Below are 60,948 nucleotides of genomic sequence, written 5' to 3' on the forward strand. Positions count from 1 at the left end.
CAATTTCCACCACTTATTCAACAATAAATCACCATTTTCCAGCTAAGTACCCCTAATTGTCGACACTCTCCTGATATCAACGTCAATCAATCATTTCAGTTCCTAGTATTTATTCCTATACACCCTAATCTGGTCCAAAACATTCGCCCGATACTAACCTGTCTGTACCTAAGTATAAATAAACTGTTCGGCATACTTCGTTGAACACGTTAATCTTTCCTATATCACCGCATCAATCATCGTTTCAGCCGTGCTAAATGGCTGTCGTGAGCATAAAGGCGCTTTCACTAAAGTTAACCTTTACAGTACTGGACTTTGAACCCAAGTAAAAGCCTGACTTGCGAAAATAATCACTCTCATCATTATCGTACAGTAACCTTATTAACTTTCAGCTGTACGTTGTGTTGTTGTTAACAAAGATGATACTAGAGTTTGTGAATAAAAGAGATTAGGAGACAAAAGTATGAGCCTTAATGGTAAGTTCTTGCCAGGTCACAAACTTAGTAATAAAATTATGCCAGTTATATAACAGGTACTTATTTTATGCCTGGAGTCATTAACGTCCTAGAACTTATAAATTTAATCAAGTTTCATTACATACATTAAACTTTTGTTAACAAGCAGCCTATTCTGCCTAATTTAAACAATACTTGTTTCCATTCACACTTATCTGAAGAAAAATGGATATTTAGCAAATCGTTATTTGCTAAATCCAGTCCCGCTTTCACGTCCGCAATGTTCACGCTGTGGACACTTTCATGCAAACGCGGATCTCAGTGTGTGCAAGATGCAGGACGTAGCGGGTGGCAAATGAATGGACAATGTGTCCGAATGTGTCAGAACACCTGGATCTGTGCTTCATGTAGTTCTATTGCATGGTGTTGTAAGGAACAGGCTGGCGAAAACTTCTAGTAATTTGAAACTTGCTAGTTATGAGAATCGAACCCCAAAAAGTGCCTTTCCATTTATATTATTTAATCGAATACTTTACGCACAACACAAACACTGACTATGCTATTAGCAGTTTTTGTGTTGGGCGTAAAGTATTCTATTTTCAGCGAAAAAGTTTCATAGTTTGAACTATGGTTTGAACTCATCATCGTTTTGTTCCGACCAGTTCTTTACAAATTACAAAGAAATGAATATTAGCCTGGGTTGCACCATCTTAAATTAACTTTAACAAACGTCAAAAATCTGCCCATACAAACAAATTGGTGCAACACAGCCTTAGTGTAGTTTCATGATGATGTTATAAAGTTTCATTTTAATAGAAAAATACTTCATTCGTAACTCTTGTTAAAGAGCCAGGGACGCACACTTTGCGTTACCATAGCTCAGAAGTTAATTTCTCGCCCTGTTTTGCCAGCCTCTGCCAACATCTGCCAGCGTCGCGTGCACGCATGAACGCGGCCTTAGCCGTATCAGCTGCTGGCCGATTCAATAAAGCGTGTCCGATGTCCGTGTATCTGAACTTCCCTTTAGGTACGGGAAATAAATAGATCCGTAATAAGGGAAGCCAGGGCTAATGGGTCGACGCCCTTGCCTCATTGTGTTTGGATAAAAAAGTACAAGTTCTTCTAATACCTAGTTCCCAAAGCGTAACATACAATCTTGATAGTCTGAATTTGATATTTCTTGACCTTGGTATCATGCACCATAATAATAACTAATAAATTAAAAGTTAAAAAAATAACAGATAGAGGTACACAAAAATCATAAGATCTATTTTTTGGAACCCTAATCCGCTTATTTAATTTTACTTATTACTTTTGCATGAAAATTTATTTTAAGGCTGAGTTGCACCACCTAACTTTAACGGTAACTATGACGATAACCGGTGCTTTTTGTATGTAGTTTGACAGATTTTTAACGTTTGTCAAAGTTAAAGTAAGATGGTGCAACCCAGCCTTAGTGTCCAAGATATTTTGCTGAGGCTATTTAGAGCTCCTTCAAACCTTGTTCCTCAGTAGGAAGCAATCATCAACAGATGCTTACATAAACTGTTACGATTACCACTGTTATAATTTGGTTTCATGAATGGATAAACACGATTACTATTCCGTTATTTTTATTCTCGTTAACTATGGGAAAGATCAGGCAAGTAAGATATTTAAAACAAATCAAGATAAAAGGGTCAACTTTAAGTCACGTGACGATATTATTTATAGAAATCATGTATTTATAACTAAGACAATATTGTATCAGTCATTTCGTGGGCAGTGAACCTTACAGGAGGAAGTTAACTGGGCCCTTGCCGTCATCTATCAAGGACGAAGAGAATTGGACATGCTGCTCTGTGCCAATGACCGAGGATCAATCGGGCAGTACTGTGCCATACCTTTTTATGCCTTCTGTCAGAATATTAAAACTCTGGAAGAAACAAATGTAAAGGTTGTAGGTATAGGGACACTACACATCAAACAGAGAACGGGCAGCAGCGCTCTCTGAAAAACATCAATCTTTTAAACTGCGATCTCCAACCCGCCTGCCAAGCGTGGGGATTATGGCAATACCCTCCACTATAGTGAAGGAGGCTCATAGTCCAGCAGTGGACTGTAAAGGGCTGTTGATGAAGTTGATGAAGGTATAGGTATTATCGACAAAGTCGATGTATGATCACTTTAAAAATGTTTCCTTTGCACGAAATGACTATACTCAGACCCGTCCACAATTTCGTCTTATGTTAAGTCTATTATTTAAAAATACATACAGATGACATATTTTATGGTGGAGGTTGAGTCTAGTCGCTGTGAAGAAATAAAAGCCTTAAGATGGTCATGCGTCAACTTTGTTGATAGTATGTACCAGCACCTTTACTTTACTTTTACTTGTAGAAGTTAGATAAATACAAAGAATTTGGGAGGTACATAATCCAAACATTAGGTAGCCTACCGACTTATAAAAGGTTAATTTAGCAAGTACTTACTTACTCGTAGATTCTAGGAGTACCTTATCCTATCTAAAAGAGAATCTATCCTAATTACCAGGGTTCGTTGGCTCATAATTGTGATGGATTTGACTTATCACGTACCTACTGCGTGAGGCTAATATTATTATGAACCTACGAGTACTAACACAATAGGTAACTAGTAAACAATAGGCACTTGCAACTTTCGGTTAGTAGCGAACAAACTACTAAAGCTAAGTTGCACCATCTTACTTTAGCTTTGACAAACGTCAAAAATTGTCAAACTCCATACAAAAAACACCGGTTGTCGTTAAAGTTACGGTCAAAGTTAGCTGGTGCAACTCAGCTTAAGTATAATATTATTATCGACAATGTAAGTACGTCAACCACCATGATTAGCATTTGATGGGATAGTGAGTCTAGACTACCTAATATGAATTATTGTAATTACCTAAGTACTGTGTGCCTGTCCACGGGTGTTCTTAACTCTCCCTCCCTATTTATTTGTCTGTTTGTTAGTTGCTTGCTACACCAAAACGTCTACAGTTGTTTCGAAGCAGTTAAAATTAATTTTCATTGCATTATTCTTGACCCGTATGTACTGAAAATGTCATCACCTTTAGGGGGGAATGATCTCTATAACTACGAAAAAGACAACTTTCATTGAAATTTTAATTGGCTCTACAGGCTAATTTCCAAGTTAAACGACAGTAATAAAATACCTAAATTAAAGTATTAAGTGTTTAATTGCTTGCAACAGATGCATTTAATGTTAAAGGGATATGCTCAACTGTGGTAAAGTTCGGAAATCTCTTAGGAAAACGTTTATCGTACGTATCGTTTAGTCGTTTGATTCGAAGTCCCAAACGAATGTCAACAACCGATGATACCGGTAAAGCTATTAACGGTTTACAATCTAACTTTTCCCATCAACATCGATACGGCGTGGTTGTTTCGGACCTCTTTATTACTCCAGTTCCAGCTTAGTTAAAGTTTATCTTTACTATACAATGATCGTCTTCGGTCATTTGCGATACAATTTTTGTTATTTTCTTAAAATGTTAAGACTTACCTGTGGTGTTATAAACTTATGCACTTACATCATATTTCCTTTATTTAGGAAGAAAATCTTCATTGAAAATCACGAAACGTTTCACACTATTATTGTTCGCGGCACATACTATTAGTTAAATATAACCCACCTCCCACCGCTTATAATTCTGTCCCGCATTATCCAGCATTCAATTAACCTGTTGGCTTTAATGTCATCGACCTTACAGGCTCCTTTAGCCCTTTCCTAACCCATGGAAAACATTTTGATTTAATTAAGACAATCATCATTCAATTGAGTGTTTAATTAAAGTCCATTTTAGGTATAAGTTCGGGGCATTTTTTCCTGTTGCAGGCTCATGATTAAGAACATATTATTATTACGTTAGATTTTTCTCTTAACGCGACTTGAACTGGAAAATTCTGGTATTCTGCCCCTCGTCAAATTCAAATTCTATGATCATATTATTATAGCCATAGGCGTCACGAGCCCCTAATAGACTGTCGTAGTAGAAACTAATATTATCATGTAAATCATTACCTAACGCAAATAACTATTCTGAATATTCAACCGCATATGAAATTCAAATACATACGTCACCATGAATGGGTACAACTAATGTCATATCAAACGACGCCCTTCCAAATCAATTGTTTTCGGTCAGGTAGAAACCACAACTGAAACCGTCAAAACAAAGCATCGGGGGGTGACAAACGTCTAATTACTGTTAGTTACGTGAGCCACTTGGTAATACAGTGATTTATTTTAGTTGCAGCCCCAACAGCCGGGCGTGACGCCCCCCTGTGCCTAAACAATCTGACGGGCTCACACACAGCCGCCGGCTATTTGCGGCCTCTGCGGCCGGACTTCGTCAGGAACTCAAAGCCGATTACTTCAAGACAATACACGCCGCAGGCTTTATTACACAGTCTAGATTATGTTATGCGGTTTACGTAAATTAAACTCGAGTGGGCGTTTGATAGCATAGCATTGTTAGTACTTGCGGATAGCAAACATTTCATTTTTCTTTTCAGATTTCATATTCTCTGGCTCGTGAAGTAGGTTTAATTCGTCATTTATGAGATCTTATTGCAACTTAACAAAATTAATAAATTTTTAGATGTGTCACAATATAGGGATATTTTCGTTGAACTTATCCAAGTTAATTACCATTGTTTTTCTTTGTTCTTAGCGCGTTTACTAAACAGCGTAATTTTCATTCTGATAGCTTTGAGTTCGTCTTATACCTGAAATCTCATTAAAAAACACATTTTAAAACTCTACCGTAAACAAGCATGTTACGAAATTACGGTATCATGTCTGTCTATGAGACCCGACGTATTAATGGAATCCATCATTTATCGAAGCACTTTGCGTGTCTATTTTTATCACTCGCATTGGCATTTGTAGTTATTTTTAAGCATTTTTAACCCAGGCTATTTTATCTTCCATTTAGGAAACAAATAAAAATGTTAGCAATACATCATACAAAGTTTTTTATCAATAGAAACTGCGATAGGTATAATTTAAAATATATTTCATTTAATGTGACTGTTCAAAAATTATAATGAAGCTATCTAAGTAATACTTATTTTCACTACATAATGTTGACATCACTCTACATTCGTGCCTTTAGGCTCAAAAAAGTAGCATTGATTGTACATACTGCCGTTTTTTCCAGTGAAATAAGGAGCATAGTTGTAGATTAAATAACTGTTTTCTTCTTCTTCGTTCTTGAAAGAGTGGATGCTCTTCCTGCATTCTTCTACGAAGAAGTCCATGAAATATCTGTTCACTTTTATTGCGTTGATTGAATGGGGGTACTTGCGGGACTTTTTCCATTCAAACGAAGCCTTCTCTGGATGAAACTGCACTCCGTAGAAAGGATATCTGTAAACAGAGTAGTGTTTTATTTTATTTTATTTTTTTGCTATTTTTCTACAGCTACTTAAATCTTTGCTTGTTGATCCCATCATTATCATAAAGTTATTTCTTTCTCTTTCTGTCTTTCCTGTCTTTCATAAACTTGCAAGTTACTGGCTTACCTAGCGTAACTATAGATAGGTATAGACGCTTCAAATGATTAACAAGGACAGGTAGTCAACTAAATGTATTCACCGCGGTCTTCAAGTCTAATTGCATTCGATAAAGGTATTGACCGGTATTGAATCCTTACATATTTTGTATGGTAAATGGAATCTAATTTCACTAGTTCGCGAACTCTATCTACAGACAGTTTATTGATTTCAGAGCTACTGAAAATGAAAACTTACGCGGTTTTCAGGAATAGAATAAAGTGTTTTTAAGAAATTATACCTTTGAATTGCTGTATAAGGGTAAGGGTATCAACTACCCAGCTCGGAGCATAAAATTATTGAAAAGTTATTAGGTACTCGTACCTTTTGTGCTCTATGCTTGAAATATACCGCAGCTGGTTTTCGTCTTCAGAGTACGAAGTCACTCTCCAGTCCACACTCAAATTGTGCCTTTCCATATTCTGTTAAATAAAAATTAATAATATGTATAAATTATAAGCCTGCATCAGTATAATTAAGACACAATAAATTTTCAGTATCTCAGATCCGTATCACGAAAGGAGGCTTCAATTTGAATTGAGCTTCAAACTTGGTTTGTATTACCGGAATAATCGAGTACTGCAGTCAGTACTACACCCATTTCTTGAGTAGGTACTCGTAACGTGGTATCTACCTTTTTTTTGTTGTAAATACATAAAAAATACGAACCTCATCAACAATGCAGAATTTGTGAGCGTTGGCAGTATAATGTTCATGCTCAAACATTCTCACCAAGTCATTGTCTATTTCTTTGAACATCTTACTGCTGCGGAAATCTGAAAATATAAAAATAGGACTTTGAGAATTTTAAAAACACTTTCAACTCCATAGCTCTAGCGGTTTTTAAAAGCTATCTTAAATTAATAAAAGTAATTTATTTTCTGAAAATAGGCTTTTTAAAAGCGCTTTTACACGCCCCAGATTACTTTAACCCTACCTCTGCTTCGGGACAATTAAAGCGTCTGGGCTGAGAAGAAGCAGCGCAAGAAACTCTGTCACCATTGTTATTATGCCAGTAATAATGTAATTGTCTTTTCAAATGATAAATAAATAAAAAATAAACTATTGATATCAAGTTTCAATATCGACCACTGCAGTATCGAGTGCACAGGATGTCCGTATAAATCGTGTCAAGAGCCAGAGATATCAATTATTAGCATAATGTTAGGTAAATATACATTTTACTGTGTGTTTACTCAATATTGGGCCATTGTTCAAGTCAAGCCACAGAATGCCCCCTGCTGAATAAAAGCTTACCCCATTAATTTCCAGAATGGCTCGTTGACAGCGGCCTGCATCCAGCGCCTACCTACAACCTATGAGACCGTCATATTCTGTCGACCTCGTGGGAGGATGATAATGATGATGGTGATGAAATACCTAATCAAAGGCAGGTAAAAGCATATCCTTACCGCTTGTGAAGTTATGAGAGGTGTTGCAGTATGCTTTACAGGTCACTCTGTTCTCAGGCTCGCCGCGCGCCGCGGCCCGAGACAAGTATGACGAGCAGCTCGAAGCCCAGGCACGTGCCGAACAATCTGGAAATTCTAAGACTGAAATGATAGACGATGGTAATCATTTCAGCCACAGAACGTCCCCTGCTGAATAAAAGCTTACCCTATTAGTTCCAAGATTGACTGTTTGCAGCGGCCTGCATCCAGCGCCTATCTAAAACCTATGAGACCGTCATATTCTGTCCATCTTATGGGTGGATTCAAAGGTAGGTAAAGGCATATCCTTACCGCTTGTGAAGTTTAGAGCGGAGTTGCAGTACGCTTTACAGGTCACTCTATTCTCAATCTCGCCGCGGCCCGAGGCCAGTATGACGAGCAACTCGAAGCCGAGGCACGTGCCGAATACGGGGAAGTAGTCTCCAGCATCGTTCATCTCCATCGCCAGCTCGTAGATGTGCTGGCCCGCGTCAGCGTAGCCGTTTGACTGGTTGAAGTAGGTCCCACCACCAGGAAAGAGTACTCTGGAAAATATATCAACGGGTTCTACGAAAAGAGAGCAACAGTGGTCATTCTGTCTTTACTACTGTGGTGAACAGCTTTTGGCCTTCACTAATTAATAGGGATGATCAAAGAAAGTTGAGATGCAACTCTTAATGCAAAAAACAATAACTACATATATAACTGAGGTAAGTTGTAAAAAAGCCGACTTCTATGACCATGCATTTGTGCAAACTGGAGTGGCGAAAGAGCAACGAATTCGTGAAGTTGCTAGCTCAATAAATTGCCATTGGTTCAGCCAGAAATTGACTTTGTTACAACTCTTCTCGGCTCTACTAAGAACAAATTATATAAATTTCCTGTTTGTGAACACAAGGTATCAAGTTACAAAACATTAAAGTGTAGAGCTTTAAAATATTTATCATTATTAACAAAATCTGACGCGTAAGCATTGGCATGGTGTGTGTATACTATAGCAAGTAGTAAGCAAGTACCTACTTATTTGAAATTGTGCACTTACCCATTAATTTTTTCAAGGAGTTCTTTGTAATATTCCCTATTTTTACCTATCCTAAAACAAATATTAACAATAATTATTTATAAACCGTCAAAGCATCGCCTCAAAATAGATTCAAATACATCAATAAATAAATCAAACAGTAAAGCAAATATTATGTTGACCAACTTACAGAATAGGCACGACCCTCGCTCCGGAAGCTTCTATATCTTTGACGTATGAAGCTGCTATGTAACTTGTAAAGTTTTCCTTGGCGTATAGGCTTGTGAGATGATACGCTTGTTCTTGTGAGAGAACGCCTATGATGGGCCTTTCATTGATGGCCACCGGCTCACTCCGCACCACCGTCGCGCTCTCACTTCCGAGGAAACAAAACAAGATCAACAGAAACGCCGACATCGTCATCAATTGCAAACAATTGACCATCGGTATACCCCACGACCTGCAAAAAAATATCACTTCTAAAGTATGTAATAACGCGAACATTCTTGAGTTGGAGGCGTAGTGCTTTAAGGCAGGTTACTGCCAGTTTAGACTCCAATCTCCCACAGACAAATAAGTATTATACTTAACTAAAACATTAATTTGTATTTAGGCAACAAAATTAATTTACAAATGAACAACAATTACAACTGAACTAACGCGGTCGTTAGTTAATAATATCTCCCTAACTTCTTTTTGAGTATCCTGAGTTCTCATACTACAATAATGTTATTTTATCTGTAATATCTGATTTTAATTTAATTTTAACAGCATAACATGCTATGAAAGGTTTCTTAGTACTTACAATCAAAACTTCACCCGCTTTATTCAAACTTGACGCGTTTTTCACGAGCACGAAGTTACGCATGCGTATTAGAATACGTCTTCAGTCCAGAGCGGTTCATTTTACATTAAATCGATGTTTAGCAAATACCGGTGAACTCACCACATGAACGCGATGTTTAAAACCCCAACAGCAATAAACACACCGATGACGTTTTGTTCCAATTTAATCTTCGCATGTTTAGATCTCATGAAAGCACTCTGAACAAAAATAGATAACCTCCTGCCAAGCAGCGTAGAACTGGGCTCGGACTGATTTGCTCGGACGTGTTCGCGCTGCATTGTTTGCGACAACCCATTGTTTTAACAAATACGTTATCAACTTATCGATGCAATTACTCTAATCCTGATAAGGGTTGTCATTTGGCTTACTGTGCAACAGGTAACTTTATGATGTCACTCATGTTTAGATGACTCATAAATTTTATAGAATAAATTAAACTTTTCATGACACGGACTGCAGTTAGAGAAATGAAACTTACAATGGAGTCGAAGATTTTAGTTGACTCATAAATTTTATAGAAATAAATTAAACTTTTCATGGCAGTTAGAAAAATGAAACTTACAATGGAGTCGAAGATGCAATTACAATGCTGGATTTCTATATTCAATTCTAATCCAAATCCTGACTTGACTTCTTAAATTTCTTTTTTTTGACAGAATCTCTATAATTGTAGGTATGTAAAAAAAATCACCTTTTCATTGATGAAAGATACAAAACTTTTTCTAGAAACTTAAAAACCGGTTAAGTGCGAGTCGGACTCGCGCACCGAGGGTTCCGTACAAACCTGTAGGTATACATAACTTTACATACATAGGTACATATATAACTTTGATTTTGTTACAACTTAAAGGTACTATAGAGTATTTGATATGAATTTCAATTTGATACCTCTACGCGTTCATGAGGAAAGGAAAAGTAACTTTTAAATTTTTAAAAATATATTTTTAAAAATCTACTTACTAGATCTCGTTCAAACCAATTTTCGTTGTTAGTTTTCATGGTAATTTACATCATATATTTTTTTTAGTTTTGTCATTCTCTTATTTTAGAAGTTAGAGGAGGTGGGGGGGACACTCATTTTACCACTTTGGAAGTGTCTCTCGCGCAAACTAAGTATTCAGTTTAGAAAAAAGTGATATTAGAAACCGCAGTATCATGTTTGAAGACCTATCCATAGATACCAACCCCACACGTATAGGTTTGATGAAAAAAAAATGGGCAGTGGGGACCCCCATTTATTGTTTTTTTTTTCTATTTTTATATAAAATCTTAATGCGGTTTACAGAATACATCTACATACCAAGTTTCAACGTCTCACAGTGGGCGTGGACGCACAGGGTCACACATGAACCAATCACAGAGCTCAACGCTGTGCGTTCGATTTGCTGCTTCACTTGCGTTATCACTATTTTAAGTATTATGGGCTAGTGTTATGATATTATTTTTTGTCATCGATCGATCAAACAATGACATGTTCAACAATTTCGGGAACTTAATCGATAAAGCTTTTAAATTATGCTCGAGGAAACTTGGACTCATTTATGCAAACAAGAACCAACCCACAGCAGGGTGGTTTCGAGAAAATGAGACTTTTGTAAAAAGAGTGCGCAAAATGCATACATAATATATAAATGAATGATTACTTGTTAATCTTATGTGGGATACTGCAGCCTATCTAGGAATATCAGATTTATAAATTTTGTAAAGTTAAAGTTAAAGTAAATCGTTAAAAACCGGTTGGTTCTTTCTTGCAAAAACATTTTTTGTTGCTTAGTTCCTTCTTGCAAAATGGATGTAAGATTTCATTGTTGTGATATATCTAAAATTAAAAGTCATTCTATATTTAATATAGATTTTAATGCCTTTTATTAGATTGTGAATTGGAATCACGAACCCTTCAAACTAAAATCACTATTATTATCGTCTTCTACCTCAAAATCGATAGGCCCGGTAATACTGTCGATATGGTCTTCTATGTTGCTGCTTTTCAGGGTTTTGTAGAAATTGTGTGTGTCGTTTTGGTATTAGATGCAGAATACTTTTAATATTCTGTTAGTTTAGCCTCAGATATAGCTTTTCCTGTAAGCTAAAGTAAGTCCATGTCATTTTTTGTCATCACGGCCTTGCTTCTGATATTTTTCTGTATATTAACTTCTTTGTGCCGTGTGGGAACGGCCATAAAGAATAAGTAATCTTCCCTACCAGGAACAGCGTGTCATGAATGGCGTGTCGTAAGAGGCGACAAAAACTCCTGCAGCACCGGACGGATCTCTAGCCCTGGCAATCTTTAACACTCGCACACTGCGGACTGACATGAGGCTCGCCGAACTCGAGGAAGAACTGAGCAGGTTGCGGTGGGATAGTGGGAGGAAGGAGAGAGTGGGAGGACACCATAATCCTCAAATCCGGAAATCTGCTCTATTTCCGGGAGGGCGACCAGCAGTCCTAGGGTGGTGTCGGGTTTATCGTCCACAAGTCCCTTGTCAACAACGTGGTCCAGATCGAGAGTGTTTCGGCGTAGCGTAACTTATACTCAGAATCACCAAACGGTATTCGCTGGAGGTCATACAGGTATACATATACATACGCACCGACCACGGAACACCCAAACGGCGAAGTAGATACTATGTATGAGGATATTTTCAGAGCCATTCATACCTCCCGGTCCCATTTTACCGTTATGATGGGGGACTTCAACGCGAAGCTGGGTAAACGAAGCGATAGTGAGCTGAAAGTGGGACGATTTGGGTACGGCGAGAAGAACGCAGGTGGCCGACTGCTGGCTGGCTTTATGGAGAGGGAGAGCCTCTTTATGATGTACTCCTTCTTCAGGAAGCCAAAGCAGATCAAGTGGATATGGCTGCATCCCAATGGCGCTATAAAAAATGAGATCAACTTCATATTGTCGACGAAGAAGCATATTATATTAAATGATGTATCTGTGATCAACTCGGTCAAAACAGGAAGTGATCAACGAATGGTAAGAGGCACATTGAATATCAGACCCAAGCTCGAGAGGTATCGACTGATGAATTCTACGCTCCGCGCAGCGTCCATCCAACTAAAACCCCGAAAGCTTTCAGCTCGAGTTGCAAAATCGTTTCGAATGCCTAGGAGATTAAGAAAATGTGGACGAATACAATGACAGGTTCGTGGAAATTGTTCAAACGACCAGTAGTGTGGACAATTGGGTCTAAGATCTTTAAAAACCGTCGTTCAAAAGGAACCAAAAAGATCTCTGACTTCACCAATAAACTTATGGAAGAGTGACGAAACTTGGTTCTGCAGTCCTCTGAAGATGCTCCTCGGTGTTGGCGTCTTAACAGACAGATTTCCAAGTCTTTGACTTGCGACCTACCCCAATATAATACAGACCGTATAAAAGAGGCGAATGAGCGTAATAAGGGCTCTAACTAAAGTGTTCGAATGAGATCTGTCTGTTGGCCAAAGCCTACTGACCAAGCTGAAGACCGAGGATGGCAGAGACATCTCGTCGGGGCTTGAGTTATTGAAAGAGGTTGAGAAGTTCTACGGATAATTATACACGAGTGTACATACACCTGTCACAAATCTAGCTGAAAACCCAAGAGCCAGATTGACCCGACACTATACCAAAGATATCCCGGACGTCAGCCTGTACGAGATTAGAATGGCTCTCAAACAGCTGAAAAATAACAAGGCACCGAGTGGTTATGGAATCACGGCTGAGCTTCTGAAAGCAGAGGACGCCGGTACTAAAGATTCTTCAGAAGCTGTTTGATTCTGTCATCCTTGAGCAAAAAAACGCCTACGGCATGGCACAGTAATGTGGTGATACTCTTCTTCAAAAAAGGCGACAAAACCTTGTTGAAGAATTATAGACCCATCTCACTTCTGAGCCATGTCTACAAGCTGTTTTCGAGAGTCATCGAGAATCGTCTCATTCATGAGCTGTCAACGTCGTTATTTCGTTTTGAAGAACAGGCTAAGGTCATAGATCATACTATTCATACTGCTTCGTTTCATCTTTTTCGAGTAGAGTTTTTCAATGCATAAATTTATTCATCAAATTTTGTTATTATTAAGACATTTTTTATGATAAAGGTACAAACGCAACGATAAGAACGGATTTTTTACTTTTAAATAGCTTAATTTTAACACTATCAAGAACTATGCTACATGGTTCCTTCAAGACTAACCTGATTTCCACTAAGCAAACAATCTTTGGTTCTGTTTAGTTATAAAAATTTTGTAACAATTTTTGCTAAATGGAACCAACCAACATTGGTTCTAGTTTGCATAATTAGTTTAAATAAGTGCTTAGGGACCATGCTGTATAGTTCTTTATAGTTTTTAAAAGTTGGCCAAAGCGGGTTGGTTCCGCAAGTGACAGTGCTGTATCTCTGTTGTTAGTCGTTAAAAATGTACCATAATTTTTTTGAAGATAGAATGCGTTATTTGAGCGCCATCTATGTACTTAACTCAATTTCACTCAAAGTGTGGGTTGGTTCCTGTTTGCATAAATGGGTCCGTAAGTGTATTTTTGGGAAATAAATAATGTAAGTAAAACTTCTTGTCGGTAATTTACAAAATATTTATTTAAAACTGGTTTTGGTATAATATACATACTTTATTTATTACTAAAGTACCTACTTTATTACAACACGTTAAGATTTATTTGGCATTAGTTCAGTAAATTATTTCTAAGGAATGAATAAGGAACAAAAAGGCAATAATAATATGCATCTTGCCTGACTCTTACACACACACTATTACACTCTATGGCTACACAATCACTCACTATCATCAGACCAGCTGACTAAACACATGACCAACCATATAAATTAATTTCATTATTTGTGATACAAAGTGAAGGAAGCTTGTCATTAATTAAACTTACATTTCAGTAGGTTTATCTCACAAATGCTTTCATTTTCCATCAAACAATTCTGATTTACACTAAGAAAGTAAAAAATAGAGTCAATGATTTCACATAAATCTTGTTATTTTCCTACATTTTCCAAAATATTTGGTTTAGTGAAAAAGAACAAGAATATCGAAATTGGGATTTATTGTTTTTTTAACACTTTGTATACTCAAGAATGAAATTAAACCTTCACCACCATAAATAACAAACTTCACACATGCACCTGCAGCCATCCTTTCACACTTCGATTAAAGAGTCAAGGCTATCAGATACGTTATATCTTATCAAGTATATGACATACTACTTGTTTGTGTCGATATCCAAAGAGACCAAAGAGTCTTCGTCAGCAAAAAAAAACATTATTACGCGTATTTACGTAATAAATCCGACAAATACAATATTTATATAGATCTCGTTATTTATAAAACATTTCTTTTAATTGGATTTATCTAGCTCAGCCAATAACTTATGTTAGCATACATTTTTATTAGAATACCTACTTAAAAATTATAAATTGCTAAACTACCTAGCTATTTTTCTGCTAACATATCAATGTCATGTCATAAAAATAAATACATATTTATAACAAATGAGGTTATCAGGAATCAGTTCTTAACCCTTTACCTGGTGGCGACTAAGTTTTGGCCCACCATTTGAACTTTATTCAGATGAAATAAGGTTCAACAAATCTTAAGCTTGATAAAGGGTTGGGTGTCAAAAACAATAACAGACATTAAAATACAGTAATACATTTACAGGTGTAGAATTTGTTAAATACCTATTCAGAAGTGGTTGACGTTCTTAACATCTCCCCTCGGATCAAAGAAGTAGGACTCGTAATGAATTCTCAAATCCCCGGTGAAAGTAGGTTTGTAGTTGTCAATAAGGTACGACCTTTCTTCATCAGCGTTTATGAAGGAGTGGGTGTTTTTCCTGCATTCACTGACGAAGAAATCCATGAAGTATTTGCTTGCCCTCATCGCGGTTTCTGTGCGAGGATACCCTCTCTGCAGCTTCCACTCGAAGAAAATCTTCTCGGGGTGGAATTGGAGCGCGTAGAATGGATATCTGAAAGATTTTGTGTGTTATAAGCCTCCATATTTATCATTAAGTGAACCTATTAAGTCAGGTCACCAGCGCGTGTTTTGTTTTGACACAATCAACAAAAACATGTCAACATTCAACATTTTTGTAGGCAATTTTGTTGAATGTTGATTGATGGCAAAACACGCGCTGGAGACCAGGCTTTATGTGATGAGTAGGCCAAGGGGTTGCTTACTTTTTTTTAAATTTAGGTATGTATTAATTCAATGGCCCGGTCTTAAATATGACACTTTTGGATTCGATTAGTCTATTAGGTAAGAATACAAAAAATAAGTTACCTGGTGTGTTCAATCGAAGCAATAAACTTGGCTCCGTAGATGTCGTCGGAGTATGAGGACACCAGCCAGTCTTTTGTCAGATTGAAGGCTTTAAGGTTCTGATAAAAAATCAAAAAAATATGAATAAAGTCGCCTATCATTATGAACTTAGTCCCTCAATGAGACCTGTCTTTTTTGGTCAATTATTGTGTAAAAGTGTAGCTAGACGAGGGATAACCAAACTTTTTCAGTTTTGATGTCCGCAAACTAATTTCGTCGTAGTTCACTAGTAGGAGGGACCAACGGAAAGATTTCAGTAGCGTTGCCGCGTTGTCCCCACTAGCGGATAACTTTAACTTTTTCCTTCCTATACTAACTAACTTAAGTTGTTTTATTCAAATTTTATTGACTTTTACGTATTTTTTTTTGTATGCTATATGATAGATACAAACTTACCTCGTCTGTGATGCAAAACTTATGAGCGTTAACAGTAACAGCCTCGTTCTTCAGGATGTCAAGCACGTCATCAGAAGCCCCAGCGAACAGCTTGCTGTTTCTGAAACCTGAAACAAATGTACAAATTATTTTGAGCTTATTGAAACTAACTTGAAACATCACAATATTAATCATATTAATCGAAATATAGTTAGTTCGTTCGTTTCAGCTAAATGAAACCCACTGCTAGATAAAGCTTTCCCCCAAAATCAAAATAACTTAACCCTTAATCGGACTAGCAAGTCAAAAAATTCATTTTTTTTACCTTAACACAAGACAATAAAGTGGTTACTAAATTAAAGTAACTAAAATAAATATAATAGGTAGGTACCTAAAGTTACTTACCATCAGCATAATAAATGGGGAAATTGCCGAAACCGTGACACCTCATTTTGTTTTGCGGCTCGCCTCGTCCTGAAGCTACGACGATCAAGAACTGGAGTCCCAAACATTCGCCGAATATGGGGAAGTAGTCTCCAGCGTCGTTCATCTCCATCGCCAGTTCGTAGATGTGCTGGCCCGCGTCTGCGTAGCCGTTGATTTGAGATCTTCTCAAAGGCGCCTCCCCACCCGGTAGAATTACACTAGAAAATAAAAATAAGGCATTATAGACTTGTTAGCAAGATTGTCATTTGACAATGAACTTTGACAACACAAAGTTTATCGTTATTCTTTTATTTATTTTTTGCTTCCGTGAACGTGTCTGATGTAATATTTACGTAAGCATAAATAAGACAAACAAAAACAATTTATCAATGCTTGTAATTTACTTAAATAGGGTTAATTCCCACAAACTGTATCATCACTTAAAAAAATTGCACTCTCATTTCTTTTAGACAAATAATTCTACTCACCCATTTATTTTCTGCATCAACTCCTTATAAAATTGACGGTCTCTTCCAATACTGAAAAAAGAAAAACGAGTTTAAATAACTTTCAATAAATACTACAATTGAGTGTAAAATCTTTCAAACGAAATGCAGTCTAAAAAAATCTTACGGTATAGGAATGACGTTCGCTCCAGAAAACTGCAAGTTCTTCACATAGCTGGCTGCTATGAAACTCGTGTAATTTTCTTCCGAGAACCTGTTTCTCAGGTATAAAGGTTGTTCTTGGGCGAGGATACCGACCACCGGTCTGCTGGCCTGGTCGTGAGGCAAGGCAGCTCCTTCGCAGTGGAGGATGCATGCCAGTACCACCAACAATGCGGACTTTAATGCCATTGATGCCATTACGACTGTGATATCGATGTGTTACCTATAAAAATGAAATACCTTTGTTTAATGAAAATGTTAAGGGTTAAATGAACCGGGATGTTTCCTGGGTCAAAAAGCAAGAGTTTTAATTTGTCCGTCAGTTAACTTATCAAAAAATACTCTACACTTATTTTTCACTTTTTCAAACTAATGAAAATTTAAAGAGATAAAGCGCGCCAAAGTTCATAAGAAGAGGCCCGTGACGTCAATGAGTGCATAAAAGTGCCGCACTTTGTGACGTCGCGCGGAACTTCAACGCACCATAACTATGTAATTATTTGTTAGATTGACAAATAAAAATATAGGTGTCCAATATTTTTTGATATTAAACATGACGGACTAAAAAAAATTTTTTAGGAAACTAGCCTATTGAGTAGTCTTGAACAGTTACTAAAATTATAAACAAAAAAGTAAAATTAATTAAATCATCAAATTATATTAAACTAAGGAGTTTCTAAGCTCGGCTTAATATATCTGACGTCACGTGAATCAAGACCCACTACAAATAGCCGTTGACCAATTTAATGGAATTACGGAAAGATCCCCTACGGGTTCATTTAAGTAAGATAGTTCTAATAATATTTCTATTATTTCATTTCTACCTAGCGACTTAATAAGTTATAACGCGTCCATCAAATCCTATTTAATGAAAGATAACATCTTGCTTGACTGAAACTGCAGTCGAATTTCCTACCCACAATGCAATAGAGATGCATCTCTACATCAAAATTATCCAAAAGACATGCGCAACATGGGCGTGGCAACTGAATCCGTGAGATACCCACAATGCATCTGAAAAATCTATATGACATGGGCGTGGCAACTGAACCCGATATTTGATCGTTCATTAACCCTTGCCAAACGACAGAGCGGTCAACACCCGATAAGTGATAGCGACGGCTGCGCTGACGCAACAAGGTCACGGTTACTATTTCAGTATGAACTCTAGAGCTTCGTACGAGGAAGCTCCGTACGAGGTACACGCTGTTTGTGCATGACGATCGTTTAGTTATTATCGATACTTTATCTTTACATGCATTCCCGAATTTTCAGCTAAAAGGACATTGGGAACTTTAATATGAGAAAATGCCCCACGGCGGACAAAGATGAAACGTATTTTATTTCAAAGCTTTATACTTGTACTTTCACTTAAAGCGCTATGTTGTGATTATATGGGAATTCTGAGATATGACGAGTCTATGTTGAAAATATATTTGTCTAAAATGATTTGATATTTTTATATGTTATGTTGTTTGGCATTGCAGAGTAACCAATAAAAGTAAATAAAATAATATAAATAAATAAAAAATATAAATAAAATAATATAAATAAATAAAATATTATAAATACTTAAATTAATATTAGACAACATCTCATATATTACTCCAACCCAAAATAAGTAGCTAAGGCATTTGTGTTATGGAAATCGGGAACGACGAACCACAACACACCCAAACCAGAGACAATGTGAAAAGATCGTTTTCTATATTGTCCCGGCCGGGAATCGAACCCGGGACCTCAGGATTGGCCCGGCACACCTTGAAAACCGGTGTGTGCGCCTCTCCGCCACCGAGGTCGTCAAAAATGTGACCTAAATGTAAAATAAAATAAAATATTAAAACTTCATTTTCTCAATATTCCCATATAAGAGAGAAAAAAAAAATGCACGGAAATTCATTGGATATTAGTATGTATCATCTGTGATAGGTTTCGTTTGTGTCCGCTACTTTTCGAAAAGTGGGGCAAAAAGTTCCCAATGTCATTTGTTACGTAATAAAGTGCCTATATTAAAATACTTCTAATAAAAAGTCAAATGAAAAAATCATGTCAGTTGCACAAATACACCCTTATGCTTACTTTCTACTTCAGGAAATAGGCAATCCCCACATAAAGTAACGTATTTATGATTGTATTGCCCATTGTGAGATCAAGGAAAATAAAAATAATATATTTCTACAGTGACCTTCGGACTTTCATTCAGTAAACCTTCTGTAGAGTTCAGTAACACCCATAGACAATGATATAACACAATGAATACACCGGTGTTACAACATAATTAATGAAGAGTAGCTTAACGTTGTACGTACCTACAAAAAAACGTATCAAAGTAATCAATCACCTAGCTTTACTTAATTACTTTGTCTAGGAGGACCTCAGTACAACTAATAAGATGTTTTGTGATTACCTGAACCCATTTCTAAACTGTGGTTAACTAAACTAATAAAACCCTAAAATATTTATTAACTAATTTTACGACAATGCGTTGCAATTCTAAATTTTTTTAATTAAAATTCTGATCCCTCGTTGATATGAACTTTGAAATTTCAGCAGAAAAACTGTTTGCATTGTATAAAGGTTAGTAGTGTCGAGTCAGCAAGCTAAAATGTATGCAATGTACTATCCTATTGTTAAATATCTTAGGTGACTTTTTATTAAAAAAAAACATCCAAATTACGCTCTACCTATTTAAAAATGAAAATTGATTGTAATATCACTGAATTCCTAGTCTTTTGTTTTTAATAATTGCCTTATGTTACCAAATGTTTAAAAAATTCACCAGAATTTTCAATTTCTATAAGTTAAAATATTATAAAAGCCTTAGCCTAAGCCGTTAAATTCAAATAACTTACGTTTAAAAATTCGGTTAACTAAACTGTTAACTATGAACTTGCTAAACAACACCCGGCACGTCGTGTGTGATCTTACGAGCACAGACCGATTGAAGACGATGCTCCAAGTTCCGAATATATATGGAACAATCACCGGGCACATTTTGCACAAACATACTTATCGCATTTTCAGCCGTTTCTCAGTAGAGACAAAAACTTAATTTGCCCAATTGATAAAAACTTAACGGCTGCGATTAAATGTCGTTGTGACAAATAACGTGATGGGCCTTGTTGCTGACTGACCCCCCTAAAAGATTAAACTAACTAGGCACGTACATACTACACATACGAGTATACTTATTATTAACGGTATTCTGAGATATGGGTGTGGAAAGATTCATTAAAACTTTCCAGTTTTTAATAGAACTTAATAATTAACAATAAAATTTTTATAATTACATTTACAAGAAAACGTATATTTTTATTTGTCAATCAAAAAATTAATTACGAAGATACGATGCGTTGAATTTTCGCGTGACATCACAAAATGCTACACTTATAAGCACGCCTTGACATGACGAGCCTTTTCTTTTGAACTTTAGTACAAAGTCTAAACTACTAAGTATGCGGAATTTATTATGTTAGTCCGCAATTTTTTTTTAATTTCATTAAATTAAAACGCCCTAGTTAGTATTCATCCTAGATGTATGTCGTACTCGTACATTAAGTATCTGTCAATACGTTTCTGACGGTGCAACACAGTGGTTCAGAAATGAGGACATCAGCGTCAGAAGTTATATCTAAAAAATCTACATGTTTACGTTTTACGTTACGTTTACGTTTGTTTGTGTAATTCTCGAATACACTTTCCGATAATTCTATCGCCGCGTAGATACTGGCACGTGGCTCAATGAAGAATAGGGAGAGTGTGGAACTGCTGTTTACACGATAGATAAAGAAGTTAGGTATCGGTCGAAGTATTCAGAGTTGGAATTGGTAACATTAGCCTTAAGTTAGAATTACTTACATATTTTATTCTCAAATTCACTTTTATGGTGTCCAAATGGATCAAAGAGCTTCTATTCGAGTATTCAAAAGGATTCGAGCACTCAAAAATATTTCCAAACAGTCGTAGGTACGACCAACCAATGTAGGTATGTCTCAAACTTCATGTAAAATAACTTTAAAAGTGAACGCACACCTTTACACTCCACACTCTCCTATCTTCATCACAAGAACTGCACTAGTCATAGTCTTTGATTTTCCACAGAAAAGTATAGTAGGTACTTTTGTACTCATGACCACGCCAATAACGTATTGCCCAAAACATTTCAGAAAAAGTTTTCCAGTGCATTTAGTCCCAACCGGTGTGTTCCAAGCTTTACGATCTACTAACTTGAGATATTATGTTAAGTTATTTAAAAAAGCATTCTGGAAGGTGGGTTCAATGTCAAAATTAAATGTGTTCTATAGGTACTAAGTAATGGTTATCAAAACGTGGAAGCGGATTAAGGGGTACCCCAAGAAAAAAATATGATAAGAATAGGGAGATAACTACCTAAGAGAGGTTACTACGATAACCCCCATAGGCCTGAATAATTTCGTCATTAAGATAAAGTCACCATAGCAATAAACTACACAAGTATGAATGTTTCGCCGTCCAGCGTTATCATTCATTTCGTTACTGATTTTTTTTTTTTGCATGTCTTTATAATAATGTAATAACCCGACTAATTTTAACGAGATAACAGTTACTATCATACAGAATGTCTCCAACTCTTGAACTGAATGGACAATAGTGGGATAGACCATTATATTTTGCTACAATTCAAAAATGTGGGTCTTACTTCAGATAGGATTTTTTCTTTGGCATTTTGTGATTTGTTATTTAAAAGTGAGTTTATTTATTTAGTGATTTAGATACACTCATGTCCCTGGGCCCTGTAATCGAGTTATCCCCATTTTTGTGATACCAATTTGGAAAGTATGGGATGAGGGATTAAGTAGGTACTTATATGGATTTGAAAAGTGTGTTGTCTTAACATTTTTAATTTATTTTCAAAATGAACTCTTGGTTAGTTTTCTGAAAACTGTTTTCTAATCATTTGTTATTTACAGAGACACACATCCTGTATAGAGACACATATTTATAGGCTGACTGATAACTCATTACGGCACGCGGCACTGCGAAACTGATGATTCAATTTTTAGCAAATATTTGTGAGCTAATTACCAGAAGAATCTTATACTTGTATTATGTAATTACTGATGATATTTTGTCAAATCTTTACATTGGTAAAGCAATCAAATCAATCGTATTATTAAATTTCTAACTAAGTGTAAAAATGTTAATGCATGAGGGATGAGGGAAATCCACTTTAGGAGGGATACCTAGGTAGGTTATCTTATCTCCAAGTTACCGAAATTGAGTGACACATTAGTAGGAATTTGTAAATTGATCGTAAAATATTTTATTATGAATCATTCGTATTTCAAGACACAATGCAGACAATAATCGCAAAATTATCTGACTTCACAATAACTTCAAGATTTTAATACTGTACAAAAAGTGTAGATTTTCATATTACGAGTATGAAACGGCGCTGAAAAATTAATTAGTCTTAAAATTGTTAGAAGTCTAACGAATCTTTGATTGCCAAAACAGAACTAAAGAAAAACGATAATCTTAAAACCGATACATTATTTTTCAGGAAAATTAAAAACTCAGTTGCTAACACCTCTCGGTTCAAAGAAGTAGATCTCGTGGTGTTGGCTCCCAAGCACTCCCGTGAACTTCGCTTCGAAATTGTAGATGGCATATTCATTCTCTTCGGCCGCACTCTTGAAAGCGTGGAGACTCCTTCTGCACTCGTTGACGAAAAAGTCCATGAAGTATTTGTTGGCTTTGATCGCGTTTCTAGAGTGATTGTACCCTTTGGACAGTTTCCATTCGAAGGCGTTCTTCTCTGGGTGGAATTGGACACCGTAGAATGGGTATCTGAAAAATTAAAAGTCAAGATTCAAAGATCAATTAACACTAATTTTGGTTTGTGTGTGTATATTTTCTTTTGAATATCTATAAATACGGGACTATAACACTTGATCTCATGTAAAGATCCTAGATCTACTGCTTGGGCGATGCCAGGAAAATACTGCATAAAAACTAAACTGAAAGAAAATAGGTACAATTGAAAATGAAAAGAATATTGAAGTTCTCGACTAGAAAGCAGGTTACCTTTTTCGGAATGAGACATAGTACACGTAATTAGCTGTAAAGAATATTCTCCTATTCTAACAGACAATATCCCAGATGATTAATTTTCTTCTTATTATGATCTAAGTTATTATCTATCTATGATCTAAGTTAGTCTATTAAATACTCTCACATTACCTTGTATGCTCTACAGTTGCAATAAACTCCACTCCGTAGTCATCGTCTGAGTATGACGTCACGCGCCAGTCATTTGTCAGATTGAAAGCTCTGAGGTTCTGAAAGGACGCAATATTTAAATGGTTTGTTAATTGATTACTTACTACATAAAAACATTAAAAATAACATGAAACTTACTTCATCCACTATGCAAAATTGATGCGCATTTATGGTAACTTCCTCATTCTTCAGAATGTCGATGACGTCTTCGGGGGTGTCGGAGAACATTTTGCTTTTCCTGAAATCTGAGAGAAAAAATACAATTAATATTATAACTAATGACTTAGCTAGATCTTTGTCTAGGTACCTACTTCCCATATACTTATTTATTCAAATAGCTTTATTAATTCACGTTCTGTAGATGATTGTACTGTAGACGTTTCAGCAGAATATTGGAGTCTCAAGACTCTACTCCTTAACTTTCAATTTCTACTAATGTGTTCTACAGAAGATAATTTAAGAACGAGTATGTACATAGGTACTTTATTTATCAAAAATATTTTAATCAACTTATCGTCAAGGCAAAACTTAACTGGTGATTGAAACTTCAGCCCAAAACAAAAGACAATCAAACTAAAATACAAACCCTTATTATTCCTGGCGTTTATGTACGAGCCCATAATGTAGGTCGGTACACTTACCATCAGTAAAATGCAGTGGCAAATTGCTGTACGAGTAGCAACGAATCCTGTTCTCAGGCTCGCCGCGGCCCGAAGCTAATATGACGAGCAGCTCGAAGCCTAGACACGTGCCGAACACAGGGAAGTAATCTCCAGCGTCGTTCATCTCCATCGCCAGCTCGTAGATGTGCTGGCCCGCGTCTGCGTAGCCATTGGATTGGTTGAAGTAGGTAGCTCCACCAGGTAAAACGACGCTGTAGATGAAGGCAACAAAATAATAAAGCACATGGTGTTTCAGCCACACCTTTTTATACCAGTAACCAGCGGAATGTTAAAGGTAGTGTATGTAGGCTTAATTCCCACTCGGTAGAGTGATGATCTGGTGAAGGTCGTGGAAAAACTGGGTGCGGGTATCCGCTGCCCGATCGTAGTGGAAATATCCGTGGAAGTGACCTTTTTTCGGCAGAAGATGACATGTAGGTAGTTGAAACAAACGAACGAATGTTTCATCCAGTGGCAGTCCACTGCTGGATGTAACACAAAGAACGCTACAATGTAATTTGCCGCTTTATTCATACAGCATCTCAAGGTCACTCGACAAAGTGAGCAAAACTGACAATATTTTGCTTATAGAAAAAAACACAGCTTACTTACTTATGGCATTAGATAAACAAACTTCCCACTTATCTCATGAACATCGGTGATACTAGTTACTAGACAAATTAACAAACACATTTTGATGACAATCTTATGAAATCTGCGATTTTTATGTGATATTAAGTGCGTGCAATTAAATGTAATTGTGATAACTACATTTTATCACTGTAAATCAAAGATTTGATAAAATCTACAACTTTTGTTACTTTAAAAAGTAAATATCTAATCTATTTATCGATCAGCAGTTATTTACATCACTAGTTGAAAAAGTTTCCAGATTTTTCTAAATTCACAAGATCATAATTAATTATGACTAAATTAAACCATTACACAATTTTAAACCATGCTATTTCTTATTTTCCTATTTAAAATCACTCTACATATTATAATATGTAAGTACTCAACTCACCCATTTATTTTTTTTAACAGATCTTTGTAGTATCCTCGGTCTTTTCCAATCCTGAAAAAAAAAACATTTCTTTTGCATTAATAATAAATTAATAAAAACTTTAATAAATTAAAATTACCTCTAACGTTCGTCATTGTACCTAACCTTTATTTACAACTGAAAGTTTTGATTAGAAGTATCTTTATCCGACTTTCGGCAGACGCACGCGCACGTGTCATGATTAGTTAAAATAACATTCGTTAAATATTTTTTTGTTTACATGATGCTGAAATGTACTGACGTTACTACCGAAAATTATTAAGACATTAAAATCCTAACTCAGTACTCATCAATACACTACATCCACAAGTACATACAAAACTGCATTTTTTGTCATCATTACCACTTTATCAATGTCTAAATTAAATAATCTGAGCTTACGTTAAAATTACAAAAAAATCCTATTAAAGGATTTGCTTACATAATAGGAACGACTCTCGCCCCCGCCGATTCCACATCTTTCACATAGCTGGCAGCTATGTAACTGGTGTAATTCTCTTCAGGGTACTTGCCGTGGAGGTAGTAGGACTGTTCCTGGGCCAGGACGCCGATGATAGGTCTATCGTTGGTCACTACATCTTGCACTACTGCCGCCCCACCGCAGTGCAAGAAGCATGCTATCGACAGCACAAGCACTAACTCCAAAGAAATTGCCATCCTACCGACCGCGATGACGATAGTTCACCTACAAACATTTTGTATGTCATCATCCCCTTTTATACGCACGATTGTGGGCGTGTGATCAAATTTAATGATGATAAAAGAAGTATCAATACGTTGTTTTGAAGTAGGTAAAAGCCGTACCTCTAACACGAAAAACTTTAGTCGTCGAATCTTTTGCGTATTCGACAAAAATATACCTTCGAATTCAACGATAACGTGACGATCTCGATTTTCAAAATTAGTTTCGTGCTACCATTTCTTATACTAAGTTCACTTTACGCCACGTTCACAGGGTCGCTGTTGTTTTCATACTTAATTAGAATCGTTTCGAAGACGCAAACGATTCTAAGTCAAAAGTTTTTCGTGCTAGAGGTACCGCTCAACCTACCGATATGAAAAACTTATGAATGTCCTGAACTTGTCTGAAAATTACTTTCAGAAATTCATAAGAGTATTTAATTTATTTATTTATTTAAAATGCTTAATGCACTTCTGGTAGCAGGTACACAAGGCAAAGCTGCATTCTCTACCAGTATGTTTTTCATGAGACAGCATCGAAACATGTTTTTTTTTATGTGAATTTTCAAATTATTTTTTCTGAATATAGAGCGGTGTTTCTCAATGGTACCTATGAGCGTTAAACACTTATAAGGGCCGTTGAATGATCAGAGAAAATTGGTGGGTGTCAACGCAATCTACAGGGACGACTGCAGTATAATCTTATCTTCTACAACTATCTTGTTACCAATAACAATCTATTATTCGGCATGTGACGATGCACAGCATCTGGTGAGAGAGATGCGTCTACTTCCGGTGTAGTTTTTTACCATTTTATACCTTAAATGACGTCATTTCCGCAATTATTTAATAGGAATTGATTTGACTTACTTCCGTTTGCCGCCATTTTAGTCACCTGGGGGCGAGCTTGCTCGGAGTTCTTCATAGCGTCTTTTAACTTTCGAACTAGTAACATCGTAAGCAGAAACTCTGCTCAGATTTTTAATGAAATAATTTATTTCTCAATGTTATTATACTAAGTTTAAAATTAAAAAGTGCAATTGACCGCGCGTGTGTGACCGCGAACTACATGTACGTGATGGTGGTTGGCGCCAACGGGTGAGTGTCGAGTTGGACGAGTGTCTTCCGGACGACGAGCAGGTGGACCCAGAGCGTCGGATACCGGAGAAACTCGGACACCGGCGAGATTCAAAACGGATGAAACGAGGTACGTGGGATTCTGATAGTTTTAATACTCTTTTCGATCAAATGAGCATTCTCGAAAATCTCTATATTATTATTGTATAAATAAATTGATATCCACCACCATCTTATACAATTTTAACGGCGGCCCCGTCAGCCCCAATCGTAAACATTACCTATTAAAATACGTTGTTAGCATCACCACAATCGAACGATAACTCTTTCTGGTACGAATTTCTTAATAAATACCACTTTAAAAAGGCTCATTGTGCTCATAAAATAAAGCACCTACAAATGCTTTACCACATCATCAAAGCACTTTAAACTACAACTATTAGTAGACTGGGCGGCCACCCCCAACACTGAGCCAGCTTCCACCTTGAATTATTAAATTCTAGTGTTCTTTTCTGCAAATCAACAAGCTTAATAAGTGTGACAAAATGTGCTGAGTGCATCGAACATTTGTATACGTCTATTTTGCAACAACATATAAATTGTAATGTGACATGCAATAAACGTTTTTGAATTTGAATTTGAACATGTCACGAGCGTATCCTGGCTAAAATTCCTAATAAGCACTGTGCGAGGAGCACCCTCCCAGTGCTGGATTTTTCACCCTGTGCTAGTACCGGTGATATCTAAAAATTAATCCGACCTTGGTTCTGTAGCCGGTCATTTCAAGCAAAATCAAAACGTATCTTTATTTGCTTAGACTGATTAAATTAGTTCTTACAAATCGTCAAATACTGATAAGTAAGTAACCTTTACCTACACATCTCATTATCTTTAAAGCAAATACATAAGCCTCAAAATAACTCCCTTCGATTTAGAACAAAAAGCCAAGGGTTCCAAATCAGTCCCTTCAGGTCTCAAGACGACCAATAAATCAATAATTATAAAATTCATTAGAAATGAAGGGCAGGGCAGCTTAATAAGAACAACAAAGTCAAATGACTATCCACTCAGCAAATTCTATGGAGGCTGCCTTTGAGCGTATCTTGGGCAGTGGCAGGCGTCATCAGACTGCGGAGGTCAACCTGTTACCTGACAATGGTTCCAGGGATGCGTCTGCCATTCACCTCCAAGCCGGTGCTTGCCCCCGCAACGCCGTGCTTTATTCAGCGTCTCAGCACTCTTGACTGTCTAGCGCTGACCAAATAAGAATAGCAAAGTCAAGTGACTTTCCACTCAGCAAATTCTATGGAGGCTGCCTTTGAGCATATCTTGGGCAAGGGCAGGCGTCATCAGACTGCGGAGGTCAACCTGTTACCTGACAATGGTTCCAGGGATGCGTCTGCCATTCACCTCCAAGCCGGTGCTTGCCCCCGCAACGCCGTGCTTTATTCAGCGTCTCAACACTCTTGACTGTCTAACGCTGACCAAATAAACCGAAATCCTGTTAAAACAGGTGCTGAAATTACCAGATAAGGCACCGCTCAGCATGAGCCTGCTACCCACAATATTCCTTCGCAAGAAGAACAGACCAAACAACCTATTCTATTAAACGTCCTAATCAGTAGGTACAACAATGTAGATACCGATCACAGAGACACCGCCGGCCTCTCCGCATGTCTTGTCAAGGTACCCTAAAATTATCAATCTCTCGTTCTCTACTGCATACCGAAAAACATTGATACAATCACAAACTACTTACTAAACCTCGTCACCTTTGACAAACCAGACGAGACAGCAACCACTAGAACGGAAGGTTAGTGTGTAACATTTTATCTTCTGGAACACTTTAAACCTTGTCAATTACGTGAACTCAGGTTCAACAAGTCGTCATCTCTAAGGGTTTTGTCGGTAAATACGAAATCTATACAACTCGACAAGTGCCTGCTATAATGGTCAGCTTGATCTCCAGTGAGGGCTCATCACAACTCAACCCCACACAACCGATCCAATACACAAGACTCCAGCTCAGCATCTCTTAACAACCTTCTGGATGTCTACAAAATATCAGAAATCATAATCAGCGATGGGGGATTTCTCATTCTTTCATTCATTTCATGTGCTTTCACTAATTTTGCTATTGGACAATCAAACCATAGTCTATACTCGAAACTAAGGGAGGAAGGGGCACATTCAGAGCCTCTATTGGAACTGTCTCTCTAACTTTTCAACTTGAAAAACAACCTCCTTCCGGTTCAGTCGGGTAAAAATAGCTCTGACAGCGCAAAATACTATCTCCCAGATCGATTCAATCAAATTTATCTGACGATCTAGGTCTATTTACGGGGAAAACAACCTACTTAGTGGCATCTCCTGGGTTCAGATCCAAAGGTAAATATTCCAAAAGTTCGGGAAACTGGATATCCAGAGACCCCACAGAGATTCACCAGCAGCCTTTGCAACGACTTCAGCCAGGGTGGCTATGGTGGTAAACTAGGCTAAATCTTTGCTACTTAGCACCTCGAAGTGGCCTTTCTGGCTTTTCTTAGCAGGGCTCGAGGCCGACCCATGAAAATACAGAATCTCCACCGTGTTCTTACCACATAGTGACCTCCACGTCAGGATCAGGTAACATGCAATTTTTTAGTACGTTGAGTTGGGGTTAATAAGGTATCGTTCCTAAAACATACCTGGCAAAAATCCACTTTAAAAACTTATAAAATAACCTGGCCTTGGTGGTTAAACTAATGGCCTAAGGAAAACAGTCGTAGTTATATACTTACCTCTTGAAGCTCGACAGCAAGATTTATTTGCAAGACTAAATCGTCTATCTACTCTTCTACTACCTTTATGCCCTGTGGGTCTAGACAAAATTCACTTTAAAATCGTAAACCAGTCGAGAGATGGTCGAAAAGCCTTCTTTTTACTGTATGAAGTTATAACGTATCCAATTTTCGATTCAATCAAAAAGTGCTACTTGTCTACGGGGGCTGGTATTACTAATCTAAAACTATTTTAAAGATAACTTTAATTTTCTTACCAAGCATAAAAGCTTAACCAATTTCACTTCCTGATAAAGGCCTTAAACCCAACAGTAGGTATATAAAATGTGACCTTTACGAGGCTTCTCGCAAACTAGCTTATGTATATTTTTCTCCTACCATCTACATCAGCTGCTGACATGACAAAACATAGTCTCACCTGAATAATTTCAAGATTAAGTTAATAAACCTTGACCTACGAGTAAGTTCGGCACCGTTAAGGCATCATACAAACAACTGGGAAAAATGACAGCAAATCCCAAAAAACAACATAGGTATGCCCTTGTTACGGTTGCGTAAGTTACTGGAATCAGGCGAGCAGAGGCAAACAGCAGAATATAATAACACATTATTTTTTTTTTCAACACCAAGTGGTACTAGGAATCTACATGGATAATAAAAACAGTATAAAGGCTGTTGGCATTAAAACCTCTCCTGGCATTGTTGACTTCGCTGTGGCATCTTTAATTTGGGTTGATATTTAGCCATAGATGAAATTATTTGATGAGAAATTGGCGGAGGTAGAACAATAATAGCAATATTATACGGCAGACATTTTTATTAACTGATCTACGACCGATACGCCAAATAACATGATATTATTTAATTAATAACTTTTAATCAACAGATCTAAAGCATGTTGGATACTCTTCAATCACATCGTACGCCTGTAATATAAACTTATGTTGATGACTCGCATGAATCTCACTGCCATGCGGGCAAATTATATCAATACACACTCAATCTGCATTTTAAGAATTTCTGAATTCAGTTCAGTAGCTTTCCAGTTTATTCATTTCAAACATACAAAAGTACAAACCCTTCTACTTTGTGATATTAGTGCTGCTCTCACTGGGCATTTAGAACAAAACATGTTAATACCCTGAAATTAATAAAGTTCTAATATAGTTCTGTTACAGAAACTCGAAAACTTTCATCACACAGCGCCATTGGTAAGTAGTCACCAGGAGCTAATAAACAAGTCTCTCACCAGATGCTGTGCATCGTCACATGCCGAATAATAGTACAAGTTTTACAAAACAATAAAACTTGTATTATTGAGCAGAGACGATGCACAGCATCCCAAGAAGGCCTCCTGGTGAGCTCTCTATGAAGAACTCCGAGCAAGCTCGCCCCCAGGTGACTAAAATGGCGGCAAACGGAAGTAAGTCAAATCAATAATTCCTATTAAATAATTGCGGAAATGACGTCATTTAAGGTATAAAATGGTAAAAAACTACACCGGAAGTAGACGCATCTCTCTCACCAGATGCTGTGCATCGTCTCTGCTCAATAATACAAGTTTTATTGTTTTGTAAAACTTGTACTATATCTATTATGAATCAACTTCTAAATAAAAAATAGTCCTACTTTGAATAAATACATTTCATATGTAGGTATGCGCCAATTTTTTTTTTAAAGTTACCACATTCTCTCACTTTCTCACTGATTTTCCCATGATAAACTATCTACTAATTCAAATAGCGGCTCAGCATAATAATAATTATTATGGTTAATATAGCGACAGCAATCTCAACACTGTCAAATAAAACTAGCTACATAACTAGCAATATCCACAGTCATGTTTGTTGTTATTCACTTCACTTTGTTTACACTGAAAATAAAGATAATTTTACTACCTTTTAATTTTATACTCATTTTACGCGAGACATACACGCAAGAAATCGAAATAGGTAGGCTACGCATGCGCATTCATTGTAAGTAAGCCTTACCTAAATGCCCACGTTTATTGTTGTTTTATTAAATAGATACGAGTAGATGTAATGTTGGTACAACCTGGACAAAAGATTTAGGTATTGCTACTACATACTATGATGTAAAACGCATTGTGTATGTAATGTACCTATCTATAAACTTGACATCTTCGGGTATCATGTAAAATGTTTTTGTTTCTTACAAAAGTGAAGGAACTTTTATCAATATTTTCCTGTTTACAAGGATGGTGTTCTAAAAAGAGTTTATGTACCTTTATCTAAGTTCACTTGACGTTCGTTTTACATAATTTTAAGACTTTTATATAGCTAGCAATCTAATAATTGTTAAAAATACAAAAACTTACAATATGAATATGAAGCTGATACACAACATTTTTATTTTATAATCTTTCCCGCGTTTTTTTTTTTCATGAAGCGGAAAGAAGGAAGTGTGCAGCGCCGCGCGGGCTATTGCAGAAACAAAAATCCATAAACAATTGGTCACTTTTTTTTAAACATTATTTATTCCCCCTGATCTCAATGAGTCGGTAAAATAGTGGAAATTATTTACAAATGGCAACTCAATAGATTCCTCGTCAAAAGAAAAATGCCGCTGCCAAGAGGAAACGTAATGATAAAGGTATTTTGATAAATAAAATTATTGCCGATATCATTAGATCGACTCTATTAATGCAGACGTGTGAATGTGAAACCAAATTCGAAAGTTTTAGTAATAATCTGGCAATAGTGATTGTGTGGAATGACCATTATCTGAAATATATTTGGTTATAGGTTGGTTTTCTGCGTTGACAGTGGAGTTCGCGTATTTTCTTTTGTAAGGCTACTTAGCAGGATAAAATGTTCGAAATGGTTAGTATCTTATCATTTACATAAGGTTCTTTATGTGTTCTTACTGTAAATATATATGAACGACATAAAACAACTACCTAACGAGAGCCATTGTTTTCAGAATACGGCGGAACCTATGCAGGTGGATGTGCCGATGGAAGACAACGAGAACAATGAGACAGAATGTTACGTTGTTGAGAATCCCACTCTAGACCTGGAAACCTATGCAGCTTCATATACTGGTTTTGCCAAATTGTACAGACTCATGTTTGTAGCAGACCACTGTCCCTCACTGAGATTAGAAGCTCTGAAAATGGCTATTTCATATGTGATGACCACCTACAATGTGAGCTTATATCAAACACTTCACAAAAAGCTTGCGGAAGCTGTAGCTTCTGCTGGACTCCCTGATGTTGCCCAAATGGGATCTCAAGACATCCCTGTGCTTGACACAATGTGGGTGGAATCCAAAACCAAAAAGGCTGCCATTAAATTGGAAAAACTAGACACAGACCTCAAAAATTATAAAACCAACTCAATAAAAGAAAGCATCAGAAGAGGACATGATGATTTAGGTGACCATTACCTCGACTGTGGAGATCTGACTGGTGCCCTGAAGTGCTACTCCAGAGCTAGAGATTACTGTACAAGTGGAAAACACATTATCATTATGTGTCTGAATGTAGTTAGAGTATCAGTATATTTACAAAATTGGGCACATGTCCTCAACTATGTGTCTAAAGCGGAGGGCACACCAGATTTTAATGAAGTCCCAGCAAAAGATTCTAATCAGTCCATACTAACACGCTTAAAATGTGCTGCTGGCCTGGCTGAATTAGCAACGAAAAAGTATAAATCAGCTGCAAAACATTTCTTAGCTGCCAGCATTGACCACTGTGATTATTCAGATCTGCTGACAAGTAACAATGTTGCAGTCTATGGGGGCCTGTGTGCGCTGGCAACATTTGATCGCTCTGAGTTACAAAAGCAAGTCATAGTTAGCAGTTCTTTTAAATTATTCCTAGAACTAGAGCCGCAGTTGCGAGATATTATTTTTAAATTCTATGAATCTAAGTATGCTTCTTGCCTGAGGTTACTGGATGAAATAAAGGACAATCTCCTACTAGATATGTATTTAGCACCACACTTAAACTCATTGTATATGCAAATCCGCAATAGAGCACTGATCCAGTACTTTAGCCCGTACTTGTCAGCAGACATGAGGCTCATGGCTGCTGCTTTCAACCGCACCGTCACTGCACTTGAAGACGAGCTGATGCAGTTGATACTTGATGGACAAATACAAGCTCGCATTGATTCACACAACAAAATTTTGTATGCTAAAGATGTGGACCAGAGAAGCACTACTTTCGAAAAGAGTCTTGCAATGGGGAAAGAATATCAACGGCGGACCTCCATGCTGATATTACGTGCTGCTATGCTCAAAAATCAGATCCATGTCAAGGTGAGTTTACAATTCTCATTTAAAACTAATAAGGATTATTTCTTATTTCTTGCTAAATCTAATATCACTTAACTGTCCACATAAGCTTTCGTTTTGTTCATTCTAGTAGTTCAGGGTTTCCTGTAAAGCTAGAATAGTCTTAAAAGATTCTGGAATAATAATTTAAGTGTATAGAAGATTCTAAACAGGGAATAGTATTTTTTTAAATCACATTTAATCATTCACATAATTGAGTCGTCTAGTTTCAAAACCCGCTAAAACGCTCCTGCAACTAATTTCTGTTTATATCTCTAAATGATGCTACTGCAATTTTCTCATCATACTGTTCAATCATTTTCGATCAAAATACACTACAAGACTACTAAACTAGCACTTAAAATTAGGTTTGTGTTACAAACTCCGCTAAAACGCCGTCCGTTTCTTTCAAAACCCTCTAAAAGTTGATTGACCAATGGTAGCACGGTATTTTGGTCACGTGACTGCGAAATCAGTATGGAGATTTTTTTATAACGTGGTTGCTTCATAATTTGCTCTTATCAAATCCCGCTAAAATACAACATGTCCGTTTCAAATCCCATTAAAACCGAATGTTCGGAACAAAATACGCCAAAATGAAAATAGTTTTCATTATAATTCAAATTATATTTAATTTAAAGATAAATAGCAATTACTGTTAGTATTGCCAGATGACAATAATAATTCGTATCATTTTTTTTTTGCCTAAGGCCAAAGCTATATGGATAAGCGGTTTTTTCAATTTCTCGAAATCTTATCAAAATCGTTTTAGCGGGATTTGAAACTAGACGCCTCAATTATGTATTCAGCCAGATTTCCTATGCCAGGGGTAGCCAACTTGATTATACATAAGATCTACTGTTTACTAACGAAACCCTGGGCGATCTATCACTTACATACTTCTTGAAATCTTAAATTAAACAGCATAGTTTGGTACACAATCTTGTAGTATTTTTTGCCTTGCCACGATCGACTGGACTAATATTTGCGATCGACCGGTTGGCCACCCTTGTCCTATGCAATCATTATAAACCAATAATGACTGTTCTTGTGCTATGCCTATCACGGTTATTCACACTATACATATAGGATAGGACAGGATACCTTGTATTGGCGTTCCTATTTTAAAAATTAATTATTCCCTTTTTAATTTACAGAATGTCGGCCGGGACATCGGTCCGCAGAGCGGCGAAGCCCCGGGCTCCAGCACTAGCATCCCCACACGCACCTTCGACACCGTGACTTTGTGATGAATTACTCATTATTCTAATGAAAATCGTCAATGTGTTTGCGTGACAGTTTAAGTTGTATTACCGGTGTCTAACTGCATGCAATACCAGAACACTATGTTCATTTTGTGAATATTAGCCACAACACTATTGTAATTGTCATGCAATATTTTAAAGAACACTTTGTGTACTTTGAAACTCATTTTTCTTTATTATTTAGTAAGGATGAACAAATGTGCTCATGGCTTCAGTAATTTAATAATTTAAATAAACTGCTGATGCAATGGAAATGTCTATCAGCAATCACAGAAAATTGAACAGCTGGTGCAAACATTATTAACATTGTTTATACTGAATTATTCTATGTAACCACAAAATATTATGTCAACGTAATTTTTAATTAAAAAGTAAAGGCATCAAAAATTTGTTATTTTAATTCCCCATTTAAATACACCAACAAGTGCGTGGCAAAGCTGGCAAAATGTAGGTATCTGGGGAGTACGATATGTCGTGCGATATATCAATAGTGACGTCCGTCCTATACTATCGATACTGTTACGTCCTATACTATCCATAGTATTGCCACAAAGTAATGGTATTGCTACACGCAATCAGGATTATTTTACTTCAGTTGGTTGGGAGCTCCAAAAAATATTGTGACAAATACATAATTAATTAATTTATTGATTAAGTTCAGGGCAATAACAAAGTTTATAAATCACTGAAGAAAGGTTTAAACTCTATACAAAAATACATGCAATTTAAAATTGTTTCTTACTTATAAACTCTGCTTATTTTACATTCAAATCACAGTATCCTACTATCAGTTTCACTGTAGTCGTCGTTAGCTAGTTAATTTAACATTAATCTAAGCATCCCTTTCACAACATGCGATAGGTTCAATGCAAGCTGGGCAACAGCCGGTTGCTACTCCGAAAGCGGGCGGGCGACCTCCGCCAGATGACACTAACCACTGAAAACAAATTTATTTGTTAATTTACCTATATTGCCACCAATTTTTTTCAAATACTATGTGAAATTTAAGTTTGTAAGCTGAGGACTAAATAATGGACTTGGTATATTATACCAAAATTTTTTCAAGAAAAAAACTTGGTATTTAGAACTGTAAGTAAAAGAACAATAATAACTGTAAAGGTTCGACCAAACCAACCGCCACAATGGCCGAACCTTAAACAATAAAGATGTAACATTCTTTAATTAAAAACTATAATTATCATAACATTTACCCTAATTTATCTCATTATATTATTGATATTACACAATACAAACCTGAAATAGACAGTTTCTATGAAAGTAAGTCCCACAAAGAAGATTTGGGCACAGAGGAAGAGGCATCGCTGAACTCTCTGGCAACTCGGCACACAAGCAAATACCACAGAGAATTGGGTCAACCATAAGGCGGTCCTCAGTTGATATAGTAGTTGTTGATGACTTTCTGGAGTCTGCAGGGAAATTGACCAAATCTAAAAAATAAAACAAATATTAACTAACCAGTTCAAGACAAAAATAATGCTGAAAATATAAACATTTTTATAATTACCAAATACAGTAGTGATGTTCTCTATAATTTCTTTGTCATGATCCCAAGACAGAAGCCCTTGCTGCAACCTATTACTCCATAAGTCAGACTGACCTACAAGATGGACATTGCTTGCTAAACCATCAGGAGTAACTTCTATATGCAACCAGATCCTGTCATCTAAAACACAAAATCATACAATAAAAAATGGCTTGCTAACTAGAAACGTCAAATAAGAATCATATAGGAAAGAAAGCTTTTATCTCATTACTCAAATTCGAATCTTACCAAGAAGTATTCTTCTAAAGTCATCCTTGAAGGTAGGTTCAGCTGGTTCCATGACAGTACAAAATCTATCAATGCGCTCCAGTTCATGAAAATATGTAGATAAACTATCCACATGCCTCTTGAATGTAAAAATTATTTCTTCGAGTGTACTGTACTCCCTATCTTGAAGTGGTGAATGAGGTAAAATAACCGACTTTATAATCAACTTCTTTGGACCTTTATAAGAAATAAAAATCGGATGTTCTCTAAGCCTCTCATCAAGTATAACACATTTAACATCTCTAAGAGTTTTGCCAAAGTAAATTGGAATGTTTTCATACGCTGTTAGGTTTTTTACATCTTCAAAAAACTCCAAATCAATCAAGTCCGCGGTTACCGCCTCTGTAGTACAAATTTTCTTAGTAACAATCGATTTAAGACTGTCCAAGAGAACGGGTAAACTGTAGTTGTTTCCATTTTGTAGCAAATTCTCAATTTCTTCGACCACATCCATTATTATTCCACTTTCTTTTCAACGTTAAATGTAGTAAAAAATTCGCCGCCGCCTTCCGTCATTTATTCAAAATTTTGACATTGGCATTTTTTTGACATTGCGTTTTGTAACCGGAAGTTCATCGGTTTATGGCTATGCGCGCACAAGGACTTTTTGTCACTGTGACAATTATATCTTTCTCTGTTACACTTTCATAAAGTGAAAAAGGAGAGACATACTGTCTCGGTGACAAAGGTCACCCGTGCGCGCGCGCCTTTTATCTTGCCGGTCACAAACATCAATGATGTGTCGAGCAAGATGTTTGTGAAGAAACGCAAACGATGTATTGGGGGCCATTCATTAGGGGGGAAGGACGGTCATGTCGTATTTTTTCTTACAAGGAAGAGAGTCTCGATAGTTCTTACGTAACGTAACATCACAAAAATGCGCAGTTAAAATTATACTTTGAAAAATCGCGGGCAACCGCACGAATGCCGAGTTTTGCTCGGATGCGTACCCATTACAAAAATAATTTCCATTTCCATGACAAAGGACCCGCACTGCGCCCCCTTGTATACTAGTCGTCAAACGTGTACCTATTATACCTATTAATTTTTTCTTTAGTTTCTTACGTAATAATAAATAATGTTAAACAGGGGGGAAGGGGTCGGCCTATTCTTTTAAATAAGAGGAGAGAGCACAGATTAGACAGGAGAGGGTCAAAAACTAGGTTTTAGGAATTTTACTAATAGATAAGTATAAATTTAATGCACAGATTAGAGAGTATGTCTAAAGACAGATAGGAAACGGCCCTAGTATTGGTTAAACGATAAACAAACTGGTACCGAGCTAGATTGTCCAGTAGGTGGCGCTGAATACAATATGGCGTCTGCCGCCCACAGATTAAATATACCTGTCATACTTTTTTATATTCCGTTCCTTTTCATGTATTGCGGTTAAAAATAAAACTATTGAAGTATCAAATGAAACTTTATTGATGAAATATAACATGAAATATTTTGTTTACGAAAATCAATAAGCAATAAAACTATTGGATTTTAAAAGATTACAGTTACTGTTGTGATTACAGTACATTGTTTTAGTTTTTACATAATGTACTCACGGCTTGACATTTGTATGTAACTCATACAAAATAAGTTGCGTTATGACTTATAGTAAAATAGTTTTTAATGTTCTCCATAAATTCACACATTCACTCTCACTTTGGTTCTGTCCAATCCAATAGCCACTGTAAGCAGGCCAGATGTACACGTTTCTCACCACCTGTAAAATATATGAAATATTTGTAAATTTAGAGCAAAAAGATGCAAATGTCACCGTAAGACTGTAATCTCCTACATCATCTACATTCTACACTAATATTATGAAGAGTACAGCAGATGAACAAGTGATCTGTCTTATCTACCATACCTACTTACTGTCTGTTTTGTTTCTAGATTTGCACTACTTTGTTAAATAAAATTAATTTACCTTGTCAAATGGTGTACTTGTCAATCAATTACATGTACATTCACAGAATCTGGATTCCACCAATCTGTAATTAAATAATTAACTTTTATTTGATCCTAGTCGAAAAGCGTCAGAGGATAAGGTTAGAATAATTTTGAGGGTGTTTTAAATTTTAAAGGTACTTACCAAATGTTCTTATCAACAGAAGTTATTTTAATTGTTATCTGGGTAATTCATCTAATACAAATCTTCCTAATTTAATGCATTTATGTCATGGCATAACTTGCAAATGAAATGAGTTCATCGTTTGTAATCAAGCATTCTTGGTCTGGTTTTATTGCTTATATAGGTTTCTTCTAAACTTATTTGAATAGGAAGTAAAGGTTGGTTCATCTGGATTTTAAGTAACAGTTGACAATAATGATCAGCACCGGTGATTCCATAGCAAGCACTTTTATTGTAATTGCAGCTTAACACCTTATAAGTTCGATATTAACCTGAAACAAATAGGTACTTAGATTCACTGTATAAAACACGTATCATTCACTGTGTCCTGCAATCTATGCCTGCAATGTACCTACGTGTATTGTATTTTGGGTCCAAACTCCAAAGTATGTTGTTACTCCATGAAACGATCCATATTTAGTTTCCATTGATTTAAATGGAGTTATGAATGATATTGTAATGAAGATTTAATCCTTTGTGTGGTTCAATACTTGATAAAACATGATGTTGCTGCAAGCTGCAATAACCTTTCTCGAGTGGATATTATCTTACTTGAGAGAAATTTCTTCTTAAAACAAACATCAATCCAACTGGCAATCCATGCACATGTAGTTCTTATTAATATTGATTGAGAAATTATTGATTTTAATTAGATAAAATTTGTTAGAAAGACACGTTTTTTCGATGAAAATTTTTGACGTTTTTTTTTTTAATAATGTCACAGTTGTAGACTTGAGACGGAACTAAATTGATTAAAGTGAAAATTACGACTTTGAATTAATATACTTTTAAATAATCATTTCATTTGTAGAATGCAAATAGATTCAATAAAATAATTTATAAATAAAAGTTGAAGTTGTAATTCGAAAATGTTTACTAACTTGATTCCAGACACGCAAAAGACCATTGTCGCATACAAACGACAACTATAAAAAAAGTCACTTCCTCTCGGAACTGTCAAAAAAAATCACTCTCTATGGAGCTGTCAAACTCTATGGCGTTTCCACCCCGTGATTTAATGCTTTGGGGGGGGGGGGGGGGTGCTCACTCAAAGCACACGCACACAGTCTTACGTAATAAATTGTAGAGGTTTTAATTAAATGTCATACGATTAATGTAAATAAAACATAAATTCTTAAACATATTCTTTTTATTTCCCACTTTTGGGTACCATAGTCAACAAGGAACCCTTACCTCTCATCTTTCTATTAGCATAGCTGGGCATTAACTCGTTAATCCGTTAATCGTTAATTAACGAAGTTAATATTTCTATTAACGGATTAACTTTTAAGTTAACTTTAAAAAATGTTAACGGACTCGTTAACTTCCGTTAAATTATCCTAAGTCCGTTAATCGTTAATCCAGTACCTACTTTACCAAAAAGATACAGCAGGCACGCTGAAAAACGCTGGAACAACGCGTACTGACAAGTACGTTCGGGCTTCCCGAACTTCCAGAACCTAAAACAACAGTTTTTGTAACCAGATCACTAACGACACTTGTTAGTATGTGTAGGTGGGACAACTCTTACAACTGAATTTAAGACCAGTTTTCCTCAACCGATTGAGCTGAAATTTGGTATACTTATGTAAGTACGATGACAATGCAATGTTATGGCACCATTGAGCTGGTCTGATGATGGAGTCATGAGGTGGCCATAGGAACTCCTAAATGAAACGACGGCATCGCATCGAATTTGGGTTCGTTGGATTTGTTTTTTCGAGCACTTTAGTACTAGAAGATGTTCAGGGTCCTGATGATGGAGTCAGGAGGTGGCCATAGGAATTCCTAAACGAAACGGTGGAAACTTATCGAGTTTGGGTTTGCTGGATTTGTCTTTCCAAAGCTCTGAGATTGAGATACTACTAAAAAGTGTAAAATAAAATTATAATAATTAAATTTTTTTTTAAAACAAGCTTTTATTCTGAAATGCAGTTGTACTAAAACGAAAAAAATATTGTACTTATGCAAGGTTCAAATAATTTCGAAAGCTTGTAGCGCAAACATAAAAGAGGAATAAATTCCATTAGGCCAGTAGAATTAAACACAAAAATGGATTAAATCGGAAATAATTCCTACTAAAGATTTTAGTGCTTTAATGGCTTCATTAGTTGCCCATAAAGACTCTCCTAGGTTTTCGACTTCGACGGAGTTGTGCTTAAGTGGTGACGAGCTATTGGACGTGGAGAGGGTCATTAATTATACACATATTTTCTACTTTGCCGAACATTTGCACGAGATCGGTTTGTCCAAAACATATGAATTTGGTCTTATTTAATGCAGGATTAAATGCCCTTCAACCGTCAGGAAGACCACTTTTCGATAGGGTAAGTCTTTTACGCGGTATAACCGGAAAACCTAAAAAGCGCCCCTTTCGGGGGCCCCCACCACTTAAGCACAACTCCGTCGAAGTCGAAAACCTAGGAGAGTCTTAATGGGCAACCAATGAAGCCATTAAAGCAATAAAATCTTTTGTAGGAATTATTTCCGATTTAAAATCTAATTCTACTGGACTACATGCGCGATACAAGCTTTCGAAATTATTTGAACCTTGCATACAATTTTTTTTCGTTTTATTATCATGTGTTAACGGATTAACGATTAACGTTAACTTGCGTTAAATCTTGCGCAATGTAACGTTTTAACGTTTAACGAAGTTAATTTTTTTTATTAACGGTTTAACGATTAACGAAGTTAACTATTTGATTAATTAACGGTGCCCAGCTATGTCTATTAGACTATGCAACGTAAGATCGACTTTCGATATTTTAATCATTCGATATTTTGATCGTTCGATTATTTGTAAATTCGATATTCTGAACGTTCGATATTTTGATCATTCGATATTCTGATCGTTCGATATTTTGATTTTTGAAGTAGACCATTGATCATGATCAATCATGATCCACCTACACATAACAGCATTCTTAGGGTAATTTAAAGACAGTCGAATGCTTACTTTATAACGTTAAACAAATTGGGAAATGAGTAACTGACATTGAAGGTTTAATTAAAATAATACAAATTAAGTAATCTTCATAAATTTATTTTTATCTCACCCTTGGGAGGCGCACTCATTCAAGCTGATTGAGCTTTGATCTTAAACTAATTTATTTTAATAGCTACTTGTACTATGCGATTAAACATTATCATTTATTCCACAACAACACAACAATGACAAATATTAACCATTGATAATAAAGTTACAATAAAACATTATTGTGAGCAATATTGTGTGCTCAAGTATATAAAAACTATAAAATTGTGCTAAAATATACAAGGCAAGATTTTCAGAACAATCATATAAAATTCCTACCAAAGAGCTTGCGTATCTACTCCAAAAATAATTAATTACGCTATCGAAAAAACACTCCAGCTTGTACTTTTAAAAAATGAATTTTACAATATGATACAATATCACAAGTCTGATCCCTAGTACTAAATTTAAAAACATAGTCAATAAATAAATTGATTTTAAAAATTCATGCAGATGTCACCTAAAATACTGATAAAATATAAAAGTGCCGCTGTAGTTTACTGCTAAGTATACCTATATTAATAGGTAACTACTGTAGAGTTAGAAAAAATTCATTGGGGTCTCGCAAGCTTGGTTTCAACTTTAACCATAGTATTATCGTCACCTTTAATCAATTCAACTTTTAATATAGAAAACACTTCTATAGTCTGTTTTATTTCTGGAAGGTCATCTGATATCTTCCAAGTCAGCTCCATTTTGGAAAGCTTAGCACCGGCGTCGTTTTTAATACATTTGTACTCTCCAGGAAAATCCTGTAAACATGAAATCATTAATGTAAATACATACATAATAATATAAATACAAATTAGATCATTATGTGCTCATTTATCATTGAGAATAGAGAAATCTATATAACATCATGGCAAATTAGCCCCTATAACTACATAAGAGATGCTGCAGTTTAGCTTGACATGATTTTTTCTTAAATAAGTATTTAATTCTGCAGGCCAAATAATTATATCAGTACCTATCATAAATACTTACACTATTAAAAAATATTCTTCTGTTCAATCCCATAGCAATGAGTATGGTGTCAATGTATCTTTCTCTAACTTCAACTACCACAGCATCAATCACTAGAGGTGAATGCAACTCTATGTACTTCAGAGTGTACAATTCAGTTGACAATTCACCAGCTTTTTTTGCGTTATATTTCTGTTTATTGCATTGTGCAGCAACCATGCGCACTTTGTCAACTTCCCATTCAGGTGTGTCCCTAAATTTTATACTAGCAGCTAGTAATCTGAAATGAAAAATAATAATGTTAGATAGAAATAAGACACATTATTACATAATAATGTTTCATTTAATATTTTTTCTTTGTACCTGTGAACCATAATATCTGCATATCTTCTGATAGGACTCGTGAAATGCGTGTAAAGTGGAACATTAAGAGCATAATGCAGGAAATCATCATCATCACAACCATGGGCGCAAAAATATTTAGCCCTTGCCATTGGTTTCGCACACAACATATTCAATACCATAGCTTTGCCTCTATCTTCAGAGGCATGCTTCAATAATGATTTATGCAGTGCACCAGCTGAAGATATTTTCAGTTTTATGCCCATAGGTTGCAGTGCGTTTGCCAGTTGTCTTAACATGAAACCACTTGGTGGAGGGTGACACCTCAAAAATGCTAAATCAGGGTGATCCTCATGAATTCTATTTGCTACAGTCATATTTGCAAGCAACATGAACTCCTCAATGAGTTGATGACTTTCTTTATTTTCATATAAACAGAATGAATCAGGCATACCATTCTCAGGATTAAGTCTAAATGATACTTTAGGTTGGTCAATCTTCAATGCACCACCTTCAAACCTTCTATTACGAAAAACTGCAGCGATTTTGCCAAGAGTTTTGATAGATTTATAGACATCTTTGAACTGATATCCATTGTAGGTCTCAGGGAAAATACTTTCAGCATCATCTCTGTCTTCAAGAATCGCTTGTGCATGATCATAAGCTAACTGGGAACATGAGTGAATGACAGTTTTGGCAAATCTATGTGTGAGCACTTCTGCATTGTCATTTATTTCCCAAAATACTGAGAAAGCCAATTTGTCTACTCCAGGAAACAGTGAACATAACATACATAGATCATCCGGAAGCATGTGATAAGCCCGCTCTACCATGTATATTGTAGTAGCCTTTTCTGCTACTTTTTCGTCAAGGAGGGTATTCTCCGTTAAAAAGTGAGTCACATCTGAAATGTGAACACCAATTTCGTAGTTGCCATTTTCCAGTTCACGGCACGAGACAGCATCATCAATATCTCTACAATTAGGAGGATCAATGCTGAATATACACAGTCTCCGACAGTCTTCTCTGATCAGTATTTCTTCAGCTGGTATAGTGTAGTCAAGGCGTGGATACAGATGCCTCACCTCAGGTCCAAATGGAGTTATATCCAAATCTGACTGAGCCAAGATAGCTTTGGTCTCTGAGATCATATCTCCAGATTGTCCAATATTACACACAATGACACCTACAGCAAATCTAGTATCATACCAGTCTTGGATTTTAGCCAAAAATAAAGTATTCTCATACCTTTTAAAATCCTGATAGAAATTATCAGGCCAACTTGTAAATGGTATATTAAGCCTTGGTATTCTGTGGTCACGAGGAATAAATAGAGCCTTTTGTCTATTTTTGTCAGCCATTAATTTTAAATTTCCAATACATGTTCTGTTATGTACTTTTTTTTTTATATAAACAATTTTTCCTTTCTTTTGCTTATTGTCGCTTCCACTTTCATTTTCAGTGGTATCTTCGATTAGCTTTACTACCACAACATCAGCTTCTAATGCACGATTACGGTTTTTAAGTCCGTCAATAAGTATGTCCTGTTCACTACGATCAGTACTTGATAGATAAGAGTGTTGAAACTGTTTAGGATTTATTCTCAAGACACCCTCAATAAGTGTATTATTTTTTAAGCCCTCTTCTACTTCCTCTGCTGATATGTAAGGCTCAAATTTTCTGTCTTCAATGTTCTCTTCACTCTTTTGTTTCTTCTTAGAGTTAACTTTGTCAGATACAACATTTGGATATTTGTGTCCAGATTGATTAAGTCTATCTTTTTTAGACAAGTTGAGCAATGGATGGTGCAAAGCATTTTGTAGAAATTTTGGGGTGTTTGGCTCAGACAACATGACAGGGGAAGGGAATCCCCTGTGGTTGGCTCTGTTTGTCATGTACACCAATGGTGTGTTAGGAGCACTTACTGGACTTTGCAAATTTTGAAACATTTCTCCTACCTGCACATTGTGCATGTATTGAAAATGTGGGTGATGAGTCATATTTTGTAAATAGCTCGAACTGCTACTTGCACCTATCTGTGCATTTGCATATCTTGCAAATAATTCTTGAATGGGTATCATACCATTGGCTTGGGTGTTGGGCGTCATTTGTGTTTGTGCTTGTCCACTATCACTAGTACCAGGTATCTGTAATCGTTTTAACCTCTCTTTCTTTTTGGCGCTCTTTTTTCTTGGAGACGCAGGTTTATCAACTTGCACCGCAGCCAAAGCCACGGCCTCAGTCCCACTGCTAATGTTTATATTTTCACAATGATTTGTAATTTCTTCCACAGAAGTGGTACTGTTCTGCCGAGAGTTCTCATCTTGTTTTTGCTTTGAATTTGTCGATTTCTTTGGTGATTTCTTACTCGGTGAAGCATTGTTTTCCTTTTTCTTATTGTTTACGGAGCATTTCGATCGAAGTGGCTGCGACGTGGACGAAGTCGATGGTGTGTCAATATTTCCCTCCACCGCATTACCGCTTGATGTGGATTCATCCATTAATAAGCCTTGATCTGAAAAATCACAACTCAATTTTGGTAACAGAATTTATTAATATTTTTAATTATTTATTGACAGAAAAATAACCCCTTACTTTTGCGGAAAAAAAATTCGTTGTTGTTTTTTTAAATAACGGACTACTTTACTACAAGCAAAGGCAACAAACTTTGACTGACAAGACAAACTAAAAGTCGATATTAGTCACATCGAGTCTCGATTACTTTCGATCTTAAAAAGGAGAAGACTTTAAAAATGTACTCCTTACCATAACACTATTCATTACCTACAGATAAAAACATTTGTGTTTGTATTGGACTGGGTGTTTTTATACACTAATCTAGAAGAAGAAGTTCTAATTTTGTTACTCTCCGATTGCCGATTGTAGAATTTGTAGATAATAATGTTCTAAATTAGAAAATTGTACTATAATCGTAAAATCATTTTGTTATTTTTTTATTCTCTTGCATAAAGGAAATACTCTAAGCGTTATTATAGTTGGGTATTTCGCCGAAACAGTAAATTTTCTGTGACCAGGTAGGCGAACACATGTTTTTTTATATTTATATGTATAAAACTATTTTTATGGGAAAGTTTATCAAAAGTTTCATTTGTTTTTGCTATCACAATAGCAGAAACTACAAATAATACCGTAGAAAAACTTAATCAATCAAAAGTCGTTTTTCTAATTTCCTTGTTATGTTCATTACTGTTGTTTGCCAAAATGAAGGCACATTATAACAAATTGAAGCGTAATTTCATACTAATAGCACTCTCTTTATATTTGAGAAACGTTTGGCTATCGAAAAAAAAAACTTTAAATGTCAAATACTTAAAAGAAGGAAATAAAGTGAAGTTAAGTTCTTGTCCGAGTCAAAAGTATAATTTCCCTGGGTCTTCTTTTCGACCATTGTAGTAACAAAACGAAAGAACTTAGAATGTAATGCACTGCACCGTTACACTCGGCCATTTCGTCCCAAGAGGCCATCGAGGCAGGACAGTACTTCGTTGAACAGTTTCGCGACAAATCGCATAAGTAGGTCCCTCCTTGGGTTTTTGTTTACTAAAAAGTCAATTTCTTTGGACGGTTTTTTGCAGCTAAACAATGGATTAATTTTATTGTTTATTTACACAGATGTAGTGTCTGTAGGGGTAAACCCATGATTTAAATAGTAAATGCATAGGGTAAATAGGTTTTTGTCTGTGGTGTCTTTTAGGCATAAATCTAATTTCTTTGGCCCTAATTTCCTTGTTTTCCGTGGCATAAAAAGGCCTAGGAAATTATAAAAGACCATTTTTAATTCGGCGTAAAGTAAAATTTTGAGTATTTCTTTATTGGAATAAGTTTAAAATTTACATTTTAAGAAATGGGTATCAGAATAGATATAGAACAACTTGTTTTTAACTCTTAACTCAATCTACTGAATTTATCTTCCTTAGTTGTGTAAAAAGGTCGTAATGATACAATATTCATTGGTATGTTTGCTTGCGAAGGTACACAAAAATGGGTCGAACAAAAAAAAAGCAAACCACAGAAGAAAACTTAGAGAAAAAAATATTTATAATAATTTCCTTGGCTACCAAAAATTCATGACCTTATAACTTTGTTTCTAAAACGATTTATGACACCCCTTTTAGATATATTAGCTTAGTTTTTGTTACTTAATACAATGGGAAACTAAAAATAGTTAAAAACAAAAATATATTTCGTACCAAGGAAATTAGGCAAAATTGACCATTTTTGGCGAAATACCCAGTTACATTTCTCGAAATCGTTACGATCGTGTCGATTGTCGATCTAATCGATAGTAGATTACTTATAAATTTTATAAATTAAACTCTATTACAATTAAAAAAAAAGAAAGTCAAACTTGTCAAACAAATGTCAAGTCTTGATCGATGCAAAATTGCAAAAACATTTTCAGGAAACACAAATTTTAGCCAATATTACATTTAAATAATAATAATTAATATTATTTGCTCACCAATTTTGTTTCCAATTGAAAAACTACATAATAAAACGGGGTCTATCATTTTTACATAGTTACTTTGGAAGATAACCTAAAACGTAGCTAGCGGTCGCCGAAGTTTATTAAAGTTACCATCATGAAGCTTATAACACATAACATGCTAACATCGAAGTGTTTGAAGGGAGTAATGACAGGTTATCCTTTAGCAATAAACGCTACTGATGTGAAAGTAACTGAAGTCGATTTTAACCCAGAGTTTCTATCTCGCGTGATCCCCAAGTTGGATTGGGAGGTAGTGTGGACGGCTGCCAACAGCATTGGCCACAGCGAAGGATTGCCGAGGGCACTAGAACCGAAATTTGAAGAGAATGAAGAATTCCTCAAGAAGGCTCATCGAGTTTTATTGGAAGTTGAAGTTGAAGAGGGTCACCTTACATGTCCAGAATCAGGACGACAATTCCCCATTTCAAAAGGCATCCCAAATATGTTGCTTACAGAAGCTGAAGTACAATAAATTTGTTTAGTTAGATAGTGTTTTTATGAATTTAAGCTAAGTTTTCAGTTGAAACATCCCTGTTAAGAATCCCCAGCTATGGTAATATCAGAAATGATCCCAGTATGAAACTCATAGCCATTATTTTTTTGGGGAGAGAGTAGTGGCCTGGCAATCAGAGCCAAACATATTCAGTCAGAAAGGAGATTTACTCAAATAAGTATAACTACCTAATTAAAACATTTTATGTTTGAGCAAGTTATTGAAGAATTACTGATCTGTTAATGAAAACTTTAAGTCATTTTGTTATATCAAAATCAGAAATATGTACATACATGTTGTCAAAAATTACAAAAATTTTGCACAAATTATTGTAGTTTTCTTATTTTATAATATGTATTTAGAAAAACATACCTTTTATAATATACCAATAATCTGCCTGTCTAATTTCAAAACTGAACCTGCACTCTACAATCAAGCAGTATCTACAACAATTATTAGCAAATGAAATCAAAATAGCACTGTTCACCACTCAAGTCAATTTATTTAATAAATATGTAGAGGGACCCTAAGTAGATATGTAGATAGATAGGTTCTTTTAAGTTAGGGGAATTCCCCTACAAGAACTTTGTTCTTTTATCAGTAGTTAGCAATTATGTAGTTGTTTCTGTTAAAGCGCTTTTACACAGAGCGGAAATTAGCCAAGTCAAAAAATCAGTGGGGTGGGGATGAAAAATGAATTTCATCCCCACTCAAACTGTTTTTTTGACTCGACTCAACTAATTTCCGCGTAGTGTAAATCCACCATTAGAGTGAGTCTCTGATCTATAAAATCCCTTACTAATAACTGTTACTTGTAATTAATTGTTAATTGACACTATCTTCAAATTGAGTCATTATTGTTACACTTCTACTTAGCAAGCATAAATTAATAATTGCAACTAATGCCATAATTGAATAAAACATGGCGTAAAACAAATGATTTATTTATTTTAAACAATAAATTAAATACAATCAATTTACTCTATACGGGTATTGGTAATATTTTTGTTTGTGGGCTTTTTATTTTCTAATATTCTAACGTAGCATGCTGTTTAGAGTTCGTCAGCATATGGAACAAAGGCGAGGTTTCCTGCAGCACCCATGGAAATCTTGGACTTGGCGACAGCACCCAATACCTGAAAAACATCATAATTTTAGAGCAAAGAAATTACAAACACGAATTTAATTTGGATAGCCCAGCATTATGTGCAACTATTTTCTGAGACATAATGGCCGAGAAAATTTATGACCATTATGTAGGTAGTTATGAACTACAATATTTTCCCTAAAGCGTTAGAGTAAATACAATCAATGGAATAACTAATAAACTTGGGTAACTTGGTAGGACTTTTACAGTTCAAATACATATTTGAAAATGCAAAGGTTGTTTAGTGTCCATTGCAGATGGACGACACTAATTTTAGAAGATTTGGTCTACACGACCTGGCTGGGTTAATTGGCGCTTAGTCGCCAAATAAGCAAAAATCATGTATGGGTTTCTTACATGTATGGTCCGAGTTCGAAAAATTCATTCACTATCAAGCAAAGACATACCTGGCACACATCAGCGCTGCTGATCTGGTCAATATCGCGGGCGATGTCGGCGGGCGACTTGGCATTGTCCTTGTACAAGCCCTGGGCCGCAAGGGATTCGCCAAGGGAGGTGCCGTCCTCAGCCTCGCTTAAGATCTGCACCTTCAGCTGGTTCTTGCCGGCGTTGATCGCGTCGGCAGAAATTGATGCGCTCTTCAGGAGCTGGCTCGCGGCTTTCACGGCCTGAAAGAGTAAGAATGATTAATAACGGGCGAAAAAACTTATCACAAAAAATGCGTGTAGTCTCTTACACCACAAAAACGTTTTGAAAAGGGAGTTTAGTAGAATCTTTTTTATACTACGCGCACACATGCGTTCGACGTGTTACGTTCGGTTCCCATTTTCGACTGGGATTTAATAATATAGCACCAACTAGGCAACTGACACGAAATATATCTTTAAAAAAGGGGTCTTCTAGGGGTACTCCATGTACAGTGGGCCACAGTTCCAACTACCCATTTCCGTTTTTTCTCTCGCTCTCATCAAATGGTGGTTCTTTGCCACAGAACGAAACGACATGACCGGAATGGGGTAGCTGGAACTGTGGCCCTTTGTGTTTACGAAGCGCGCGACAGCATCACTACAAAAAGTCGCCGTGGGCGAGGGCCCTAAAAAATTTGGAACTATCTTCAGCTACTTACACAGTTGGCCTCATCCTTGGGCACGGAGAGCACGATGCCGAACAGTCCGTTGTCGGAGTAGGACACGTTGAAGCCGGCCGCCGCGAAGGGCCCGATGTTGCCGATGGCCTTTGCAATGGGCGAGTTGTCCGCGCCCCACTTGGTGACCGGGCCGTTGCCGAGGGCTATGGAAAGAAACGATAATGTAAATACTTAGGATGTTTAGACATTTTTTTTATGAATTTTATTAGGACAACAGAGTAGAGAGAGAGTATGTATTAGGACAAAAGTGAGAGAGATAGTAATAACGAAGAAAACAGCGCGAATCAAATAAGTTAAGAGGTAAGATAGCCAGTTCCTCTGTGGTTGAGGATTCCGGGTGAAGCTCGCTTCCACCTTCGGTCTGATCACTTACCATCAGGTGAGATACAGGCCAAGAGCTTTCTCATTGAGGATAAAAAAAAAGTTATGTTTGCAAGTGTGTGCCTGAAATCATTACTGTGGTGTAGTCTGTGTAGACAAGTTAGCAAAAAAACAACCAACGATCGACTACCGCCCGGCCTAGTACTACTATGCTAGAAGTTGTGGATTCAATTCCCGGATAATACAAAAATTGATCTGGTTGTTGTATGTTTTAGGAAAACTTTTATCTGTTATCTGACACTTAAAGCACAAGTTTTGGACTAGATGGTTCAGTGTAAAATGTCCACAGAAATATTTGAAAAACAAAGAAATAGAAAGGAACTTACCCTTAGCGGCTACGGCGAGCGCGAGCGACTGCTGCGAGCCGGCCGGCGCGCCCTGAAGCGCCAGCGCCACATGCGCGAGGTCACCACCCATCTCCTTCCTAATAAATTATAATAACGATTTATTATGTACTAGCTTTTACGTCCATGGTAATAAGCTTTTATATCGCCTATTTATATTCCACTCCCAGCGGCTTTCGAGGGTCGTCGTCTTGCACCTGCACAGCTTTAGATGCGGCGCTGAGTCGATGTCACCAGTCGCTAACGCTCTTTTTTTTTACAAGTAACCCAACTCCCTTCCTCTGCTGTTGCTGTCGACGTTCGAAAGACGCTAGAATGGGGAGTCCCCTTACAAACTTCTAAAATTACTATAGGTAAGTGACATGTAATTTGAAATAATTTATATCTGGTTACATACCTCAGTTCACCACCATAGTAGACCGATGGTTCGGATTGCGCATCTCCAGACGAGCTCAATGATAGTGCCTGAGCTACCAACCCAGCCCTTTCCTGTAATAGCATGAATAAACTATAAAATTTACTGTTGATAAGTTAATAATAAATAAATATTGATATCATTTTTTAGAAGTTCTTATATTATCAATACAAAGCATTGATTGTAGTACACATGCCTGGGCTATTGCTCAGCAGTGGACAATATCATACCAACAACTAACTACCGCAAGTGACAATTGTTGCAGGTAACCAATAGAAATAATTGTTTTTCTCCAATATCACCAAGTGTGCAATATTCTCAAATAATTGATTGACTTGTTTTAAATAACAATAATTTATGGATAAATACATACCTGTGAGTCACCAACAACGGCGACGGCACAGCGGCCAGGAGTGAGTGTAGTGGCAGCATAGTGTTGCATGGACTCCGAGGAAACCTTGCCAATGCGCTTGGGCGAGATGAACAGGGAGTTGCCGAGTCCGCGGCGGAAGGCTCCCTTGTGGAGGAGGTCTACAGCTCGTGCCTGAAGGAAACATTTCTCTTGAGATAGAGTACTAAGTATTGTGCTAGCTAGGCAGTGTTAAAAGTCGATATCATTTCCATATGATTCCATTTACTCAAGTCTTCTGGCCTATCCTATCTCAAGAATGAAATAAAGACATATAAAACAAGTTTTTCCTGTTGTGTTACAAATAGGAAAACAGTTAAGGTATATATCAATATCAATATAGGTCAATAAAATAATACAATAAAATACTTGATATCACAGTAATATTGCTAAAATAATTAATCAACAAACAATAGATAGCTTTTGTAAATAATTTAGATAGAATAAGGTTTTACAATAAAAGATAAAGTTATTCTAAGACTTAACATTGTTAACATAGGTACTTTGGTATTTTACCTGAGGAGTCAAAGAAGCAATGTCATACTTCAGGCGGGGAACATTGTCGCTCAGGTCCCATGGCCTGAACTCCTGGTTGGACACCAGGTTGTTCAGCACCTCCAAAGCAGCATTCAGGTTATCTTGAGTGGTCTAGAATAAATAATAATTGGGTTTTTCATCATTAATGTTAAGTTGAAAATAATCAATCCATTTTGGATCTTGCAAACCTTTCACACAACTACTAAACAACATTCAAGAATCATCAATTTCATCATTTGATTGATAGCTTGCCAAATAAATGTATTTTACAATTTTAAAAGAAATAACTAACATACTTTTAGATACATTGACAAACTTTAATGTCTCAAAATTATTTTTTGTAAAACATAAACCTCAAGAACTGTTAAGACAATCTACTAACACATCTAGGGGATTTTATGTGATACAGTTTTGTGACATTTTAAAATACCTATTTCAAATAATTAGGCAATATTTGTGTAATAATAACAAGGCTTTTTGTATCATTTATTTTTGTTTGGCATTAAGCTCGCCTTTTTGTACTGAACATTGTTGTGTGTGCAATAAAGTCTTTAAATAAATAAATAAGGCTTTTATAAATTGGCCCAATAAATGGATTTGATAATAAATAAAGTAACAGAAAATATTTTACCTCAAGTGTGTAATAGACAAATTCTCTATCCCCTGAAGCTGTGACGGAGGCTCCGATCTGGGCCAGTTTACGGGCAATGATGAAGCCGCTTGCATTTTTGGTGGTGAGACCGGCAGCTGATCGCAACACATGTGCTACGCCCAGCTCTGTCTGAGGCTCATAACGGGAACCAGCCCTGAAAAAGATATGACAATGTTTCTCTGTTACTGAGTATAATTTTGAAATACCAACAAAAAGCCTGGTCAAAGAGTACTACAGAATATTTTAGATTGCTAAATGGAACATAATATCTAAGGATACTCACTTGAAGGCAACAGTAACACGGGTTACTGGTGAACCGTTGTCCAATGCAGCTACAAATGTCTTGTTCGGCAGAACAGCTGTTTGGACTTTAGCTTCTTGTTTATAAGCAGCAGGCGCAGCTTGGGCATAGCCCCTAGTCTAGAAACAAAAGGCATTCCGTACTTTGTAAGAATTGTAAGTAATCAACACGAAGTTTTACCTTTACATAATCAGGGTTTGACAGTCGGGAAGGAGCATTTTTATACGATAAAGTTATCTTGTTTCACTAATTTATTTGAGTATGAGTTTACGATTCAATCATAGCTATAAATATTTACCGCTACATGACGAATAATGGGGCTGGCAAAGGCTTTCGATGCCATTTTTTCGAAAAAATCTGAAAAACTGCGCTGAAAAAGCACGTCTGCGCTCGGGGAGAAACCCAGTGTTGCCAGTTGCTAGCTGAAGATAACATTTTTTTTTTTGCAAAATATTCTCTGCTCATCTCATAACTTCTCAATTTAGCCAAAGTTTCTGCAGATTCAACTGAAAAATCAGGGCCCAGCAAAAAATGGAAACTATTGTATTAGAACTTTCGGTCAACATATTTCTCTTCCTACAAAACACTGTGAAAAGAGATCTTGGTCTGTAAAATTGTCCCTTGACTTGTCAATTGAAAATATATTCAACCAATGAGCCTGCTAAGTGGATAACCATTTATCTGCAAAAAAAAAAAAACACCTTATCCGTTGAAACGGTAAAATAAAGGTTTTGACAGAAGACGTCATGGCTGTCATTTTTTTTGTGATTTTGACACAATCTGAAATACCGCCAATTTGTTTGTTGCCGAATTAATTTTATTTCGTTAGTGGTATTATTTACGTAATTTGTAATTGTATTCTCAATTAGTTATCAACAGACACTTTGTTTACTCCAATGGTGCTGGTGTACTATTATTTGGATCTTTCATGATTGGTTTGTACCTTGCTTCTCATGTTTACCTACACGTTTCATCAATACTTAAATGTGATCTAGAATTCATAGAAATAATCTACTACTTTCTGCTCTAAGATACCTAATTATCCCAATTAAAGCATAGTAACTTTAATTATTGAACTAATGTCTTGATCAAATAATTAAGTTCATTAGACAGAATAATAATAATAATGTCCTGGTTTTGATAGGCCTCTTTATGTGCTGTTTTTTTTATCATTTAATCAAAACCGAACAATTGTTTTGTTTCTGTATCAAAATAATAAGGTGATGAAAGCTTATGCTATATAAAAAAGGTCACTGATAAGTATTGAATTTGATCACCTTGTACTACTTCTTAAAATTTAGCATTGTTTTTTATTTTCCTTCTCTTGTTGTAGCATCCAGTTGCTAACTGATATTTTTAGCAAGATTTTTTCTTGCATTTTCTAACATAGTTGTTTATTGTTACAGGGAATGTCCACTTCTTTTAAAACAGTGATTGATCCTGAATCAAGTCTAGGACAAATTCTTAGTAAAACTAGTGGTAAAAAAACAGTAAAAACAAAGAAAAGAAAGTGTGTTCTTAAGTCAAAAGAAAACATACTCAACCCGCAGTGTCGTAGAGAACTCAAAAAAAGACTCAAAAAGTATAAGTTGAGACGGGATGGACAAGAGGACCAGGAAGTTCTTGATGTCTCTCAAATTCTAGTTACAGCATTAAAAATAAAATCACCAACCAGTAATATAAACAGTAATGGTAATGATAAACTTGATGAGATAATACCCAAAAATTACTTATTCAAAATGGGAAGACGTAAGCAAATTATCAAAAAGAGAGACCTTGATGATTGTAGTAAAGCTGCTATCACAAATCACATAGATGACAAAATTGATGTGTTTCATTTAAAAGATTCAGAAAACAGTAAAATATCAGAAGAACATAAACATGTGCAAAATGAAGTTAAAGAGACAGGTGATGATATTACCATTAAAAGTAAAGACAAAAAACAAAATGCATTTCAATTAATGATGGAGTCAAGGAACAAAAGCATCGGTAGTAATTCACCTGGCAAAGATAAAGTTGTTGATGAATCTGAGCTTTTAGAAACAGTTGAAAGGAAAAGTATCAAAGCCAAAAGAACATTGTTATTGCAAAAGATGGCAGAAGCTAAAGGCTCACTTAAAAAAAAAGAGATGGAAGAGTACCAAGAAAAATGCATCAAGAAAAAGATGGAAAAAAGAGCAGAGAGATTAAAGAAAATGATTACTACTAAAAAACCAGAACAGGATGACAGTGATGTTGAAATTGTTACTGTTGAAAACGAAATTCCTTCAAACAACAATGTTAAAAAAGAAACTTCTACAAACAACAAAGTTAAAAAAGAAATTCCTACAAACAACAATGATGTTTCAGCATCTGGTAAAAAGACTTTAAAATTAGTCAATATTTTTCAGGATTCCATACAGAATGTAAATGATTCTAAAAGCAGGGTTAAGAAAATCAAAGAAGATGATGAATTCCTAAAAAAGTTATCCCCTTCTCTTAAAAAGAAGGAAAATATGCTATGCTATTTCAAAAAAGTTGAAAAGGAACAAGAATCAGATGATGTATTTAGTTCTCAAAATGTGGATGATGAAGATGATGATGATCCAGTTATTATCAAAGTTAAAATGACACCTAGATCAAAGAAATCAAAAAAGAAAAAATTAAGTCTGAATAAAGATGGGGTAAAACAGAATGTGGTAAACGAAAATGATGAAAGTGCCTCAAATAAAATTTTAGTTATTGATGTAGCATCTGAAGACAACTTGGCACTGGAAAATAGTAAAGATGTAGATGATTTAAATGTAGCGCGGCCAAGACGTAATGTTAAGAGACCTGCTAAGTATATTGATGATGTTAAAGCATCCAGTTCTGATGAAGAGATACATATATTTACTCCAAAAAAGAAAAAACATGTTAAAAACAGCAATAATGTTGCTGAAACTAAAATAGAAGTTAAGGTTCCAGAACCATCCAGAGCAAGCTCAAGTAAAGAAGAAAAGAAAACGGCTAGTGAAAAAAAGAATGTCAAATTAATCAAAGAGGACAAACAGAAGAAGCCTACTAAGTTAGCACCTATTTTTGCTTCCAAACCACAGTTAGACGCAGCAGCCATAGAGGCTAAACAAAGATTTTTGAGTAGTGGGGTTCCTGAAAGACTTAAAAAAACAATTGAAAAACAAAAAGAGCAAAATATAGGGCATAATAATTTTCACACTGTTTTTCATGTTCGGCAAAAAGAATCTGCTTCTCCCGAAAAGAAACTTGATTTTCGATTTCAGCTTAGTGATGTGGGAGAAGATCATGTAAATATAGTACCTAAAACTAATTTCTTTAAAAATATTATATGTTCAATCCAACCTGTAATGAGAAATGAAAGTCTACTATTTGAGAAAAATAAAATCCATGATACATTGCAAAAAATTAAACTAATGTATCCAAGATTTCCTGTTTATCTTACATATCGTATTTTAAGAGATAAAAATAGGGAAGAATGCAGAGACTACAGCTATCTTGATTTGGACAACAGTATAGAAGTAATGAATGGATTGATTGATTTTAACAATGAAAGCCCAGATAAACTTAATTGGACTGATAAATATAAAGCCTTTTCAAGTAAACAGCTCATTGGAAATTTTGAATGTATCAAAGAACTAAAAAAATGGCTGGTGTCTTGGACTGAAAATGATGTAAAATTTAAAAAGCCCAATGGTGCAGATTCTGACTCTTCAGATTTTTACAAATCAGATACAGACAGTAAAGATAGTATACAAAGCACCAATAACTTATTAGTGCTGAATGGACCTGTGGGAAGTGGAAAAACTTCAATTGTGTATGCTGTTGCTGCTGAACTAGCAATAAAAGTACTAGAGGTTAATGCTAGTAGTAAAAGGACAGGCAAAATTATGTTACAAGACTTACAGGAAGCAACACAATCGCACAAAGTTAATAGAGGCAAGAGCAGTCAGGAGAGTTCTCAAAAATCCCAAGAAATAGTAGCAAGTAATGTAAAAGAAAATAAGGTGAAAAAGCGTGGCAGACCAAAGAAAACTGCAGTTGTCGAAGTTGAAGCTACTTCAAAAAAGGCTCAACCTTTGTCTAATACTGAGGCGCTTATCCAACCTAATAGCCAGGATAGTAATCGAACTTGCATGTCTCTTATTCTTATAGATGATGCTGATATAGTATTTGAACAAGATGATGGATTTTGTTCAGCCATTGTGCAATTAGTCCATTGCTCTAAACGCCCTGTAATATTAATCACGTCATCAATGACTTGTCCACACTTGCAAAGATTTTTACAGATAGCCAAAATTTTACATACCAAACCATTTATGCCAAGAATGTTGGGAACATGGCTGGACATACTGTGTCTAGCTGATACTGGCATGTGTTGGCCAGGATTAGGCGCGAAGATTTTAGACTATTTCGATGGAGACATAAGAAAATCGATAAACTTCTTACAGTTTAACACAGTTAGAGATTCATCAATTGATAAAGAAAATGCTTCTCAAAATAGCGAAACATATAAAACTGAGCAGGAAGACGAAAATTCAAGCATGTCCTGGGCAGACCGTGAAAGTAATGAGGAAAGAATTGAGAAGTGTCAAGTTTCTAATATTATAGATGACAATATTTGGCATTATTTTATGAAAGAGCAAGTAAATTTAATTGGTTTGGAACCACCTGTACAGTTGTTTAATATATGGTGGAATGTGCCAAGGCTTTTGAATGCTTCTTCAAATTGTAATGTTTATGATGAGGGTGAAACAAATGAAAGTCCTATTGTAAAAAGCAAAATCAAATTAGGACTGGACGCAATGTCAAATGTTGTTGATATGATATCTTTAGCAGACTGTTATAAACATAAAGATATGGTATTTTCTCTTACTACAGTTCCATGGGCAAATTTCGAAAGTCATAGTGTCTCTGAACAAGAAAATTTAGATAAGTACGACAGAAACCAAGAGATAATGAACCAGATTTCTCTAAGTCTTGTTAAGGGCAGTATAAAGACAGCGCAAAATGCATTGGATTTGGAACATAAAACAAACATAGATTTTCCAGGACTGTTAATGAAAAGGTAATGTAACATAATATACGCCTATGCCTAACAATAATGTCTCTAAACATTTTTTATTTTATTTAAATAACAATTACTCAAGTGTCGTATTTTATTTTTACAGAGAGCGGGATAAGGTTGCTTCGCGCCACAATAGTATTACAAGTTACTTGAATCCATCATCAGCTTTAGATCGGCGTGCGCTTGCGCTAGATTATTGGTCGAGTTGTCGAGCGATATGTCGAGTCGAAAAGTCAAGAACAGATAGTAACTCCAAAAGGAATAACCGGTTTTGTCATTATCTCAAATCGGTAAACATTTTGTCTAAAAGTCAATCTTTCGATAACTTAGGTGATAGTTTATCTTTTCGAGACTTGCATGAAAATGGTGTCGATGGAAGATAAAATAGGTATAATTCCTTATTATCAATGTTATAAAAGGTTTTGGTTATTAATGTAAGAAATCATGTGCGTAGATTGTTCGCCTGTCTGCGTAACACAAAGGATCGAAATAGTTTAATTATACATGGACAATTGAATTGTTGCATATTTATTTTAGTTTAAGAAGTTATAATAATCTTTCACTTGCTAGGTTTTGATTTCATCGCATTTAACTTGGAAACTATAATCCCATTATGTAAAAGCAGTATGATATTGGAGGATTTTTAGTTTTTATCAGTTTAGTTCCCCTTTACTTCTAACTTTAAATTGTTACATCTGATTTTTTATATTTCCCTGTTAGATAAAGTTGTTTTTATTGACGACAGGCTTCGCCTGCGTGGGTCTAGACATGTCACAGTACGTTTTTATCGCACGTCCAATGTCCAAAAACATCTTGTTTGTTACTAAAAACTATGATTTTCGGTATCAGAGCTTACACAAATTTCATCTCCCATTTCACGCAATACTTATGCACCTTACATATTAATTTATTAGAGGGTCCTAAAAGTCGCCCATAAAATGCGTTCAATAACGCCCTGCATAATATTAATAATGTGCAGACTGACAAGTGCACCGCACCTTTAGATAATTTAATTTGTTTTTCATTTATAAGAGTAATGTTTCCAAGTTTTTGTAAAATATTTTGTGTAACTTTTCTTTCAAATTATGTTTCAGTTTTTAGTTAATGCGGACGTGACGTATGCTTAGTACATATCAAGTAAACTGTAAAAGTAATTTTAGCACAATATAAAATAATCACATTATTCAGATCATTATGTAACCTATTACTTTTTTATGTAACCTATCACTAAAATAGCTTTATTTTGAAATAGAGGACTTTGCGTAATTTGAAAATCACATCAAAATTTAAGTAAACTATGATTTATGTAAGATTTTAATGTGTATAAAACAAATAATGATTACAGAGTGCTAGTAATTAATTAAGTTCCATTTGAATTTTTGTATCTGTACCTAGTACCTATTCATCAAAATAAGAATATATGTATTTTATCATCATCATTTTCAGCCATAGGACGTCCACTGCTGAACATAGGCTTCCCCCAATGATTTCCACTATGTATTTGCTGACATTCTATTTTGCATGTATTTATTTTACGATCTTTGTTTTTCAGTATCATTGATATACAAGTATCATTACTTTTTTTATTAGGTTATAAATTATAATTTTACATTCACAAAAAATGGTGGCGCATGCATGGGAACAAGTGATACGTTTCCTTTCCTTATCATATTTGCAAATAAATGTAAATACCTATGTTGTTACAATTTTAATGATTAATAAATATTTAATGAATTCCAAATTAATTATTTCATTTGTAGAAGTGATGGACACATACACACTAAAAACACGCTCTTAGTTTAGAATTCCTATGGCCATCTCCCGACTGCATCATCAGGAACCTGGACATCATCTAGCACTAAAGTGCTCGAAAAGACAAATCCAACGAACCCAAACTCGATGCGATTCCGCCGTTTCGTTTAGGAGTTCCTATGGCCATCTTTGAGTCCCATCATCAGACCAGCTCGATGGTACCATAATATTGTATTTTCATCTAATCTATACTAATATAAATGCGAAAGTAACTGTCTGTCAGTCTGTCTTGCTTTCGCGCCTAAGCCTAAACCACT

At 35.9% G+C, this 60,948-nt stretch overlaps 9 protein-coding genes and 1 long non-coding RNA gene across 13 annotated transcripts; 3 read left to right on the forward strand and 7 right to left on the reverse strand.

The window, feature by feature from the left end:
• Positions 1-5,479: 5,479 nt before the first annotated feature.
• Positions 5,480-9,629, reverse strand: LOC135077535 (gamma-glutamyl hydrolase A-like). 2 transcript variants are annotated; one of them, XM_063972080.1, is made up of 7 exons: positions 9,432-9,629; positions 8,676-8,945; positions 8,507-8,557; positions 7,777-8,009; positions 6,704-6,810; positions 6,359-6,456; positions 5,480-5,849 (listed from the first exon to the last, which is right to left on the reverse strand). In XM_063972080.1, the coding sequence occupies exons 1-7, from the start codon at positions 9,608-9,610 to the stop codon at positions 5,573-5,575; spliced, it is 1,215 nt and encodes a 404-aa protein (XP_063828150.1). In that variant the 5' UTR covers positions 9,611-9,629; the 3' UTR covers positions 5,480-5,572. The 2 variants fall into 2 exon arrangements, with proteins under 2 accessions (XP_063828150.1, XP_063828151.1); XM_063972081.1 differs by lacking the exon at positions 9,432-9,629 and adding an exon at positions 9,291-9,425.
• A 4,270-nt stretch (positions 9,630-13,899) lies between these two features.
• Positions 13,900-20,086, reverse strand: LOC135077158 (gamma-glutamyl hydrolase-like). Its single transcript, XM_063971711.1, has 7 exons — positions 19,981-20,086; positions 17,094-17,351; positions 16,949-16,999; positions 16,440-16,678; positions 16,056-16,162; positions 15,621-15,718; positions 13,900-15,306 (listed from the first exon to the last, which is right to left on the reverse strand). The coding sequence occupies exons 2-7, from the start codon at positions 17,324-17,326 to the stop codon at positions 15,021-15,023; spliced, it is 1,014 nt and encodes a 337-aa protein (XP_063827781.1). The 5' UTR covers positions 17,327-17,351; positions 19,981-20,086; the 3' UTR covers positions 13,900-15,020.
• Positions 20,087-22,406: 2,320 nt separating this feature from the next.
• LOC135077159 (gamma-glutamyl hydrolase A-like) lies at positions 22,407-25,799 on the reverse strand. Its single transcript, XM_063971712.1, has 6 exons — positions 25,536-25,799; positions 25,076-25,126; positions 24,031-24,263; positions 23,528-23,634; positions 23,351-23,448; positions 22,407-22,957 (listed from the first exon to the last, which is right to left on the reverse strand). Exons 1-6 carry the CDS (start codon positions 25,769-25,771, stop codon positions 22,684-22,686), a joined length of 999 nt encoding a protein of 332 aa, XP_063827782.1. The 5' UTR covers positions 25,772-25,799; the 3' UTR covers positions 22,407-22,683.
• A 6,370-nt stretch (positions 25,800-32,169) lies between these two features.
• On the forward strand, positions 32,170-35,606 carry LOC135077536 (COP9 signalosome complex subunit 1). Its single transcript, XM_063972082.1, has 4 exons — positions 32,170-32,265; positions 32,418-32,495; positions 32,596-33,939; positions 35,112-35,606. The coding sequence occupies exons 2-4, from the start codon at positions 32,484-32,486 to the stop codon at positions 35,202-35,204; spliced, it is 1,449 nt and encodes a 482-aa protein (XP_063828152.1). The 5' UTR covers positions 32,170-32,265; positions 32,418-32,483; the 3' UTR covers positions 35,205-35,606.
• Positions 35,607-35,847: 241 nt separating this feature from the next.
• On the reverse strand, positions 35,848-37,610 carry LOC135077537 (E3 ubiquitin-protein ligase FANCL). Its single transcript, XM_063972083.1, has 4 exons — positions 37,012-37,610; positions 36,745-36,903; positions 36,474-36,667; positions 35,848-36,156 (listed from the first exon to the last, which is right to left on the reverse strand). The coding sequence occupies exons 1-4, from the start codon at positions 37,502-37,504 to the stop codon at positions 36,052-36,054; spliced, it is 951 nt and encodes a 316-aa protein (XP_063828153.1). The 5' UTR covers positions 37,505-37,610; the 3' UTR covers positions 35,848-36,051.
• Positions 37,611-38,514: 904 nt separating this feature from the next.
• LOC135077160 (uncharacterized) lies at positions 38,515-39,716 on the reverse strand. 2 transcript variants are annotated; one of them, XR_010258413.1, is made up of 4 exons: positions 39,535-39,716; positions 39,140-39,450; positions 38,975-39,038; positions 38,515-38,767 (listed from the first exon to the last, which is right to left on the reverse strand). It is a non-coding gene; the product is annotated as an uncharacterized LOC135077160 (long non-coding RNA). The 2 variants fall into 2 exon arrangements; XR_010258412.1 differs by lacking the exon at positions 38,515-38,767 and having other exon boundaries at positions 38,795-39,038.
• A 2,492-nt stretch (positions 39,717-42,208) lies between these two features.
• On the reverse strand, positions 42,209-49,363 carry LOC135077538 (DIS3-like exonuclease 2). Of its 2 annotated transcripts, none has more exons than XM_063972086.1 (4): positions 48,896-49,363; positions 43,542-46,035; positions 43,200-43,458; positions 42,209-42,967 (listed from the first exon to the last, which is right to left on the reverse strand). In XM_063972086.1, the coding sequence occupies exons 2-4, from the start codon at positions 46,019-46,021 to the stop codon at positions 42,767-42,769; spliced, it is 2,940 nt and encodes a 979-aa protein (XP_063828156.1). In that variant the 5' UTR covers positions 46,022-46,035; positions 48,896-49,363; the 3' UTR covers positions 42,209-42,766. The 2 variants fall into 2 exon arrangements, with proteins under 2 accessions (XP_063828156.1, XP_063828155.1); XM_063972085.1 differs by lacking the exon at positions 48,896-49,363 and adding an exon at positions 46,116-46,334.
• On the forward strand, positions 47,884-48,517 carry LOC135077541 (multifunctional methyltransferase subunit TRM112-like protein). Its single transcript, XM_063972088.1, has one exon. The coding sequence runs from the start codon at positions 48,125-48,127 to the stop codon at positions 48,500-48,502; it is 378 nt and encodes a 125-aa protein (XP_063828158.1). The 5' UTR covers positions 47,884-48,124; the 3' UTR covers positions 48,503-48,517.
• Positions 49,364-49,451: 88 nt separating the features above from the next.
• LOC135077540 (cytochrome b-c1 complex subunit 2, mitochondrial) lies at positions 49,452-54,236 on the reverse strand. Its single transcript, XM_063972087.1, has 10 exons — positions 54,116-54,236; positions 53,800-53,936; positions 53,496-53,670; positions 52,844-52,975; positions 52,292-52,462; positions 51,901-51,992; positions 51,486-51,583; positions 50,758-50,921; positions 50,078-50,299; positions 49,452-49,659 (listed from the first exon to the last, which is right to left on the reverse strand). The coding sequence occupies exons 1-10, from the start codon at positions 54,158-54,160 to the stop codon at positions 49,576-49,578; spliced, it is 1,320 nt and encodes a 439-aa protein (XP_063828157.1). The 5' UTR covers positions 54,161-54,236; the 3' UTR covers positions 49,452-49,575.
• Positions 54,237-54,588: 352 nt separating this feature from the next.
• On the forward strand, positions 54,589-60,620 carry LOC135077542 (enhanced level of genomic instability 1). Its single transcript, XM_063972089.1, has 3 exons — positions 54,589-54,752; positions 55,224-58,879; positions 58,983-60,620. The coding sequence occupies exons 2-3, from the start codon at positions 55,227-55,229 to the stop codon at positions 59,260-59,262; spliced, it is 3,933 nt and encodes a 1,310-aa protein (XP_063828159.1). The 5' UTR covers positions 54,589-54,752; positions 55,224-55,226; the 3' UTR covers positions 59,263-60,620.
• The last annotated feature ends 328 nt before the right edge of the window (positions 60,621-60,948 follow it).

The sequence above is a fragment of the Ostrinia nubilalis genome, chromosome 13, assembly GCF_963855985.1.
Source record: "Ostrinia nubilalis chromosome 13, ilOstNubi1.1, whole genome shotgun sequence".
Lineage (NCBI taxonomy): Eukaryota > Metazoa > Arthropoda > Insecta > Lepidoptera > Crambidae > Ostrinia > Ostrinia nubilalis.

Excerpts from the sequence above, each read along its gene's own strand:
- LOC135077535 (XM_063972080.1), bottom strand. The coding sequence starts at position 9,610 with ATGCAGCGCGAACACGTCCGAGCAAATCAGTCCGAGCCCAGTTCTACG. Across the intron at positions 8,010-8,506 it reads CTCCTTGAAAAAATTAATGG|AGTACTCTTTCCTGGTGGTG; the intron begins GTAAGTGCACAA and ends TATATTTTCCAG. Across the intron at positions 5,850-6,358 it reads TCAAGCATAGAGCACAAAAG|ATATCCTTTCTACGGAGTGC; the intron begins GTACGAGTACCT and ends CTCTGTTTACAG.
- LOC135077158 (XM_063971711.1), bottom strand. The coding sequence starts at position 17,326 with ATGGCATCAATGGCATTAAAGTCCGCATTGTTGGTGGTACTGGCATGC. Across the intron at positions 16,163-16,439 it reads CCCCATTTATTATGCTGATG|GTTTCAGAAACAGCAAGCTG; the intron begins GTAAGTAACTTT and ends CATTTGTTTCAG. Across the intron at positions 15,307-15,620 it reads GCTTCGATTGAACACACCAG|ATATCCATTCTACGCGCTCC; the intron begins GTAACTTATTTT and ends AAAATCTTTCAG.
- LOC135077159 (XM_063971712.1), bottom strand. The coding sequence starts at position 25,771 with ATGGCAATTTCTTTGGAGTTAGTGCTTGTGCTGTCGATAGCATGCTTC. Across the intron at positions 25,127-25,535 it reads GCGAGAGTCGTTCCTATTAT|GATTGGAAAAGACCGAGGAT; the intron begins GTAAGCAAATCC and ends TTTTTTTTTCAG. Across the intron at positions 23,449-23,527 it reads AATTTTGCATAGTGGATGAA|AACCTCAGAGCTTTCAATCT; the intron begins GTAAGTTTCATG and ends GCGTCCTTTCAG.
- LOC135077536 (XM_063972082.1), top strand. Across the intron at positions 33,940-35,111 it reads AAAATCAGATCCATGTCAAG|AATGTCGGCCGGGACATCGG; the intron begins GTGAGTTTACAA and ends TTTAATTTACAG.
- LOC135077537 (XM_063972083.1), bottom strand. The coding sequence starts at position 37,504 with ATGGATGTGGTCGAAGAAATTGAGAATTTGCTACAAAATGGAAACAAC. Across the intron at positions 36,668-36,744 it reads GAACATCACTACTGTATTTG|ATTTGGTCAATTTCCCTGCA; the intron begins GTAATTATAAAA and ends TTTATTTTTTAG. Across the intron at positions 36,157-36,473 it reads ATAGAAACTGTCTATTTCAG|TGGTTAGTGTCATCTGGCGG; the intron begins GTTTGTATTGTG and ends ATTTGTTTTCAG.
- LOC135077538 (XM_063972086.1), bottom strand. The coding sequence starts at position 46,021 with ATGGATGAATCCACATCAAGCGGTAATGCGGTGGAGGGAAATATTGAC. Across the intron at positions 43,459-43,541 it reads GCAGATATTATGGTTCACAG|ATTACTAGCTGCTAGTATAA; the intron begins GTACAAAGAAAA and ends TTTTCATTTCAG. Across the intron at positions 42,968-43,199 it reads GAAGAATATTTTTTAATAGT|GATTTTCCTGGAGAGTACAA; the intron begins GTAAGTATTTAT and ends TCATGTTTACAG.
- LOC135077541 (XM_063972088.1), top strand. The coding sequence starts at position 48,125 with ATGAAGCTTATAACACATAACATGCTAACATCGAAGTGTTTGAAGGGA.
- LOC135077540 (XM_063972087.1), bottom strand. The coding sequence starts at position 54,160 with ATGGCATCGAAAGCCTTTGCCAGCCCCATTATTCGTCATGTAGCG. Across the intron at positions 53,937-54,115 it reads CCATTATTCGTCATGTAGCG|ACTAGGGGCTATGCCCAAGC; the intron begins GTAAATATTTAT and ends TTTTGTTTCTAG. Across the intron at positions 50,922-51,485 it reads GCTCGCCGTAGCCGCTAAGG|CCCTCGGCAACGGCCCGGTC; the intron begins GTAAGTTCCTTT and ends TTCTTTCCATAG.
- LOC135077542 (XM_063972089.1), top strand. The coding sequence starts at position 55,227 with ATGTCCACTTCTTTTAAAACAGTGATTGATCCTGAATCAAGTCTAGGA. Across the intron at positions 58,880-58,982 it reads CCAGGACTGTTAATGAAAAG|AGAGCGGGATAAGGTTGCTT; the intron begins GTAATGTAACAT and ends TTATTTTTACAG.